This window comes from Bufo gargarizans, chromosome 11 (assembly GCF_014858855.1).
Source record: "Bufo gargarizans isolate SCDJY-AF-19 chromosome 11, ASM1485885v1, whole genome shotgun sequence".
Lineage (NCBI taxonomy): Eukaryota > Metazoa > Chordata > Amphibia > Anura > Bufonidae > Bufo > Bufo gargarizans.
In genome coordinates, this window is record NC_058090.1 from 18,786,827 (window position 1) to 18,858,915 (window position 72,089).

Sequence of the window (72,089 nt, forward strand, 5' to 3'; positions counted from 1 at the left end):
GCTCCAAGGAGGATCAGATTCAGGGGTGCAGGTACCAAGGGGTGCAGTATGAATATGTGAAATGATTAGGGGGCGCAGGGATTCTGGTATGAAGTAATTATGGGTGCAGTGGTTACAATGATTAGGGGTGCAGTGAGGTACGGAGTCCATGGAGGCTCTGGACCTGCAGCTCCAGGAACAGCTGATTTTCTGTGTCAGGAACCTGCAGCCTCCTCCTGACTGCTCCTGATTGGGCACATTACCAGATCTGGACAGCAGATTTAACCCTTAGTGGGCAGGGAATGAAGGGTGGTGAAGCCCTCCTGCCTGATGAGACGCAGGATATTATGGGGCAGTATATGGTCACTATGTGACAGGACAATAAAGGGAGATTCCACATGGGGGGGGTCTCTTTTTTTGATTAAAGGGGTTGTCTCATCATGGACAATGTGGGCATATCGCTAGGATATGCCCCCTTAGTCTTATAGGTGCAGGTCCCACCGCTAGGACCTGCACCTATATCGAAAATGTAGCACCGCAAGTGAAGGAGGGCGCACTACGCATGCGCAGCTGCCCTCCATTCATGTTCTATGGGGCCGGCGAAAATAGAAATGAATGGGAACTGGGGCCGCACGCGCGCGGTATGCTCCCATTCACTTCTATGGGGAGCAGGCTTGGTGGTGGCCGGACTGGAGTCCTCCAGCCACCACCTTGCGGGGCTCCGTTCTCGATATAGATGCAAGTCCCAACATTATGCCACCATTGTCCATGATGAAACAACCCCTTTAATTTTATGTGCACATGCTGATGACATAATTTAGAGACACTTTTCTGTGATTTTAGGGCACAACTTAATTGTAATAGAACACTATTTTTATAGATCTGATGATCTAAAAATCACCGTAAATGTTCACATCTGATAACTGCAACAGCTAATATATACAATTTATAAAATGTGTACATACATGACTTATCCTGTACTGATCCTGAGTTATATCCTGTATTATACTCCAGAGCTGCACTCACTATTCTGCTGGTGCAGTCACTGTGTACATACATTACTTATCCTGTACTGATCCTGAGTTACATCCTTTATTATACTCCAGAGCTGCACTCACTATTCTGCTGGTGCAGTCACTGTGTACATACATTACTTATCCTGTACTGATCCTGAGTTACATCCAGTATTATACTCCAGAGCTGCACTCACTATTCTGCTGGTGCAGTCACTGTGCACATACATTACTTATCCTGTACTGATCCTGAGTTACATCCTGTATTATACTCCAGAGCTGCACTCACTATTCTGCTGGTGCAGTCACTGTGTACATACATTACTTATCCTGTACTGATCCTGAGTTACATCCTTTATTATACTCCAGAGCTGCACTCACTATTCTGCTGGTGCAGTCACTGTGTACATACATTACTTATCCTGTGCTGATCCTGAGTTACATCCTGTATTATACTCCAGAGCTGCACTCACTATTCTGCTGGTGCAGTCACTGTGTACATACATTACTTATCCTGTATTATACTCCAGAGCTGCACTCACTATTCTGCTGGTGCAGTCACTGTGTACATACATTACTTATCCTGTACTGATCCTGAGTTATATCCTGTATTATACCCCAGAGCTGCACTCACTATTCTGCTGGTGCAGTCACTGTGTACATACATTACTTATCCTGTACTGATCCTGAGTTACATCCTGTATTATACTCCAGAGCTGCACTCACTATTCTGCTGGTGCAGTCACTGTGTACATACATTACTTATCCTGTACTGATCCTGAGTTACATCCTGTATTATACTCCAGAGCTGCACTCACTATTCTGCTGGTGGAGTCACTGTGTACATACATTACTTATCCTGTACTGATCCTGAGTTACATCCTGTATTATACTCCAGAGCTGCACTCACTATTCTGCTGGTGCAGTCACTGTGTACATACATTACTTATCCTGTACTGATCCTGAGTTACATCCTGTATTATACTCCAGAGCTGCACTCACTATTCTGCTGGTGCAGTCACTGTGTACATATATGACTTATCCTGTACTGATCCTGAGTTACATCCTGTATTATACTCCAGAGCTGCTCTCACTATTCTGCTGGTTATAATTGTAACAATCAGGAAGGTTGGGGATAGACCCCGCTTACTTTCTGTATTTTACAGGCGAACAGTTGGTTTCCTACATCCGGTCACCGCTTGTATAGAGGAAGCTTCTAAAAGTGCAGTCACTGTAGATGATAAACAAGCAGACAATGTGTTTTTGTTTTGTTACTGTTTCTGTGCAGAGTATTTAAAGGGGCGCTCTGACTTCAGCAAATGGCATTTATTATGTAGATGCAGTTAATACCAGGCACTTCCTAATGTATTGTGATTTTCCATGTTGCCTCCTTTGCTGGATCTTTTGGCTGGATTATTTTTTCTATCACATTATACAAGGCTCGTTTCTGTGATTACACTTGATAAAAAATAAAATAAAAAGTGGCAGCTTGTCTGGCGGCCAGGACTGTGGTAGCACGCACAGGACAGCGCTTTTTCCTACAGTGTGCAAGCATGGCCACCGCTGCTGGATTGCAGTTTGGTAGTAACCCCTGGATACAATCAAGTGCTCCAGATTGCGACCAAAATGGTTGTCAATGCGACTTAGAATTTACAAATGTCGACAAGACTTTTTAGTTTTGTCACCAGCTCTGCAGTTGAATACTGCGACGGGGCACAGGAGATGATAGTTTCCTGCCCCTCCGCCGATCATCCTCATAGGTTAGAAGGCTGAGGCCTATGAAGAAGTAAATACCCGCGCAGGCATACGTGTTGACATCCTCTCGGCTGGTGCGTGTGTGATGACTTGATTGCACCTGTCTGCACCAGGACACAGCAAAGCAATGTGCTTCCCTTTGCCTCCTTGTGTCCCTCCATCCCAGGCCGTAGACCAGAAGAGGTTGCAGCCTGCATTGTGAACGCTGGTGAATGTGGGACACAGGTGAGTATGAGTAGGAAGGATAGCACTGCAGGGGGCATAATACTGAAGGGGCACTGCAGGGGGCATTACTCAATGGGAGCACTAGTGGGGTGGCACTGTGGGGGACATAACTGGCAGCATTATTGGGGCGCTCTAGATGAATTTTTGACAGTACAAGGGTCATTATTGGTGGCAATGGGGACTATTAATACTGAGGCCCTATAGCGGTCATTACCAGGGCATTATTTTTAAATATGAGGACACTATATGGGGCATTACTAGATACACTGGGGGGAATTTTAATCCTGGGGCACTATAGCAGGATTTTTTTCGTACATGGGCATTACTACTTGGAGAACTATAGGGGACATTAATATTGGGGGCACTATAGTGGCATTATTACCAGGGGTAAAATAGGGGATTTGCTGGAGGCACTGTAGGAACATTTCTATTATAGGGACATAATAGGGGGCATTATTTTTGGGGGACACTATATAGGCATTATTGCTGGGAGCACAATATAGGGTTTTATTATTATTACTGGGGGCATTTTGGCGGACATTATTATTACTGGGGGAAGGCATTCTATTTAACAAACTCTGTAGAGACGAGATGGGGCTGAAAGAATTAGTCATGGCGGTCTGGGTCAAATGAAGTAGAAGAGGAGAGAGAAGGTCTACATGACAGGAGATGTCCCTGGATGGGAGAGGTATGTGGTGCTGTATTCTCCTGTATGTTTGGTACTGCTGGCAGGCAGTATGCTGTATGTAGAGCTGGCGTCTCATCTGCGTCTCATCTTCTCCTCCAAGTCTTTCTTAATTAGAATTATATGATTTTAAATTTAGCTCCTAAATTTTTCAGTTCAGGAGCCAATGGCCTCTAGGTATTTTTTTAGTCTGGAGCACTGCAAGCAGTTTATAATGTGGGGAAGCAATATGGAGAGTCCCAATACATTAGTAAGGGACTTGTACTAACCTTCTCCACAGGATAAATGCCATCTGCTGAAGTGACACAATCCCTCTAAGCAAAGTTCCGTTTTGATGAAGATGATTTGTCCATTCTGCGTTTAGCATTTTATTTTGGATGATTATAGTTAGGACCATATAATACACCAGATTCGGGGATAATGCAGCATATGTGAGCAATGTACAGACAGGAATGAAATGCAGTCAGTGAGGAGGTTGTGATGGCAGCCGTCTCCAGACGTGTGTGCCGCGCTGCTGCCGCTGTCTGTTGTCCAAGCTCTGAAGGATCCGCAGCTGTGCAGAGCTCCCTGAGGCTTCCCGATGCCCCCCTACAACGTACTGGTTAAGGCATTAAGGGGCCCCTGTCAGCAGATCCGTCCCTTTGACACCGGCTGACCTGTTGCATGTGCGCTCGGCAGCTGAAGGCATCTGTGTTTGTCCCATGTTCATATATGGCTGCACTGCTGAGAAAAATGATGTTTTATTGTATGTAAATGAGCCTCTAGGAGCAATGGGGGCGTTACCATTACACCTGGAGGCTCTGATCTCTCTGCACCTGCCACACCCTCTGCACTTTGATTGACAGGACCAGGCAGTGTAAATGTGATCATGTCCAAGGGTCTATTCACACGTCCGTAGTGGATTGCGGATCCGCAATACACCCGGCCGGCACCCCCCATAGAACTGCCTATTCTTGTCCGCAATTGCGGACAAGAATAGGACATGTTCTATTTTTTTGGAGGAGCCACAGCCCGGAAGTTCGGGGCCACGCTCCGGAAATGCGGATGCAGAGAGCACATGGTGTGTGCCCTGTATCCCATTCTGCCCCATTAAGATTGAATGGGGTCCGCACCTGTTCCTGATTTTGCGGAACCGATGCAGACCCATTTGCGGACGTGTGAATGGACCCTAACCCTGACTTTTCCTAAAGCAGTTGCAGAGAGAACGGAGCCTCTAGGTGTAACGGTAACGCCCCTTTTGCTCCTAGAGGAGCATTTGCATATAAACATAATTTTTCTCAGCAATGCGGGCACATGAACATGGGACCAAGACAAATGCCTTCAGCTGCCAAGGGCACATGTAACAGGTCCGCTGGTGTCAGAGGGACAGATCTACTGACAGATGCCCTTTAAATCGGAGATGTCTCTTTGTGTCAAGCGGAATGAGCATCAGATGGTCTGTAGTAATATTTTTGGTTTACAGTTGTTCTCTCAGTTGGGTGATCACTTCATTTTTTTCTGTTTGTGACCACTCAGCAGGGATCTTCCCCCTCTTCTTGAACTTCAGGTTATAGTCTGCCTCTAGTTCACTGTGGAACGTATTCACAAACCACTTCCAGTATGGCTGCCATGAGTTGTCTGGCGTGATGCTCCACTTGGCATAATTTGGCCCAATGTCTCTGTAATTTTTGTAAGGGACCTGAGTTGATTGGTCAATCACCAGACAGTGGTCAGAGCTCACAAGGTTAGAACATATTTCTATGACAAATTCGTTGGAATCGATCCATGATATACCAGTTATGGCCTGGGGACGATGGAAAGTTACAGAGTGGTCACCATCATGGTTGGCAATGGTGTGGGTACAAATGGCTCCACAGAAGGGGCATTGATCCCAGCATCCACACAGCTGCTTCACCAGTATATCATGAGGTTTGGTCTCAAAGGAGTTGAATGTGGTTGTTTTAAAGTCTTTCTTGAACTCTTCAATGGCTTCATTCCAGGATGCACACATGACTTCCTGAATAAACTCGATGTCTTGAATCTCCTGGTGTTCAATGCTCTTCAGGTCGGCTCTTGTAAAGGTCACATAGTCTTCAATCCTCTTATAGAAGTCATCAAGCCATTCGGACACTTTGCCATTTTTATCTTTGGCAAATCTGGTGGATTTAGCAATGCTGAAGAGGACAAGTTTGTGGAAATGATCTAGGTTAATGTGTAGGACATCCTTGAGTCTATGCGGCTGTCCCTCTATGTAGTAGTTGTTAACACTTGTCTCAATAAAGTCTTGGAAGAAAGTCTTTGGGAAGTGAAGATATTGTCGGTATTTCTCAAAATCTTCTTGTTCTGCCAAGTAAATCAAGATGTAGGTTTCCAGCCTGGACCGATTGCTGGCAAATGGCGGGTAGTTGCTGGTCATCTCATCCACAATTGCCATCCCCGTCCGTTCATACAGAGCTGGCTGTATTGCTTCAAGGATCTTTCTACATAAGAAGTCTGCAAATATCTTAATTGAGGCAGCTCCTTGGCAGGAGATTTTGTAGCAGTTAAAAAACTCCTCCCGTTTGCTCTCAAGGATAACTACAGGGTCATTGGCATGCTGAAAAGCTTTGTGCATTGCCTGGAAGATAGGGACAGCCAATCCGCAGAAGTAGAGAGACACCTGGAAGTTAAACGTCTTCGTCAATGTGAATTTATCAAATTTCTTTTCATTTATTTGTTCAGATACTTCTTGTATGATTTCATAGAAGAACGCTTTCGTGTAGTCCACCTTTTCCCACTGCTTGTCTTTAAGGTATCTGGTTATGACTTGTTTGAGGTTGAGGAACACTTGCTCAACGCTTTTCCTCTCAGAATCGCCTAGCTGAAATATTGACAGTCGCCACTTCCCTACTGCGTGCTTCGATAGGTCAGCACTGAATGTTGTCCACCTTGAGAAGTCGCGCAGCTTCTTGCTCTTGATACATTCTTCCTTGTAGTATTGGAACAGAACATCTTCAGCCTCTGTGATTATCTGAGGCTCGTCGGGGCTGGGAGAAGTGCTGCTGATCTCTGTTACCCACTGTTGCCATAGGGCGCTGAAATGATCTTTAAGCTCAGACTCTTCTAAACCTTTGTCCTTTAAGTCGAGGGCTAGCTGCTTACTCCTACTACGCAGCTCTTCTTCATAGCTCAGCTGCCTCTGGATGACTTGATTCTGGCTCTTCTTCAGCTGTATGCGCTCTCCCACTTGTCTCTTTGTTTCTCCCATTAGGTCTCTCTGTAGGCTATTTAACCTGTTTTGAATGTTAGCTTTCCACTGGATCAAGATCTCTTTATCCTTCTCTTCACAGAAGAACAATTCTAGCTTCTCCTGGATAGACTCAAACCTTTCCTTTACCTTACCCTCAATACGGCTATAGCTCACATCAGTAATGTCACCTTTCTTAATTTTGTTGTTCAGATTAGCCTGAAGTTCAAGAAAATGGCGTCTCAGCTGCCAGGTCAGCTTTCTGTAGATGTCTTCAACTTTTCTGTAAGCAGAAATTTCTAAGGTGTTCTTAAAGCTAAAAACAAAGTTTTCGTTTTTAAGTGCTGTCCATAGGTCCTCTATGCGTACACAAACCTGAGAAATGCTCAAGATGCCCCCAGAATCTATCTTCCTGGAATTTAGTATCATATCCTTCACTTTTTGGGTGTTCTCACTGTAATGGGGGTTAGGGGTTGCCATTGGTGGATTACCTTCCCATAAATGAGAAAAATAATAAATGTGACGATTGGCATCAAACCTGATGACATCACTGAACTTTCGAATGTGGCACATTTCTTGCTCGGCTGCCAGGGCTGTCATCTTATCCAGCTCTGTCTGAAGGTTTCTGCGCCCGTCTGCATTTTTATCTTGAGCAGTTACTTCTGCTACATTTTGGTGTACAAAAAGGCAGCTTGTAGAGAGCTTCACCTGCTTCATCCTTAGAAATGCCTGGACAGCTATTTGCAGAATGTCCTTGATCTCGGAAGGGTTTTCGCCAAACACATTGATCAATGTCATGTTGCCGACACCAATTACAAAAGTTGCCAATTCATTGTCGTGATTCATTGTTGACTGATTTGATAGCTCCATGGCTCTGAGACCTTCAGTATCAATAATCAGCAAGTAGTCAAAGCCAAGCTCATTTTTGAGTTCATCTGCAATTTCCATCAGTTGCATGAATGCTCCTCTTGTGCATCTGCCGGCACTCACACCAAACTGTAGACCAAACATAGTGTTGAGGAGAGTCGACTTGCCTGAACTCTGGACTCCTAGCACAGAAAGCACAAACATCTTCTTATCTCCGATTATCTTTATGACTTCTGCCAGAACAGCTTTTATCCAGTTGATTGGCACATAGCTAGCATCTCCATCCATGAGCTCGATAGGATATCCATCGTATACCATCATATTGGCAGCAATTTTTGACAAGTTATCAAAACATTTGTCTTTATGCTGCAGGTCATGTAAAGCCTCGTAAGTCTGTCCAACTTCTCTCAAGATGTGCTCGAGACCAAACATGCTTGCATTCATTTGTGCTGAGAGAGCATCCAGGTTTCCTTGTATTGTTCTCACTAACTCCTTGTTGTCCAGTTGTTCTGACTGCAGATGAGTCCATTCTCTGCTATACTTGCTGCGCAGCGTGGACATAAGGTCACAGGAAATATCATCTAGGAATATTTTCAGCCATTGCAGAAAGAACTGCTTTGTTGTTTTAGGCAGAGACATCTGTAAATTAATGAACTCCTTAATGAACAGATTTTGGCTTGCGTTTTTAAGTTGCTCTTTTCTTATAGACTTTTTATCTTTCTCAGTCTGACTTCGATGATGCTCAATGCTCCGATTCATCTTGTACTGAAGGTGGGTGAGCTCTCTGTCTTTTTCGCACCATGAATGCCAGAGATGCCCTGAGAGAGGCAGCAGAGTCATCTTGGCTGTCATCAGATCATTTTGCTTTATGTAAGCCATCATTTTAAGAGCTTTATACTTGCCGTCTACGCACTCCTTACTGTCTTCGTCCACATGGAACCCATATTGTCTTCCTATTTTTGCACAGGTTGCAAGACTTAAAGACTTGGGAGATGCAGCCAAGAAACGTCTGAGGGATGTGTTTAGTTCTTCCAGAACTTTTGCTTCATTCCGGTTTTTAAGACCAATTATGACCTGCATGCTATTAGTGTTCACATGTCGAGATGCTTCTATGTCCGGGGAGAGGATTATTAGGGGTTTATTTTTGAAGTTCTCTATGGACATCTTACTAGCAGACTTTGAGTTAGAGTAAAGAATGACATTGATTGAGGATATTTCGTGCAAAAATGAAGATTGTTTCTTATGTTCCTGGATGTCGCCCCTCAAGTTAACAAAAGCTGCAGACTGAGGAAACTGATCCGTGTCCTTCCCACTAGGACAAAACCAAAAGATTTCTGCCATTCCATTGATGAGTATTCGACTGTCTACACTGCCATCGCAGTTCTTGTGGTAGAAAATGTTATGTTTGTGCTTACTTAACAGGTTGGTTAAGAGTTGAGATTTAGAGAATTGATGTGATCCAAACCTGGTGAAGGAAATCATTGGGACGTCAACTTGACATATGAGTTTCTCTTTAAGTGTTCCTGTTTCCGAGAAGTCAAAGTTTAGAACATTTTTTTGAACTTGTCTGAATGCCCACAGAGGAAGCTCTATCTCCGAGTCATAAGGCCTTGGAACTAGAAAAGGCAGCCCAAACTGGCAGATGGACAATTTTGTGAAAGTGTATTGTCTCATGAAGTCATCTGCACAGTGATATATGGCCATCAAAAGGTCCATAGGATGTATGGTGACCCTCTTCTCAGAGGTTGCCAGTGCCTCGTCTTCTGAACAGGAATTTAATAAGTCGTCAATTGATTCAAATGTGCTGACCTCTAGTTCAGTGCTGCTGGCATTGATGGTTTTGTCGCTTCCCTTGTAAACTAAGTATCTGAACCGATAGTCTAATTTCATTAACATCTGCATAAAATGTAGTGGAAGATCACTCTCACAATCTGGCCATTTATGCAAAGATGTGTGGACTACATGAAAGTTTCTCCTGGTCAAACCTTTAGGAAAGTATTGCTCAAGGCCTAGACTCCTCATGAGATTCATAACTTCTTGTCGTTGAGTCATTGGATTGTTCTCTGCCCTGTTGGACTGTAGAGATTCAGCTGCTTCCTTGGTTGTATGACAGACTTGCTTGATTTCTTCTGCCAGGCTCTCCATATTCATGGCGTCATAATCACCTGCCCGTAAATGCTTCAAGTCCTCAATCAAAGAGTGAAAATCCCTCAAGTCTTTGTGTTTTTGAAGAACTGTGATAACTTGTGGCTGAAGGCGAGGCTCCAAATATTCTACAATAAGCTGTAAAAGCTCCCTCTTTTGCTCGGCTGGCCTGGGGCGATTCTCGTCACCCACTGTTAGCGCTGCCTCCAATAACAGAGCTTGGGCTCTGCAGATTTCGAGATCTTTGAGAGTGTGATATTCCTTAAGTAAATGCTGCATCTCATCAGCCAGGAAGTTGACTTCTTGCCACCCAAGCCTTTTGTGGAAATAATGTTTATGGACTGAGTAGCCTACACTGCTGGCAGCACACAGAACAATCACCTCTTCCTCTTTTTGCCCCGTGTTTTTCAGATGTTTCAAAAATGAACCAATATAAGAATTTATAAGGACATTGATTTTGACTTGTGCATCATTATCTCCCTCCTTGGGGTCATCATCTGGACTGAGTTGTCGGAGATCATTCTTTGCATTTGATATGAAATTGAGGAATGTGGGGAAATCTGAAATATTGTAAATAGGTTTCTCTTCCTTCTCTGGAAGTAACCACCTGATTATAGGAGAATAGGAGTCTAAATTTTCATTAGCAAATTCAAGGTTTTGCAGTAGACATTTTAACAAAGAACGGATGACTGGCTCGTCTGCCTTGAGGTTCTGTTTGTATGAGTCCACAACCTGTTGTAAGAAGCTGTGCAGTGCCTCGTGAGGAAGGCAAACATTTAACCAGATATTATAATTCCCGGTCTTGTCATTAAGTTGTTGTCTGAAGTCAATCAATATCTGCAGCTGCTGCTGTGCGGGTTCAACAGTCCAGGATGGTAATTTGGAGAGCAGTAAATTGGCATCGTACACAGCTGTGGAGATACTCTCTGCAAGTGGCAAATGCAAATGTTTACCAGTGATGGCTGCATAAATGTCCTTTAGATCCTTAGCCACTTGGTAAGCGTCTTTAAAAAACTCTTTGTGCCCATGCAATAGAATTTCCCAAACTGGAGTTAGATAGGTTCCTCGATCTATTACACTCCAGGTCTTGTTGTTGGCCTCAAGTCCTGACTTCCACTCGCTGAGGGAATCTGTAGTCAGCGGTCCTCCGGTTTTTGTCACCATCAGTTGGATGTCTCTCTTAATCTTCTTCTTGTCGCTTTTTTCATAGGATTTCTTTGTGTCTGTTGTTGTCACATTGTTGCTGACACAAAGAGACCAAGCACTCGAGTAACTGGCGCTTACAGAAGAATCTAATACAGCCTGAGTCTCCTTCCTAACTTCCTCCAACATTTCTTGCTTAAATCCTTTGGATGTAGCTGTCCACCAGAATATCCCTCCAAAGTGAAGGGGCCCCTGATTGGCATGGGAGCCAAACCGGCTGAAGAAGTTTCCATATTTTTCCTTTAGTATTTCTGTCTTTTCTGCCTCACTGCAGAACTTCAAAACGTTCTCAGTTGATCTGAGGTCTTCAAGGGCTGCAGAGGAGAGCTTGAGCTGATCCTTCGTGATATAAGCGGAGGCCAGAGGCATGTAGCTGTACTTTGTAGTCGCCATGTAAGCGTGTTCATTGTGAGTCTCTTGCTGCTGTTTAGACTTGCTGCTTGAGTTGTAACATACACTGCCCTCGGCTTGGATACCCCAGAAGCCTCCTTTAGCTGAAGTGGCAATAGTTTTACCCAACTTCTCCATGGATTTATGGAATGCTGTCTCTGCTTCGGAGGATGAGAATTCCTTCTGCTCTAGCACTTGCTTTTGCTGAGGACCAGTGAGGAAAAAGCCACTTGGGACAGTGAGAAGATGTTCACGTTTTTGTAGAACATCTTCTTAATTTGATGTCAGGTATATTCCTTCCAAGGCAAGACCACCTGAGGCCTGCAGCAGAAGATCCTTGTCACACAGTCTATCACTGTGGAGTGGCCTCTTCTCTGTTACAGTCAGACCCTGCTGATATTTCTCCATCTTTTCTTCCAGAGATTCCACTAAAGGCCGGGAGGATCTTGTAGTCATGTCCTTAGCTTTCGTTAAGGTTTCTGCTTCAGCCTTACCTGTCTTGTGAAGGTTCTCTTTGGCTTCCGTGTTCAGTCTTCTCACTTCATCCAGCTGCGCTTTTGCCTTTTTTTCCTTGTCACTGTTTTTTGTGACCTGTTCATCTTGGATTTCCTTTAGTGAAGCCTGAGGGTGGGGGACATTCATCACCTTTCTCAGGGCTTGTTTTTCCCAAGAAGACACTGCATACTTCTCCACTGTCTGGTAATCCTCAGGTCCTGTATGTTCCAAACTCTTTGTATTTTCCAACCCCAGGTGTTTGCGAAAAAGTGCGATCCATTTTTCAGCGCTGAGGCCGGCATCTCTCAGGCTTTTGGTGAAGTTCACAGAATCTTCCAGACAGCCTTTTTCGTCCACACCTTGGTTCTCGGCCATAGCTGTAACATACAGAAGATTTGGATGTAATAGCGCACAGTGGATTATGTCTTGACATATATTATGTATATATTATGTAATGGCTTCATATATACAACACAGGGTTATTACCTCCAAAGTGAAATAAGAAACTACTGTGCCTAGTTACATACCATGCACGGCATGGGTGCAGGGGGTGCCTGCTGCGAGATACAGTCACTCAATTGGCAACCTACTATGCATTTTTGGGATGCAGATGGGTTTTAATGGCAGCCACGAAACAAAAGGCCGCCTGACACGTCCGTATGCCTCATTTCTATCTGTTTGTTCCCGACAGGCAATAACAATCATACATTATAGAAGCAAATGGGGAACCAAAAAATTGTTCAAAAGGGTTTTCAGAGATTTTAATACTGACGACTTGTCCTCTGGATAGGTCATCAGTGTCTGATCGGTGGTGGTCTGACAGCCAGGACCTCCGCCGATCAGCACCTTGAGAAGGCACCGGCTCTCCTGTGAGTGCTGCAGCCTTCTCCGGGCTCACCAAGCACAGCGCTGTCCCTTGTATAGTGGCCGTGCTTGGTATCGCGTTCACATTCACTTCCACAGGGTTGAGCTGCTCCCAGGCCACGTGACCGATAAACATGACGTCAATGGCCTAGGAAAAGCTGCAGGGAGGCCCCAGTGCTACTGCCAGCGTTGGGGTCTTAAACACCAATAAGATACTGATGACCTGTCCTGAGGATAGGTAATAAGTATTAAAATCTTGGAAAACCCGATTAATAAAATGTATTGAAATAAAAAGCCATTTTCTACAAAATAATGCACATATTGTGTCTCTGGATGTGTAACGGCCGCTATAACATAATAGTTATTTAAAACATACGGTAAAAAAAATGTTGAATTGCTTTTTTTCTATCTTCCAAGACATAAGTTATAGGCACCCTAAAATGGTGACTCATAAAAACCCGCCACATACGACTGCATCGATGGAAAATAAAGACGTCTGACTCTTAGATTGCAGCAGTGTAAAAACATTCCTCCGTTATTGTATGAAAGTGGTAAAACATAAAAAGACCGCGCCGCATAGAATAACAGTATTAATACCCCGAGGTAAACGCCAGATCTTTCCAGCAAAAAAATCAATGGAGGAACTTCTGTCTTTTCCATTTCGGGCAGAGAGTTAATAAGTTATATGAACCCCACATCTGATGAACCGGCTCTCATCACAGACAGACGGGTCGGACGAGGGTCCCTGTGTCAGGCTGCCACCTAGTGGTGCATGTGAGCGGTGTGCTTCTAGGCAGCGTCTCTCCATTTTTACAGTCAGACCCCACCAAGAAAAGTCATTCAGGCTGTTGAAGAGAGAGATCATGTGGCATAAAGGCCCTGTACTAAGTACTACACAGAATGTGCACTGTGTGGCCGTCGTGATGGTATATAGGCACTAAAATAGATAGCAGGTGTGCACTGTATAGCAGTAGTATTTGGGTGTCAAGATGGTATATAGGGGATAGGTGATATCAAAAATATTCCCACAGTAACGAGAATTTATTGCCATAACAATATATATCATGATAAATACCCAATTACAAGAAAAAACACTTTAGGTTATAAGAGACCTTATACTGTATGGAGGATACCAGGAGACCTTATACCGTATGGAGGATACCAGGAGACCTTATACCGTATGGAGGATACCAGGCGCCGTTATACCGTATGGAGGATACCAGGAGACCTTATACCGTATGGAGGATACCAGGCGCCGTTATACCGTATGGAGGATACCAGGAGACCTTATACCGTATGGAGGATACCAGGAGACCTTATACCGTATGGAGGATACCAGGAGACCTTATACCGTATGGAGGATACCAGGAGACCTTATACCGTATGGAGGATACCAGGAGACCTTATACCGTATCGTATGGAGGATACCAGGAGACCTTATACCGTATGGAGGATACCAGGGGACCTTATACCGTATGGAGGATACGAGGAGACCTTATACCGTATGGAGGATACCAGGAGACCTTATACCGTATGGAGGATACCAGGAGACCTTATACCGTATGGAGGATACCAGGAGACCTTATACTGTATGGAGGATACCAGGAGTCGTTATGCCGTATGGAGGATACCAGGAGACCTTATACCGTATGGAGGATACCAGGAGACCTTATACCGTATGGAGGATACCAGGAGACCTTATACCGTATGGAGGATACCAGGAGACCTTATACCGTATGGAGGATACCAGGCGTTGTTATACTGTATGGAGGATACCAGGAGACCTTATACCGTATGGAGGATACCAGGAGACCTTATACCATATGGAGGATACCAGGCGTCGTTATACCATATGGAGGATACTAGGAGACCTTATACCATATGGAGGATACAAGGAGACGTTATACTGCATTGGGGGCCACGTTTTAGCCCCCCCCCCCATACAGTATAATGTCTCCTTGTGGTCCCCATGCAGTAACATTTCCTTGTTGCTCCTGTATGGAGCTTATACTGATAGGACTGATGAGCTGTGTATTCTCTTTGGGTCAAGTTCATCACCCACCTTCTGCATCCACATCTATGTGCGCTATACTGGAGAGGGGTCACACTATATACGGTATTGGGGGGGGTGGGGGCAGTCATGTGTATATGGGGGAACATTTTTCATTTAGACTGTCACTTTTGTCATATGTGTCTGGGCCTTCATGGCGGGCAGAGTCCTGGTGAGGTAGGAGCCAGGAGGGACAGCTGCTGAGGGAACTGACAGTTAATGTGTGCAGGTGGTCGGACGTTGTAGAAGCGGTCAGAGCAAGTTCAGCCGCCGCTAGGACATCACTATAATGTGACCGCGGCACCTGAGAGTGCAAAACCCAGAAGCGCTCTGCTTCCAGTTCCAGGCCCAGAACAGCTCCCCTATGCGGCAATTCAGGGAGCTTTTGGTGGCTGTGAAAGGCCAGAGCCTGCTGGGGCTCCTATGCACTACAATGCAGTATACCGAATCTTCTATTTATTTAAGGGGTTATGCAACTCCTATAATGACCCCCCACCCCCCTTCCCCAATGCCTGGGTACCTCATTTAGGTTATACGTCGCTCCTGATCCCTGCACGGCCACCACTGCATCTCCCGTCGCGCAATTGCAACGTTTCGACCTCTCGGTCTTTCTCAAGTTTGCTTGAGAGGTCGAAACGTCGCAATTTTTGGTGAATAAACCAGCATGAATTGAAGACTGGCGAGTGCTGCAGTTTTATTTTTGATTTATTCTGGATGAATTGGGGATGCTGCAGACTGGTATCCAACACTGCGGGCACCACCACCATAGAGACTTTTTGCTATAGATTAGTAAGTGCTGCTACCTTTTTGAGCTGCTATTGGCTCACACACCAACAGGCACAACCCCTCCCCCACCCCCGGTCCCCACACCCTTTTGTCGCCGGATGTTTTGATTGCGTGACTGGGAGACGGGGATCAGGAGCGACTCGGGTGCCAGGGAAAGTATAACCTATATGAGGTGCCTGGGCATTAGGGGGGTCATTATAGGAAGTTGGATAACCCCTTTAATGGATGATTTATTTACAATGTTAAATAGAATTGGCAAAAAGTTGGAAAAAAGTTTTAAATTTTTTTAAATTGCTCCCCTTTTCCCAGAAAAAAAATAAACATCATAGGCATTGTCGCATACAAAAACGCCTGTACTATTAAAATATTTATCCCATGCAGTGTAATGGAAAAAGAATCAAAATGGACGATTCAACATTTTTTCATTGTGATCAAAAAGTCATATACACTCCAACATGGTGTCAATAAAAACTACAGATAATCAGTATTAAAACACAAGAAAAAACTATATAAATGTGGTATCACTGTAATCGTACTGACCCGGAGAATGGAGACCACAGTCAGTTTTATCTCATAGGGAATTCTGCAAAAACAAAACCCTTAAAACCGTGGAGGAATTTATTTTATTTTTTTCCAATATGACATCATTTGGAAATTTTTCCACCTTCCCACTACATCGTATGTAATAGGAAATACTATTAGAAAATACAACTCGTCCTGCAAAAAACAAGCCCTCATACAGCTATGTGAACGGAAAAATAAAAAAGTTATGGCTCCTGGAATGCAGGGAGTAAAAAATCTAACCGCAAAAATGGAAAATAGCAAGGTGCTGAAGGGGTTAACATTAGCTAATGTAAGAAAGGCCTTTAGTTGCCTAGAGGTTCCCTCGGGTTCCTTTGTCGCCTCATGGACTATTCCGCCTCTCGCTCTTGGACTGGTCTTTGTCGGTCGTCCACTCCTGCGGAGGAGAGTAATGGTTTGGAATTCCCTCCATTTGTGAATTGGTGGAGTCCGGACTCGTTAGAGACGGTTCTGTAACCTCTTCTATTCTGATGAGCAACAGCAACTCTGCATAGTTGTATCGCAGCATTATTTGGGCACCATGTGGTGGTATACAGGCACTGTAATAGGTAGCATGTGTGAACTATATAGCAGTATTATTTGGACACAGTGTGGTGGTATACAGGCACTGTAATAGGTAGTATGTGCGCACTGTTAGCAGTATTATTTGGGCACCATGTAGTGGTATACAGGCACTGTAATAGGTAGCATGTGTGCACTCTATAGCAGTATTATTTGGGCATAGTGTGGTGGTATACAGGCACTGTAATAGGTAGTATGTGTGCACCGTTAGCAGTATTATTTGGGCACAGTGTGGTGGTATACAGGCACTGTAATAGGTAGTATGTGCGCACTGTTAACAGTATTATTTGGGCACCATGAGGTGGTATACAGGCACTGCAATAGGTAGTATGTGTGCACCGTTAGCAGTACTATTTGGGCACAGTGTGGTGGTATACAGGCACTGTAATAGTATGTGTGCACAGTATAGCAGTTTTGGGGCACCATGTGGTGGTATACAGGCACTGTAATAGGTAGTATGTGTGCACTGTATAGCAGTATTATTTGGGGACTGTGAAGTGATATACAGGCACTATATGTGTGCACTGTATAGCAGTATTATTTGGACACTGTATGGTGGTATACAGGCACTATAATAGGTAGTATTTGTGCACGGTATAGCAGTATTATTTGCAGTATTTATGGTTGTGTGCAATCAGAACACAGCTTTGATTTTTAAACTGCAGTGTGGACTAGGCACTATAGGGTGTAGCGCATTTCTCCCCATCACGCCTCCTCGTAGCTCGTACGTGTTCACCAGTGTAGGCTGCCGGTCCGTGGTAACTGTGGCGCAGCCAAGGTTTGGTTTTCTATGTGGTGTCTTGTGTATTTTCTGGCCTCCTGGATGAGTCATCCACTTAGGGTACTTTCACACTTGTGGCAGAGGATTCCGGCAGGCAGTTCCGTTGCCGGAACTGCCTGCCAGATCCGGCAATCCGGACGCAAACAGATGGCATTTGTCAGATGGATCCAGATGCGGATCTGTCTGACAAATACATTGAAATGCCGGATCCGTCTCTCCGGTGTGATCTGGAAAAACGGATCTGGTATTTATTTTTTTCACAGATGTAAAGGTCTGCGCATGCGCGGACCGGAAGAACGGATCCGGCAATGTGGCAATTTTAATAGAAATTAATACCAGATCCAGCATTCCAGCAAGTGTTCAGGATTTCTGGCCGGAGAGAAAAATACAGCAACACTAGTGTGAAAGTGCCCTTAAATGCTGCGCTATACCTGTCCTCATTCGGCGCAGGCGCTCGCTTGCCCGCTCCTTCCTCAGTGCGGCAGCGCCGATGACGTCAGCCCACACCCGGAAAAGCGTCCTTCTCTCATAGCGCCTGCGCAGAATGAGGACCAGTACGGCGCAGGATTTCATGGGCAGACAGGGCCAGCGGGAGGAGGAGAGCGCTCGCTGGCCCTGTCTATCAAGTGGAGGAGGGGGCGTGTTTATAGTCCGAGGATGCAGCGGCTACCAGCGAGTAACCGCCCAAGTTGCTGGTAGTGAAGTAATTTGCATATTATAAAAGTACAATTTTTAAAGAAATTACAGCACAGAGAGGTAAGAGGGTGAATATGGACGCAACTGACATTAGCAAATAGCTGAAGTCCGATACTGAAAATGACTAAATGGGGGGTGACAGGCGCCCTTTATAGGCGAGGCTCCCCAGACTATCCCTTCTCCTGCTCTGAGCACTCGCTCTGCTGCCCCCATGTGGTCAGAATGTGACACTGCAGAGAGCAGCCTAGACCTGGACAGGAGGCACACACACGTACAGACCCCTATCATATAATGTATACGCCCGCCTGGCGCTCTCGTCATTCAGCTGCTTTTCTTAACCCATTGTTTGGGCAATACAATGGTGCCCTAGGCAGTCGCCTATACGCTCACCCTGTCCCTGAGCAGACATGTAGTAGTGATAGTCTGCAGAAGGACACAGCCTTTGTATGAGTAGCAGTGAGCATACATAAGAAATGCTCTGCAGAGAACAGAGGATGCTGTCAGGATGAGATGTTCTGCAGCGGCACCTACCTTCTGGCGTGTATTTCCCCCTCTCTTGCCGTCTCTCGTCTCCACACAGGACGCTTTCACTTTCATTCTCGCCGTTCTTCTCTTTCCCTCCGCTGGGCCATTTCCTGTCAGATCTGAAAATAAAACGTTGTATACAGTCTGATGGGGGTTCTGGTTCCTTCTTACATATGATGGGAGTTCTGATCTCTTAATTAATTATTCTAGTAAACTTCTATACATCTCTGCTTCCTGTCAATGAATAGGAACATTTGTGTTTACATGTAAAAACAGAAAACCAGAGAAAGCGAGATCTGCAAAATAGTGATGACACAAAGGGGGGGATTTATACTGAGAGACCAGGATGGATAGGCGGCATTCTCAGTGATGTCACCGCTGATCTCTAGTGAATTGATAGGCGGCATTCTCAGTGATGTCACTGCTGATCTCTAGTGAATAGATAGGCGGCATTCTCAGTGATGTCACCGCTGATCTCTAGTGAATGGATAGGCGGCATTCTCAGTGATGTCACCGCTGATCTCTAGTGAATGGATAGGCGGCATTATCAGTGATGTCACCGCTGATCTCTAGTGAATGGATAGGCGGCATTCTCAGTGATGTCACCGCTGATCTCTAGTGAATGGATAGGCGGCATTCTCAGTGATGTCACCGCTGATCTCTAGTGAATGGATAGGCAGCATTCTCAGTAATGTCACTGCTGATCTCTAGTGAATAGATAGGCGGCATTCTCAGTGATGTCACCGCTGATCTCTAGTGAAGGGATAGGTGGCATTCTCAGTGATGGCACCGCTGATCTCTAGAAGGTCTGCTACAAGTGCGCTATGTGCGGGGAGGTGGGTCATCTTGCTGCATCTTGTGACAGGATTTGGTGTAACCTCTGCGGTGACCTTGGTCACCTGTACAGCCGCTGTCCGCGCTCTTTTGCCAACACGATCCTGAAGGCGCCAGGTGTCATCCAGGTGGCCGGTGTTGGCCGGTGAAGAGGACAGTGGAGGCAGATAAAGAGAGGGTCCAGGGAAGAAAAGCAGGAAGGTGTCGCCTTCGAAGATCAGGCGACAGGTGCGGTGCCCGAAGGCTAAGGAAGAGGGGACACTGCAGGTGGCAGATGTGATGGTCCCTGCCCCTGGCCGGACGGCTGAGGATGAGGAGGTCGAAAAACTGCTGAGGGAGGAGATAACATCAGATGCCACAGTTGTGTGCTCTTCATATGGTGAGAGTTTGGATGAGGACTACAAAAAGTGGCTAGAGGGAAAGCGTAAATAGCGGGGTGCAGGGAGAAAAAAGAAGAGTGGGATCCATCTGTACCTCTCACCTTGGACCCAGTACCAGAGGAAGGCTCGACTGTCTCCCCTCTGATCTTTCCAACCGGTATCATGGCCTTCAGAACATCTCGCCTTCTCTAGGGTATTAATGTAGGGATGAGCAAATTGACTTTGGATGGTACACTTTAAGTCGATTTGAAAAAAACGCCATTGTAATACTGTACACAGTTCCTGCTCCGTACAGTATTCGAATATATTGGCTCCAGTGAGCCGAAGGTATTACTCCATGAAGTCGCGCGAGACTTCGTATAATAACTTCGGAAAATAATTATTACCGTAAAAAATCTTCGTACTGAACTCTGTTTCGGTTCCAAGGTTTTATACAGTAATACGTTTTTCCCAAAGTTATTACACGTCTTTTACAAGTCTCGCGCGACTTCGCGGAGTAAAAACTTCGGCTCATCAAAGCCAATACATTCTAATACTGTACAGAGTGGGAACTCCGTGCAGTATTACAACAATGTTTTTTGCGAATCGACTTCAGATGTACCTTCTGAAGTCGATTCGCTCATCCCTAGTCGCCAGCATAAAGTCAGATACGGGGAGATTTATGGCCTTTCATTTTTTTCAGCCGGGTTGAAGCTGATGTTTCATTTTTGCAAGAGACCAGGCTGTCAAGCTTGGCAGATCTTCATAAAGGCAAGCAGGAATGGCGGCTAGTGCCACCATATTGGTCTCTTACGGCCGAGCCGTATAGCTGGGTGGCGGCCCTTTTTAAAACCGCCGAAAGAGTTAAATGCAGACGGGTAATCGAGCTAGAAATGGGGAGGTGCCTGATCCTGGTTGTGGTCATGAGGGGACATCAGCTTCAGCTCAGGTCTAGAATAGATAGGTTTTATTTGAAAGGGGAAGCTGTCTTTTCGGCCTTAACGGCTGTGGAGGGAGTTCTCCGACTACGTTTTACTTATGTTCTCTCTGAATGTTGCAGAGACTCCTCAGCTGGGTAGAGGTGGAAGCTGAATTTGGCAGTGCTGCAAGATGCGAGGATCAGTCTTTTGAGGACTTTCTGCAGAGTCAGGGACCTTTAATGGACCTTTGCAGTAGTAAGATGGAGTGGTGGGAGGTGTTCAAACATCAGGTTGCGGGTTTCCTCCGTAAGCTCTCTAGTAGCCTCAGGAGTCTGGACAAATATCGTTTGTATCAGGCCCTGAGGAAGAAACTCGGAACATCTGGTCTTGACGGGAAGTAGCCGCCCGTGAGGATATTTGCTCATGAGATGTCAGTACGATAGGCACGCATCTTTGGTTTTTGAGATGGATTCCTGAAAATACCGCTCACCCGACCCTTACAGAAACTGTAGGATGGCCGTGATTTGTTAGTATGTGGCTGGACTGATTGACAGTACGGGATCCCTGAAGAGGTCCAAGTCAGGGATCTTGGAAGTCGTCAGATCCTTTTACTCACATCTCTTGGGTAAGAAAGAACTGGATCAGGGTCAGATGTTGGCTTTCTTGGCTGAAATTGGTGAAATTTGCACCTGGTCGCCTCTCTGAGACTGTCTTTAGTGTCCAGGAGGCCATCAAGCAGATCAGGAGGGGTCTTTGGATCAGGCTAAGCTTTTTGACTGGGTTGATCATGAATACCTGTGGTCCGTCCTTTTGAAGTACGGCCTGCCAGGGAGGTTTGTTAGCTGGCTACAAACCTTGTCTGCAGAGGCAGAGTTTCCCGTTTGGTTGGATTGGCCGCTCTTTTGAGATTGGTTCTGGTGTTCATCAGGGATGTCCTTTAATCCCTTTGTTGTACGTGTTCCTGATTGACCCTTTCCTTAGAAGGATAGATTGTGGACTGTTAGCAGGGGTTGGGATGGACCTGGCGGGCCAGGGCCTGTCTCAGAGTCGTGGCGTATGGCCATGATGTCACTGTCTTTGCCTCTTCGCAAGAGGAGGTGGAATGGGTGATGTCAGCAGGCTTCTGGGTCCAGCTAGGAGAAATGTGAAACTCTCTGGCTGGGAGGAGGAGAGCCTGATTTTAGTCTCCAGGGCACCCTTCCAGAACCACAGGGTAGGGCGAAGATTTTAGGCATCACATTTAGCCCCGATGATTATCATCAGACAAATTGGGAAAGCAGGGTGAAGGATGCCACACAAAAGGTAGACCAATGGAAGGGTTGGTCTTTAACCCTTCAGGAAAGGGTCAATCTGAGCAAAACTTACCTGATCCCTTTGTTGATATACTTGGGCAGCGTCTGTATCTTGCCAGAGTCTCTCTGGCCGCGGGTTTACAGTCTGTTTTTCCAGCTCTTATGGGAGAACTGACCGAACCTAACCAGGAGTGAGATCACATACTGCACAAGGAGACAAGGCGGGTTGGGTATAGTCAACCCAGTGGTGTTCTTGCTAAATACCTTTCTTAAAGCAAACATCACAAACCTCTGGAAAGAGAGGGCTCCTTTGTGGGTAGTCTCCTGTCAGGGATGGTTTCAGCCTTTCTTCCAGGAATGGGAGACAGGTGGGCGAATGAAGGATCTCTGTACACCACATGGGCATCTCCGGGCTTACGCTGCCCTGACTCTGAAGATCATCCGGTGGTGGGGCTCGGGAGTGAGGGAGATTAGGACTATGCCGAGGAGACTCCTTGACAGTAGGGTCCTGTCTTCTTATTTCCAGGTCCCACTGGCCCTCAGGGACTGCCCAGGTCAGGATCTGGAGGTAGGGTTGTTGCTTTTGAATTCGGTAAAGATCCCTTTCAAATTATGGGATTTCACCTGGCGCTGCTTCCTTTGTAAGCTGTATGTTCAGGGCAATCTGAAATACAGGAAACCCGAGGAAAGGGGTTGTCCCCGGGAGGAGTGTGGCGAAGTGCTGGAGAGTATGGACCACTTCCTGCTTCAGTGCCCCTTTAAGGGTCCATTCACACGTCTGCAAAATGGGTCCACATCCGTTCTGCAATTTGAGAAACAGGTGCGGACCCATTCATTCTCAATGGTGCTGGAATGTGCTGTCCGCATCCGCGCTTCCGCAAAAAAATAGAACATGTCCTATTCTTGTCCGCAATTGCAGACAAGAAAAGGCATTTTCTATGTGAGTGCCGGCGATGTGCGGTCTGCAAAATGTGGAACGCACATTGCCCGAGTCCGTGTTTTGCGGATCTGCAAAACACATACGGATGTGTGAATGGACCCTAATACAGGGGTTTACCACATGGTAGGGGCTTCCATCGGTTAGCCTCGGCTGGCTGCTCTATCCTATGCAGAGTGGGTCTACGGGGCGTTCAGAGACCTGGGTAGTAGGGACCGCTGCACTTAGTGTAGTGGTTAGGTACCACACGTGGAACGCGAGGAGTCTAGTCTCGACGCATCATGTATCCCTCCCTGACGAAGAGGTATATAGCAGCATCCTCGGTGACCTGGTGAAGGTTCGCTCACTGGAGTGTGGAAGGCTGGGTGATGCCTTCAGAGGGGTTTTTGCTTTGGGGTGCCTTAGCTGATGAATCCTCCAGGTGATGGGCTGATCTCACACTCATAGCTTTTTGTTTTGCAGTGGAATCATGAGGAGAAAAAAGGGCTTCCAGGGGCCGAACCTCGGCCTGGTGTGTGCACTGACTGAGAAGTCAGTGATTATTGTATATATTGTAGATGATGTTGTGTTTATGGTATATTATATTATACTCTGTGTGGTGGGGGAGACAGTGATTGCCTCCGTCTGACCTGGGAATGAACTAAAGGGCTGGGGACAGAGGTCGGGATTTTTCTTTTACCCTTGAACTTTGAGCAGAACAGTTTTTCATGTGAATTTAGATAAATGTGTGGGTGTGAGGAAAAAAAAATATATATATGTATAAAAAAAATAGCTTTTCTAAACCAGGACGGATTTTTTGTTGTTTCACTGATTGTTCATTTCTTTTACGTTTGGCGGTGACCAGTTTTGTTTTCAGTTAGTTTATATGGTTTGGGTCTGATAATTTTTTAATGTATATAAAAAAAATATTGTGGGGGATGGTGATGGAAGTGTATATGACATGTATGTAGTGTGTGGTATATGTAGGAGGTAAGAACTGGCTGGAAGTGAAGGATATATGTAATTATTGTGGTTATGTTAGGAACTGGCGAGGGACATCTGCTCAATCTGGTCCCCAGTAGACACTCCAAAAATAAAAGACCTCAATTATAACCCCGAGAAGAAACCACCCCTCTGCCATAGTCTGGCCCGTCATCAAATGTCGAGAATTACATATGTACACATCCCAGATATTAAAGGGGTTTTCCGGGATTTTAATATTGATGACCCGTCCTCAGGATATATCACCAATGCCAGATCGGTGGGGGTTTGACACCCGGCCCCCCGTCAATCAGCTGGTTAAAGAGAAGGCTGCGTTCTGCGCCATCGCTGCCTGATCAATGTCAACGTGACGAAGCCTTTGGGGTGTTAGTGCCCGGGGCTGTGTCACAGGGTATGCTCCATTAGGATGCTTATATATGGAATATATCAGATCCATACCCTATATATTATCAGGCTTGCATTTCTGATTATACAGACTTTATTTGTGGTGCTATTGTATAATCGGGTAGATCAGGCGTTCCTGTGATACACTGGGGATTATTTGATATTTACACCCATATATGAATTGGGTGATGCCCAGTAGCACCGCGGTGGCTTGTTCTCTGTATCATTTTCATCATGCCACTCTAAAGTCTAAGATACTTTTATCTATTTTGAGTCCCATTGGCCTTTTTTGGATCCATGTGCGTGATGCTCCATGGGCTTTTTGATACTGATTAATAGGATGGTGAGTGAAGAAACCTGCGGATTTCAATGGAATCTAACTATGTATTATGTTTCGGGGGGGGGGGGGGGGGGGGGGGGGAGTACAGGAGGACTGGGCATGTTGGATTTCAATGGTCATGCATTGCCAGGGGAGTCTGACCGTGGACTATTTCCTTCTCTCCACTGAGTACACGTGCAACCTTGGCTGAATTCAGAGAGGTAGCTTTAGACATTTATTCTGTCTGTAAGATCAGGAAAACGTGAGTGATCGGACTCTGGATGATGGGAGTGATTGTGATGCCAGCGTGACTGCACCCATCACTGACCTGATTTCTATTTCCAGTATGGTTTGTGTGATGTGAATCCTCATCCTGTTTCACGGCTCCCACTATTCCCAGTACATACATGTGAGTTAATGGGCTGTTGCCTTTCTGTGGCTCTCTGTTATCAGCCCAGCTTGGCCGTGGCGCTGGTTAAATCCTGACTCATGGCCCCGGTGACCAGAACACACAGGACAACCACTTTCCTTTTCTGATTTTATTACTTAAATAAAACTCACAATCCAGAGTGAACAATGACACCGCTGAACCACAGGGCGGCGCCATTTGGCTCAACGACCCCCCCCCTCATATATTCATCTGAGAAGACGAAAGTCTCGCAGAATCCTCCCGCTGGGTCCTCAGGAAACAGAGGTTGTGGAGAATATACAAATCCTTTACACAACAAAACACTCGCTCCAAGGCCAGGGAGGAAGAAGATGGGGCGCGGGGGGCAGCCCGTCCCATAAATAACAGCAGCAGCTCTCGTTTCTCAAAGGAGAACTTCATCCCCAAAGTGGCACTCACCTCTCCATTGCCAATATGACATCCCCGCAGTGTTCAGGTGAAGCCTGTGCCCGGCGTCGCTGGCTGAGTGGCATGGTCACATGTTTCCTGGCAGGCTGAAGCCTGTGCCAGTCAGGTAGTGATGCCTGGCACAGGCTTCAGCTGTAGTCATGGGATCTTAGGATTAACAGTGATAAGGTAATAGAAACTTTGGGGTGGCTGGGCACTAAGACTGTGGTCAGAAGTATTTTTTTGGGGGCGTTTCACCTGCTGCACCCAATAAAAAATAAAATAATCAGAAGGAAGTGACAAATTCAACCTGTAAGGTGCACACTATAAAAATAATCATTAGAAATGGCGGCTGAAGCATAGACCCCCACACATCTGAGTCTGAAGTACAGAGGGGTCTGGTACATATAGGAGTCGTCAGATAAGACCTGCAACCAGTCCAAGAGTCGAGGACACCATACTGAAGTGCGGGTCCTCCAGTAGTGGTGACTGGGGGGGGGGTGGGAGATCAATGCACCAGCCACAGACATTGGGTTGGTTTATAAACTCAGCTTTTGGCCTTAAAAAATGAAACAAAAAACACCTCCTCCTCCGAAATAGTCCAGTATTTATCCGACAAGTCTGTAATAAATAGTGGAAGTCCTCGTGGACTGCGCTCTGCTGTGTAAAATAGACATTCAACAAAGACGGAGGAAAAAAAAATAAAAAATATGAACCTTGCTTCATGTCCCTTGGAGTTGCCAAGTTGTTGCATATGTCCAGACCAGAGGCTGCAGCGCGGCCGCTCTGGTCTCCTGGAAGCCTTTGGGTCAGTCTCTCTTCACAGGATGCAGTGATGTCACTGGGGCGGCTGCTGCTGAGCTTCCTGTGGTGGCTGCTCCGGCTGTGGAGGGTCCTGTGGTGCCGGTCGTGGCGCCGGTGTTGGAGGCCTCGGAATGACCTGGGGTTGCCTTTGCCGATAGGCAATAACTGTCCCGAGCAGCAGCGCAATGATGGTCATGAGGTACAGGTCCCATTCTGGTCCCAGCAGCTGGTCCATATCCACTTGTGACATCATCTCCTTCACCTGATTGGGGGGGCAGTTACAGGAAGGTTACTGTATGAAGAGCCCCATCTACTGCATCACACAAGATCTTAAAGGGAAAGCGATCTTCCGATATCTCAAGGATGCGTCAGCAGATCACATGGGCTCTGATGTCTACAGTGCACTCACATGACCGTCCTGGCTGGACTGAGGCCATATTTGTTAGTTAAAGAATTTTGCCAGGGATTTCACCCATTTATTTTCACATGAATATTGTCCATTACTTTACCCCGAGACAAGATAAATACCCAAATACCCAAACCATACAGCAGCAGAATTGGACTTCAGTATTGGGGGGGGGGGGGGGGGGGGGAGAGAGGAGAAGGTGTAGACCTATAGACTTACACCTATTGCAGGTTTCAGAATCTCTCACAATTTCTATATACGTAACCAAAAGACGATATCAACAATTATTAGCTCTGCACTTACATTCAGGTCCTGCAGATACTGCAGCGAGTACATGACGCCAAGTTTACATAGTGCAAGAAAGACTGGGACCTGGGCATCTGGACTAGCCTCAGCCGCCATATCATAGAAGCGCTTAGCAAGATGGATGTCCTGCAGAAGAAGTAACAAGAGAGGAGTATATTACACAAGACATGGATTATGTAGAATGAAGGGTCTAGGTATCCACAGCTTACACACCTCGCCCGCAAGACACAGAAGTACAAAGAACTACCACCCAACAGATGGCAGAGGTTACAGGTCACTTATCTCACCTGTTTAATGCCCAGGCCTTTCTCGTGCATGTAGCCCAGATTAAACATGGCCTGTGCGCTGTGCTGCTGCTCAGATGCCAGGCGGTAATGAATAAAGGCCGTTTCGTAATCTATATCAGTTCCATAGCCGTAGAAATGATAATCGCCCAGCTTCAGCCTGGCCACGGTGTACCCTACAAGAGCACAGAACAGAGATGAATGCTTCCGAATCTCCAGCCACATGTTCCTGATGGAGGAGCTCTGTAGCGGACGGACTCACTACACGCTGCTGTTGGCTGCACATCGTTTGAGCTCCAGAGAGAACATTAGTCACATCTAAGCCACAGCGCAGCCAAAGCCTAAAATGTGTACCGACCTTGTGCAGCCGCCCGGTTCCAGTGCAGGAGAGCTCTCGGGTACGTCTCATTTTCACCAAACAGACTTGCTTCTTCTGCAGGAGGTAAACACAAAGAAAGCAAGAATAAAGCGGGGCCTGGAGGACTCGCTGCCACACAAGGGAGTCTGCTAATGTCTGTGCCATAATCACCATGTACAAGCTGTGTAATACTACCCTGCAGGGACAGCCCCCAGAAGGGGGCGCCCTACTGACAGACTTCGTTCTGATTCGTTATTGCATATAAATGTAAGAACCCCCCCCCGCCAAACCAGCATTAAAGGGGTTGTCCCAAGAAGAGGTTATATTTTCAAACCAGCACCTAGACCTGAATACTTTGGTAATTGCAGATACTACTGAGTAATTCACTGCAATCTCTCTGTATAGCGGCACCTGCTGTTTATTTTTTTGTAATTTCTCTACCCTTCTCTACCCTACGCCGCACATGCTCAGTTCCATCCTTCAGCTGCCGGACCCATGTGAGGTACAGGGCTGGTTCTAGCTTTGTTAGAAGGAGGGCGCCATGTACTATATTGTGTATAATGTTCTTTTTACATTATGCATGGGATAACCCTGTTGACTAGTGTGCATTAGGTCCTAAGATTAACACTTTCAGTGCCCGCCTCTTGTTCAGTCTCTTACTCTGGTCCAGGATGAAGGCCGCATTACTTTGTGCCACCTCGTATCCCTGCTCGGCCAGTAGCAAGTACTGCACCACAGCGGTGTTGGAGTTTCCGCCCTTGTAGCCATTATATGCAGTCATTAGCCTCTCAGACCATCGGCCGCGTTCACACACGTTCTTAAACAGCTGAAAAAGAAGGAAGGATTTGTCCCAGATCCTCTCAGCCAGCAGGAGGCTGTGTTCACATGTGGTGCACCATTTCAGGGGTCACTTACCTCTACTGCAGTTTGGCAAGATCGCAGAACTCCAGTGCCGGTGGCGTGCATCTGTGCCAGGTTGTAGAATGCCAAAATGTGACCTCCCTGAGAAGCCAGGTTAAAATACTTCAGGGCCTGTTTGTAATCCCTCTTCACTCCGACACCATCTGCAAGAAGACAAAGGGATAGAGGTATTAATCCCCTCAGCAGATGGTAAAAGGCCGCACCGCCTCGCCCTATTCCACGTATGTATTTACACCTGTGTTTTTGGTGCATTTCTGGCAGTAAAAATGCCATCTCCAGACACTAGCTGAAGGTCTATGGGAAATATGAAATGCACAAGCGTTTTTTACTTCGGGCATTTTTGTACATAAGTTGGCATTTTTTGCGTTCATCACTTCTTTTAGAAAACACAGCAAACTGGAAAACACAGGCGGAAAGGGCCGCAAGTTTATTTGGGATTCACTACAGGGTTGGTCACCATCTCTGCTTTGCAGCCTCCCTCTCTGGGCACACCAGAACTAGTAACTGGCATCTATGTAGCCCACCTGGCCGCCTTATCCTCAAGCCCCTTTCACACATCCAGTCTAGCCCACACCTGCTGCCAGTGACTTATTCCCCGTCTCTGCACCTGGTACTTACTGTAGTACATAGACCCCAGCTGGAGCTGCCCATCCACCCAACCCTGCTCAGCAGCTTTCTGGAAATACTTCAGCGCCAGATCGTAGTTCTGCAAACATAAGAAAACTTGTGAGTGACGCGCCCTCCTGCGGATATCATCACAGATAACAGATAACGCATGTGCAAAGAGCAGCAATCTGATAACTCACCACAGGAACGCCTCTGCCATACAGATACGCCATCCCCAGACCACTCTGCCCAACCGGGTTCCCCTGGCATTGGAAAAGGTATATAAAAACAAAGAATCAGACAGCACAGTGTTTTCATACCGCCACCTAGTGCCCAAGGTCATATTCCCACACCGCCATCTTATACTATCTCTACAGTGCGGATAACCCTGCAGCGACAATACATAGTTTTCTCTTCACTATGTGTCAGACTCCACGCACTCCAGACTTCAGCTGGCAGTGTCATGTATTTAATGGCTGGTATCCACCTGCATACTGACTGCCTCTCATCTCACACCGCAGACTCCAGGAGTAGGAACAGTTACCACGTACCATGTCTGCTGCTTTCTTGAAGTATTGAAGGGCCGTCTCATTGCTCTGCCGCACGGTGTCACTGCCTTCAGAATACATCTGGAAGAAAATGATGTAAGACTCTAAGGACCAGATGCAGTATGCTGCACGGCGACTGAGCCCCTGTGCCGCGCTACACGAAAGGAGGGGGCGACTGCGCCCCTGTGCCGCACTACACGCAGGGAGGGGGGGGGGGAATAGACGACGACGACTCCACCCCTGTGCTGCGCCACACGCAGGGAGGGCGACTCCACCCCTGTGCTGCGCTACACTACAATATGGCGGAGGACTACTGTTGCTGTGATTCTGATTTTTTTTATATATTTTATTATTTCTTATTAAAATGGAGTTGGGTTCAGATTTCCCATTGAACTTATTTGGACGCAGTCAGCCGGATCTCATGACGTGGAAACAATCAGGAGGAGAACACTCACCTTTCCCAGGAAAGCCATGGCATGCGAGTTCCCAGCATTGGCCGCTTGATTGAAGTATTCGAATGCTCTCTGTGTAATCATCAAATCAGAATCATTAGCTAATGACATTTATAAGAAAAGCTGCAACTAGTGGAAATCATCAGCATAAGCAGCGCCACCGATTACTGCTTGGGTATTACTGACTATTAGACGTACTTTATCACCTCCATCTTGTGCATATACCGACATTAGAAGCAGGAGACTCTGGGCTTGTCTGACCCCTCGATGTGCGAGAGCTCACGGACTGTCATGGGAGCTGAAGGGTTATTTATTTAGCCTAAAGGGTCTTCTACAAGAATGTTCTTTCCACCGATCACCACACAAACAACCAACAGCCGATTGGCTCTTCTATTGGATCATAAAACTGGTTGATGGTCTGAACTACACCTCTCCATGTAAATCGGGGATGTGCGCCAAAACAATATAAAGTGTATGGGGAACAAATGATCGTAGTAATGATCATTCATTCCCATGCATCTTGTGTTGTCATTGACCAGCGCTCATTATGGTCCTGTTGCATAAGGAGCTCTCAGGAATGCAGAGATAAGGCCTACAGATTGAACAGTCAGATAACTGGGAAGAAGACAGCAGCCTGCAGTGTACAGAACAGGGGACGGCTGCAGACGACAAACAGCTGAAAGTGTGTGGTTTTTTAAGTCAAAATACGACAGAAGCAATAATAAAACATGCATTCAAGGCTGTCCACAGGCTTTATCCCTTCCCCTCCTCATGTGGATGAAGCCGTGTAGGACATAGGATGCCGGAGACAGAAATTATTGCTTTACCTGATGGTTTTGTTCTACTCCACGTCCACCATGTAAATGAAGTTGTCCAAGTCCCACCTGGGGAGAACAGATCACTATTATTTACAGCTCCACCTGTACAGAACCAGTAGTCACCAGAGAAACAAATGAAGCTGCTGCAGTGCAGGATGTACAGGGTTAATGCCATATTGTGCACATATACATTATACACACACACACACACACACACACACACACACACACATGTATATATTACACACACACACAGTCTGTATTATACTCCAGAGCTGCTATCTCAACTGGTCAGAGCTAAAGTACCAGACACTCCCTGCATGTTCACCGTCTGCTCAGAACTTACCACACTAAAGATAAAGGTCATCGCATTTTAGCAGGACCGGCCAACCCTAATGCGTACCGGGCCTCCCAACTCCACCCCGACATCAGAGCTCTGCCGACATTTCAACGGCCTAATCCTTTTGTTCATGGAGTGATAAGACGCCACCAGTGCGGTCTGAAAGCGGCTTACTTCCCTGTCCCATTCAGGACACATGCATGCTTGGCTGAGCTCGGTGTGCATGCATAAGGGGAAACAGGAGCTACACATTAGATGGCAGTCTGCCCTCCTGATGAAGGGGATCCCAGTGACCCCGAAACGCGTTGAGCCTACTCCTACCCCTACCCTGTGCTAACAATAAAAAAAGGAAACTAACCAGATGTTCCACTTGTGACTGCCGTTATTTCCGGACGATCTTACAGGCGATCCAGGCGCAGGAGGAAGCAGAGTGGGTGTTATGTGCCCCTCCTGGGTGAAGTGAGTTTTTACTTAAAATGTTTTATTTATACTCTCCCTGCGATTTTAATCCACTATTATTACTGTTTTAAAAGGCAATTCTGCACGTTTATATAAACGTTGCGTTTTTAAACAACCTTATCAAAGCTACCCCACAATTAACAATGTTTACTACAAGTAGGCTATTACGTTTGAGGTATTTGGCGCCCTATACAGGTTTTTTTCTTCTCTTTTTGTCCTATGTCTGCCCAACGACAGGTATAGGTCAACCCCCAAACATACAGATCACTGTTGTACCTATGGTGTGAACAAGGTCTGAAGGTGATGTAATCCAGCTCACAGCCAAGCTTCCACACAACCGCCTAGCAGGACAACTAGTGCAATGTGAACAAAGCCAGACTGTAAGCCACACCCATATCAGACTATGTAATGGAGGCTACCAGGTGCAAAGAGTGTTTGAATGCCAGGTGAAGGCACATACACTACATATAAAACAAGACAAAAACACAGAAATATAGTGGCAAATCTGGGGGAGCTGCTCAACCCCTAACACTGTAGCGTGTTTTTCATTGGGGGAGCAGCCCCACCGCATGTGGACCGCAGCAAACGACTATCCCCAGCAAAAAATATTTTGCATACGGTGGAGGATGTCGGCGCGGTCCACATGCACCACAAAGGCATCCTACACAAAACGGAGCATTGTGCGGATGAAAATATAATCATAAATCACAGAAAAAATGCACCACACGGATATGCCACTGACTATACTGGCTAGTCATAAATGCAGATATTAAAAGCTGTCCTGCTAGGCGGTTGTGTGGAAGCCTGGCTGTGAGCTGGATTACATCACCCTCAGACCTTGTTCACACCATAGGTAGCGTAGTGGTAGGACCCCTTGCCATGCTGAGAACCGTGACGTGGTGCTTGGGGCTCCGATATCTTCCTGACAGGAATATATTGGCAAAAGTCTCAGCTTTTAATATCTGCATTTATGACTAGCCAGTATAGTCAGTGGCATATCCGTGTGGTGCATTTTTTCTGTGATAAGTGATGTATGTACACAGTGACTGCACCAGCAGAATAGTGAGTGCAGCTCTGGAGTATAATACAGGATGTAACTCAGGATCAGTACAGGATAAGTAATGTACGTACACAGTGACTGCACCAGCAGAATAGTGAGTGCAGCTCTGGAGTATAATACAGGCTGTAACTCAGGATCAGTACAGGACAAGTAATGTACGTACACAGTGACTGCACCAGCAGAATAGTGAGTGCAGCTCTGGAGTGTAATACAGGATGTAACTCAGGATCAGGACAGGACAAGTAATGTATGTACACAGTGACTGCACCAGCAGAATAGTGAGTGCAGCTCTGGAGTATAATACAGGATGTAACTCAGGATCAGTACAGGATAAGTAATGTATGTACACAGTGACTGCACCAGCAGAATAGTGAGTGCAGCTCTGGAGTATAATACAGGATGTAACTCAGGATCAGTACAGGATAAGTAATGTATGTACACAGTGACTGCACCAGCAGAATAGTGAGTGCAGCTCTGGAGTCTAATACAGGATATAACAAATTACAATGTGATAAAACTTTATATACAGATGTTAATTTGTTTAGACACTGACCTGAGCCTGGACATCTCCTTTCTCAGCCAGAAACTGGTAGTACTGGATCAGATCTTCCTCCAGCATGCCACTGGCCATACCAGGGTTTTCTAACTCATCTGGCAGGCGAATTCTCTGGACTACTGTCCCTCCGGTGAGAGAAATGTCACTGGCCACTGCAGGAAAGTGGTACAGACAGAAGGTCACATTGATGCTTCCTTGATTGTCGCTAGGAGACTTCTACAAACGGTTTAGATATTTCTCATCTGGTACCGATTACCCCCGCAGTGATGGACAGATGCGATATTTACAATTATAGACCTGGAAACTAATTCCGAAGCTTCACAATGATGAGTTTATGGACAGACACTGCAGCTCATATATAGAACACTATGAAAATATTACCATGATTTGCAACCATCCGGTAATGTGTCAGGGCAGATTCACAGCTTTGCAGAACACCAATCCCAGCCCAGTAGCGATAACCCTGCAAATACAGAAATGACCACTAAGGCTTCATCCACATGACCATAACTTTGGCCCATGTCCGATCTGCTTTTTTTTTTGCGGATCACACACAGAACCGCTCATTTCTAGAAGTCTGCAAAAAATTGAGACAGCACACGGATGTCATTTGCGTGCCATCTGCAGCCGTGTGGCTGTTCTGTAAATCATACAGCATTCCCTTTGAGCCCGTTGCCTTTTTGAGGCATTTGTACTGATGGGAGTGAGAAAACTGCGGACTGCACACGGCCGGGATCCATTATGGCCTTCTAGTGGTTCTACTGCGGCTGTAGCTGGGGACAGTCGATGGCGTCATTACAGAAATACAAGCTGCAGCAGAAGCGCCATCTGCTCATTACATGCGGCACAGTAACCGTGTTCTGCAGAAACAGCACTAGAAAGGATTCCTAGATGCGGTGGTTTCTATCGGAGGAGGATCCCTTGAGGGGCACAGTAGTTGAGTTTACTAAGTGTTGCAGTAAAACTGAATAAAATAATAATTAGATTAGGTCTGAATATATGTTGGGGTCCGCAGGCGTGGATTTTTGTGTTTGCACTGAAGTCATAGTAGATTTCCCCCTGTGCAATTCCTTCACTTTCATCTGTGATGTGAAGCATCAGACTGGACTCACCAGAACCATATGTGCAATCAGGTTCCCTCCTAACGCTCCAAACGTGTAATAGACCAGAGCCTGCAACATCCAAAAGTCACATATCAATTCCCACAACATTCAAAGGGTTCCCATGAAAAGTATCGGGATAGGCGATAAATATCAGATCCAGAGACCCCAACAACAAGGGATCCTGGAGCCCCCTTTCTAAATGGATCAGTGGTGCATCGCCCATTCACCTCTATGGGACTCAAGTAGTCGCTGCTCCGGCAGTCCCAAGAAGTGAATGGAGCAGTGGACCTCTACATACAGAGAGGAGGCGCTGGATCACTGGGGGACCCAGTGGTTGGAACCCTACCCTGTGATCAGATATTTATCACCTATCCTTAACTAGAGCCACGCAGACAGAGATGAGGAGAGGAAACACTTACCTTGGCCTGGCTGGAGTTCACACCGAGACCAGATGCATAGAGGAAACCCAGAGCCTGAGCAGAGAAAAGAGACACAATGTTACCTGGTAGCATATAACAATACATCATTCCAAGAGAAATTAGATTGTGAGCTTTTGGGGCTAGAACAGATTTCCCTGGTCTTTAGATACTTATCTTCAGGTCATCAATGTCTGAACAATGAGAAGGTGGGTATTGGGTCAACACTGTCAGCAATCAGCTGTTTGAAGAGGCTGCAGCGCTCCAGTGACTGCTGCAGCCTCCTCACAGCGCCATACACTGGATGGTGGTTATTTTTGGTATTGCAGCTCAGACCTGTTCACTTAAATGGTACTAAGCTACACATAGGCCAGGTGACAGATGACTATGACATCACCGCCATAGTAAGAGACAGGAGCACCGCGGCCTCTTTAGACATCTGATCGGCAGAGGTGCTAGGGGTCAGACAGGTCATTAATATTCTACTCCCAGAAAACCCCTTTAACCCGTTAGTAAAGCCTGTGATACTGGTTTCCTTTGAAGCGTTTCTGGGAATATTTCTTTCGGGTACATCCGTCGCAGCATGTTCACAAATCTCCCCACTTTCTTGTCCAGGATCTGGTGTACTTACCATCTGCCCTCGAGGTGATCCCTGCTCAGTCAACTTCTCGAGAAGAGCCTTGGCGGAGGGGATATCCTGCTTCAGGGGGTCCCCAAATAACAATGCATAGGCCACCTTCTCCATGGCTTTAATGTGATTCATGTCAGCTGCTCTCAGGAAATAGTGGAACGCCCTGCGGAGGAGAGCGAACAGTGAGAACCAACAGGTCAGGGGACAGCAGAAGAGCGGGGAGCAGGGAATACAGGGTGCAGCACATACTCCCTCCTCTGTGACCTCTTTGTGCTCTCATTCAGTATCTTCATCCCCTGCTGGTACAGCTCGTCTGCTTCCTGCATCTGTCGCCTTTGGGTGGCTTGTTCCTCCGCTGGAAGACATTGAATATAGACAAGAGATATCAATCCCTGCCGTGTACACGTACGAAGACGCCAACGCCGTGTACACGTACGAAGACGCCAACGCCATGTACACGTACGAAGACGCCAACGCCGTGTACACGTACGAAGACGCCAACGCCGTGTACACGTACGAAGACGCCAGCGCCGTGTACACGTACGAAGACGCCAACGCCGTTGGTAAATTATAGAACAATAATTTATCCTCCTTTCAATATTGTGGATAACATAGTACTCAGTACCGTAGAGCAGAGGATTTACAGCATAAAGTCAATGGAAAAAAATAAAGAAACCAAGTGCAATTGGTTCTGTAATTTAGCAGTGACGATACTCCGCTCTCGTGTTGCTACTGATGTTTTTCTTTTATTGTTAAAATCATTAAAAACTTAATGTTAAAAAACAATACAAACAGAAAAAAAAAAAAAAAAAAACACACAACAACACATGTATGAAGAAATTCCGTTCCAATAGACATAAAACCCGGCATTAATGTAAGGCTCCTCAGCGGGCACTTACTTTCACAGAAGCCCCATCTCAAGTCGCTCTTGTAATCGTAGGTGGTGGAGCACCATAGCCTCCCATCCTCCCGTCCGTCTGATGTGCACTCGTCATATTCCTTTTCCATGAAGAGGAAGGGAAAGTGACACAGCGCTCCCTCTGACGTCCCCCCGATAGCGGTGATCCCTGAGGGGAGACAAATTTCAGAGCCTTCCAGCACATCGTGTAAGGGTACGGTATGTGGGATACGAGTGGAGGCCACGTCCGCACCCCCTGCAGATGACAGGATGGGTACGGTATGTGGGATACGAGTGGAGGCCACGTCCGCACCCCCTGCAGATGACAGGATGGGTACGGTATGTGGGATACGAGTGGAGGCCACGTCCGCACCCCCTGCAGATGACAGGATGGGTACGGTATGTGGGATACGAGTGGAGGCCACATCCGCACCCCCTGCAGATGACAGGATGGGTACGGTATGTGGGATACGAGTGAAGGCCACGTCCGCACCCCCTGCAGATGATCAGGATGGGTACAGTATGTGGGATACGAGTGGAGGCCACGTCCGCACCCCCTGCAGATGACAGGATGGGTACAGTATGTGGGATACGAGTGAAGGCCACGTCCGCACCCCCTGCAGATGACAGGATGGGTACAGTATGTGGGATACGAGTGGAGGCCACATCCGCACCACCTGCAGATGACCGGATGGGTACGGTATGTGGGATACGAGTGGAGGCCACGTACATTCTGCACAGCTTTCGGCCTCTTGTAGGTAACCCTTTAGATTTCACCTCCTTCACGGTTTCAGACACTTTATGGTCACAGTTTGTTTACAGGAACGTTCACCGTGGGCCAATGAGCTCGAGGGGAAATGGTGACGTGGACGACACCTGCCAGCCATGAGGGCGTGCACACCGCGGGGACAGCTGGAGGTTTCACATAGACATCTGGATGGTGCGAGTGCCCTGAACCGTGATAAGCGGCGGCCACGGAAACTGCGCGGAAGGGGGGGGGGGTTAACCGGGGGATTAACCTGTGAGAATCTTAAAAGGGAAACCCCAGCAAAAACCAGGCCTCAAGCATGAATGGAGGGCTGCTGCACTAGCCAGCAGGGAGGGGGGCGGTGAAGTGCTTGTGCTAGTCTTAAAGGGGTTGTGGCCCCATTAAATGTAATTCAGCAAGAAAAACGAGTCACTTGTCATTTATATTCTGTTACAACAATGCTACTGTTGTGAGAGATTCTCTTTACGTCATTACAATGGCGCCCCCTGGTGTTTCATCTGTACGGTAATGTGCACGTCCACCTATGATCAATTTCATCTGCCACCAGCCATATCTATTAACAGCTGTGACAGTTACAGGTGGAGAGGTGCAGCAGGAAGGACACCCCCTGAGCTGTAATAGGGAGAGATCTGCAGCGGGAAAGATACTCCCCTGAGCTGTGATCTGGACAGAGCTGCAGCAGGAAGGACACGCCTCCTGAGCTACTAGCAGAGCAGTGAATGGGGATCTCTGAATACAAGGCTTCTGTCATGTACCCCCTTCAGAACCCCCTATAATAATACAACCAGCGGGATGAGCAGGTGTGAACAATGCCGAGATGGCAAAAAATAAAAAAAATAAATAAATAAATAAATATGCCCGTCTCTGTCCATAAGTAAAGTACGATGAGCTTCCCCAAGGGGTTACAGGTGTTAGTCTAATTTAGATACCCCCCAATGATGCGGCAGGACAAGGGCCAGGCTCCCCCCCCCCCCCCCCCCACCCCACCAGCGGCAGGACAAGCGGCGAGTGGAGGACAAGCTGTACCTGATGTTTGGATGTCTGCTTTGTCCACCTCCCTCTTCGTCTCCTGCTCCTCTGGGGCCCCGGAGCCCCCCTCCAGGCTGTCTGTGTTGTCCAAGAAGGTGACGGTCTGCGTTTTTGGCTCGGACTCATCCTGTGGAGTTTCCTGATCCGGATTCAGGGGTGCAAGGGTCTGGGGGTTCTCCACAGCCTCCCGGCTGTCCTGGGGTACCTCCTCATTCTCTGTCCAACCCTCAACATCGGGCTCCTCATCCCGCGACTGATCTCCTGTGGGGTAATGCGGCTCCGCGATCTCCTGGTAATGAGGGGCCACAGTCAGGATAACGGACAGCAGAGGTTAGGGGTAATAGGAGTTGTGAGGCAGCACAAGAGGCGAAGATCTCACTGACAGATGGAGCAGAACCACAGCACTGAGAATGATGTCATCGTCGAGCCAGACCCCGCCCCCTGCACCATATAACACTGTACAATTATATCACATAGAAACTCAACATATGGGGGCCCCGTAGCATGGGGAATACTCACCAGGGTCTCATCATCATCATCTCCATCATCTGCAAGAGAAAGCAAAATCCTGTCAGTCACTACAGGGTACTGCCCCCCCCCCCCCCCCCCCCCCCGACACCTAGAGCCCCCCAGTGCATGCCGGACCCCCCGGATCTTGTCAGGACGTCTTATCTTATAAGTAAAGAATGTCCCTCAACTTTGTCTCCCCCCTCTTCTCCTGTAGGCCCCCCTCCCCCCCCCCCCCCCTCTCTCCCCTGTAGTCTGGCCCCTCTTCTTCTTCCCCTGTAGGTCTGGCCCCTCTTCTTCTTCCCCTGTAGGTCTGGCCCCTCTTCTTCTTCCCCTGTAGGTCTGGCCCCTCTTCTTCTTCCCCTGTAGGTCTGGCCCCTCTTCTTCTTCCCCTGTAGGTCTGGCCCCTCTTCTTCTTCCCCTGTAGGTCTGGCCCCTCTTCTTCTTCCCCTGTAGGTCTGGCCCCTCTTCTTCTTCCCCTGTAGGTCTGGCCCCTCTTCTTCTTCCCCTGTAGGTCTGGCCCCTCTTCTTCTTCCCCTGTAGGTCTGGCCCCTCTTCTTCTTCCCCTGTAGGTCTGGCCCCTCTTCTTCTTCCCCTGTAGGTCTGGCCCCTCTTCTTCTTCCCCTGTAGGTCTGGCCCCTCTTCTTCTTCCCCTGTAGGTCTGGCCCCTCTTCTTCTTCCCCTGTAGGTCTGGCCCCTCTTCTTCTTTCCCCTGTAGGTCTGGCCCCTCTTCTTCTTCCCCTGTAGGTCTGGCCCCTCTTCTTCTTCCCCTGTAGGTCTGGCCCCTCTTCTTCTTCCCCTGTAGGTCTGGCCCCTCTTCTTCTTCCCCTGTAGGTCTGGCCCCTCTTCTTCTTCCCCTGTAGGTCTGGCCCCTCTTCTTCTTCCCCTGTAGGTCTGGCCCCTCTTCTTCTTCCCCTGTAGGTCTGGCCCCTCTTCTTCTTCCCCTGTAGGTCTGGCCCCTCTTCTTCTTCCCCTGTAGGTCTGGCCCCTCTTCTTCTTCCCCTGTAGGTCTGGCCCCTCTTCTTCTTCCCCTGTAGGTCTGGCCCCTCTTCTTCTTCCCCTGTAGGTCTGGCCCCTCTTCTCTTCCCCTGTAGGTCTGGCCCCTCTTCTTCTTCCCCTGTAGGTCTGGCCCCTCTTCTTCTTCCCCTGTAGGTCTGGCCCCTCTTCTTCTCCTGTAGGTCTAGCCCCTCTTCTTCTCCTGTAGGTCTAGCCCCTCTTCTTCTCCTGTAGGTCTGGCCCCTCTTCTTCTTCCCTGTAGGTCTGGCCCCTCTTCTTCTTCCCCTGTAGGTCTAGCCCCTCTTCTTCTTCCCCTGTAGGTCTGGCCCCTCTTCTTCTTCCCCTGTAGGTCTGGCCCCTCTTCTTCTTCTCCTGTAGGTCTGGCCCCTCTTCTTCTTCCCCTGTAGGTCTGGCCCCTCTTCTTCTTCCCCTGTAGGTCTGGCCCCTCTTCTTCTTCCCCTGTAGGTCTGGCCCCTCTTCTTCTTCCCCTGTAGGTCTGGCCCCTCTTCTTCTCCTGTAGGTCTAGCCCCTCTTCTTCTCCTGTAGGTCTAGCCCCTCTTCTTCTCCTGTAGGTCTAGCCCCTCTTCTTCTCCTGTAGGTCTAGCCCCTCTTCTTCTCCTGTAGGTCTGGCCCCTCTTCTTCTTCTTCTCCTGTAGGTCTGGCCCCTCTTCTTCTTCCCCTGTAGGTCTAGCCCCTCTTCTTCTTCCCCTGTAGGTCTAGCCCCTCTTCTTCTTCCCCTGTAGGTCTGGCCCCTCTTCTTCTTCTCCTGTAGGTCTGGCCCCTCTTCTTCTTCCCCTGTAGGTCTAGCCCCTCTTCTTCTTCCCCTGTAGGTCTAGCCCCTCTTCTTCTTCCCCTGTAGGTCTGGCCCCTCTTCTTCTTCCCCTGTAGGTCTAGCCCCTCTTCTTCTTCCCCTGTAGGTCTAGCCCCTCTTCTTCTTCCCCTGTAGGTCTGGCCCCTCTTCTTCTTCCCCTGTAGGTCTGGCCCCTCTTCTTCTTCCCCTGTAGGTCTGGCCCCTCTTCTTCTTCCCCTGTAGGTCTAGCCCCTCTTCTTCTTCCCCTGTAGGTCTAGCCCCTCTTCTTCTTCTCCTGTAGGTCTAGCCCCTCTTCTTCTCCTGTAGGTCTAGCCCCTCTTCTTCTCCTGTAGGTCTAGCCCCTCTTCTTCTTCTCCTGTAGGTCTAGCCCCTCTTCTTCTCCTGTAGGTCTAGCCCCTCTTCTTCTCCTGTAGGTCTGGCCCCTCTTCTTCTCCTGTAGGTCTAGTCCCTCTTCTCAGTCTCTCCCCCTCTTCTGTAAGTCTTCCGTCTGTCAGCCCCGGATTCTCCGTCACTTACCGGCCGCAGTCTGTGAGATCCCGCACCCGAGCAGCGCTGTTATGACGCCGCAGTAAAGGCCCAGAAGCAGCAGAGCCTGCACCGTGCGGCCCCCCATTCTTCCGCGGACCTGACCCCGCAGTGAACTGACTGACAGCCCCTGGCTCCAGCTGCGGCCTAAACCAGAACCCGGCGCCCACCTAGCAAAGACTCCGACGAATCAGAAACCTCGGCTCTTCCACCTGGACCAATCATAAAGCGCGAACTGCACGCCAGCCAATCAGACGAGGCGGGAGGGAGTTCCGGGCGAGGAGGTTCGTCAGCTAGCTCAGCGACATGGCCCTCTCTGATTGGCTGCTACGTGAGATAGTAAACAAACTACAATTCCCGGCATTCCCTGCCGTCTCCGCACTACATAGGGTTCATGGGAAATGTAGTTTCAATGAAGAATTCTGTAAAGCCAGGATTATGTAACGTGCAGTCAGGGACAAAGTAGTCACCCGGCGCCGGTGATCACTAGACTGTGGAGCTTCTTTTTATATAGGTGCAAATTACGTGCAGCAAACATAAGAAAAGTAGGGGCTTTGTCCAACCGACCAGTCTGATGTGTATACGTTCATTATTAGGTGTGATTGAAGCCTGTGGCGCCGCTCTGTGGTCTTCTGCGGAAGTTCATGGCAAACAATCAGAATTCTGGGGGGATTCAGAGCTGAGATCTGGTGGGTCCTAATGTAATGGCTTTAAGGACAACTCCACCATTAGAGGAGGCGAAGAGACCAGATGTAGTCTCTCAGCACAGCAGTCTCTTGGTATGCCAGTCTCTTACTACAGCAGTCTCTTAGTATGCCAGTCTCTTAGTACAGCAGTCTCTTAGTATGCCAGTCTCTTTCTACAGCAGTCTCTGACTACAGCAGTCTCTTAGTATGCCAGTCTCTTTCTACAGCAGTCTCTGACTACAGCAGTCTCTTAGTATGCCAGTCTCTTTCTACAGCAGTCTCTGACTACAGCAGTCTCTTAGTATGCCAGTCTCTTTCTACAGCAGTCTCTGACTACAGCAGTCTCTTAGCATGCCAGTCTCTTAGTACAAGAAATCCAGCAGTTTTCGATTTCTCTCAGGGGTCCTCTGCGGGCCGACGCTGCTCTCCAGGCCGGGGTCCCCTCTCTTCTTGCAGCTCCATCCCACTAGGGTTGAGGCACAGTTTGGGGGCCCCTCTCTTCTTGCAGCTCCATCCCACTGGGGTTGAGGCACAGTTTGAGGGCCCCTCTCTTCTTGCAGCTCCATCCCACTGGGGTTGAGGCACAGTTTGGGGGCCCCTCTCTTCTTGCAGCTCCATCCCACTGGGGTTGAGGCACAGTTTGGGGGCCCCTCTCTTCTTGCAGCTCCATCCCACTGGGGTTGTGGCACAGTTTGGGGGCCCCTATCTTCTTGCAGCTCCATCCCACTGGGGTTGAGGCACAGTTTGGGGGCTCCTCTCTTCTTGCAGCTCCATCCCACTGGGGGTGAGGCACAGTTTGGGGCGCCCCTCTCTTCTTGCAGCTCCATCCCACTGGGGTTGAGGCACAGTTTGGGGGCTCCTCTCTTCTTGCAGCTCCATCCCACTGGGGGTGAGGCACAGTTTGGGGCGCCCCTCTCTTCTTGCAGCTCCATCCCACTGGGGTTGAGGCACAGTTTGAGGGCCCCTCTCTTCTTGCAGCTCCATCCCACTGGGGTTGAGGCACAGTTTGGGGGCCCCTCTCTTCTTGCAGCTCCATCCCACTGGGGTTGAGGCACAGTTTGGGGGCCCCTCTCTTCTTGCAGCTCCATCCCACTGGGGTTGTGGCACAGTTTGGGGGCCCCTATCTTCTTGCAGCTCCATCCCACTGGGGTTGAGGCACAGTTTGGGGGCTCCTCTCTTCTTGCAGCTCCATCCCACTGGGGGTGAGGCACAGTTTGGGGCGCCCCTCTCTTCTTGCAGCTCCATCCCACTGGGGTTGAGGCACAGTTTGGGGGCCCCTCTCTTCTTGCAGCTCCATCCCACTGGAGTTGAGGCACAGTTTGGGGGCCCCTCTCTTTTTGCAGCTCCATCCCACTGTGGTTGAGGCACAGTTTGGGGGCCCCTCATGAATTAGACTCAGCGTATTGTTATTAGTCTGACCTCTAGTGGTTCTTTATAAGTATAACAGGTTCATATTCACTAAGACGGTCTAATTAGTATGCGCATGAGAATATGCCATAAATGAGCTGACACGCACGTCTCCATGAAAGGGCGAAATGTGCCACAACTCACCACTTAAAACAGACGAAGAAAAGTACGCCATCCCTGGAGTGGAGTAGAAATTAGACTGTTTTACATCTGAATCAGATGCACCTACAAAAATAGGTCAGAAAATAGGCACAAAAGTTAGAAAACTTCAGAATTAGTCTAAAAAAAATCAAAATAGGCAAATGAGCCGCAAATGCCCCAAAACAGGCGCATTTATAGTAGTAAATGCAAAAAAATATAAAATAAAGACAGTCTATAACAGTATTTTTAAAAACAGGTGACGACCCTATGTGGTATGGACTCCGCTCCGCCCCTGTGTGAGATGCAATGCACACATTACTCTGACCTGAGGACCTGCAGATCCGGTCACATGGCCGCAGGTCCTGCACACAACAAACCGCATGGAATAACACAGTAAAGGCCAAATGTGAATACAGCCCAACACTGTGCTGACGGCACTCTTTTTCTTAAAGGGGCAGTGCCCCTTTCACGTCTGTATTCCGCTTCTTCAGCAGCATCTATAGGTGACAGTGGTGTATTTGTCCATTAAAGCCTCCAGCAGGAAAACTTGAGGAGGAGATCTGAGAGTATATAGGTATGACATTAATCAGATCGTATCCGCGGTCTCCTACAGTAATGACATCATGTGACCGCTGCAGCCAATCACTGGCCTGTCATCTCATTCTCTACTTGCTGGCATTGCTGCTGAGGTGTATGGACGAAAATTCCAAAACATGCTGCTTTGGACAGATCTGACAGGCTGTTCACCCTGTCGGATCCGACCTGCCGCTATTTCGCCGTGCCGCCGCTCCGTCCCCATTGACTATAATGGGGACTAGGGCGGAGCTCCGGCGCAGCACGGCAGTTCGCAGTGAGAGGCCATCGGACTAAAAAGTCGGACATGCAGGACTTTTAGTCCGGCGGCCTTTCGCCGTGCACTGCCGGCAGGACGGATCCGACAGGGTGAACAGCCTGTCGGATCCGTCCTGCCGCTAGTGTGAAAATGGCCTAAAAATACACTGCAAAAATGTCAGCAAAAAAACAAAACAAAACTGTAATCAACACCCAAAATGGCAGAAACAAACTGGCGTGGCAGCGGCCTTGGGCTGGACTTACACAGAGGTTTTTTGCGGAGTTTATGGTCTATGGGAAGCATGAAACGCAGGACGCACAGATGTTTTTTGCTCCTGGCGTTTTTTCCAGTCTGGGGGATTTTTTTTTAGTCTCTGGTGTTTTCTTAAAGCTGCGGCACACTGGAGCAATGGATTGTACGCAGAAAGGACGCAGGCGGTGTGCAAAAAACTGGCCAGGACCCCTATTACATCTCACAGGAACACATTTGTGTCACATGAACACCTGACCTCTGCTCCCCGGCAGATGCCCCCAGTCCATACGTGAGCCCCCAGGGTGGAGGCCTGCATTGTGTGCCTGCAGGGCCTCCTCTGCCTTGAGTGACAGCTGCTGCCGAGAGGCGCCCCCTGCAGGAGCAGCTCCCAACATGGCAGCCATCACTGAATGCTGCCGGGGACTCTCCGCTCATGTGTGATGCAGGGGCGTACTGGCCCCACAGGGAAGCATCAGGTGCTGGCAGCTGCAACCGTACCGCTGTACACACCATGGCGGGGCCAGCAGTATTTTATGCTGCACTGTGGTATTTGGAACTGGGGTGGTATTTTGTGGGGCACTAGGGTACTGTTGGACCCACATATTTCTGTTGGCTCCACCTATTTTATTGGCCCAACTACTTTTGTTGGTTCAGCCTATTTCTGTTGGATCCACCTACTTCTGTTGACCACACCTACTTCTGCTGGCTCTGCCTATTTTTGTTGGCCCCGCCCAGTGGCGTACCTCCAATAGAGACAGACCATGCAGCTGCTATGGGGCCCCTGGGGGAAGGGGGCCCACAGTGGACGATAGGCCCCACCCACTAATTACAGTTGTATAGCTACCTGTGATAAGAGAATATAAGAAGTGGAGAAGGACCTTTGGTGATGTCATCAACCATGTGACCAGTGCAGGAAGCACTCCCTCTCCATGTAATTACAGTCTGGTAATGCTGAGAGTTGTAGTTCTCTGTTTAGGCCCATTTCACACGGGCGAGTATTCCGTGCGGATGCGATGCGTGAGTTAAACGCATTGCACCCGCACTGAAACCCGACCCATTCATTTCTATGGGGCTGTGCACATGAGCGGGGATTTTTTTTACGCATCACTTGTGCGTTGCATGAAAATCGCAGTATGCTCTATATTGTGCGTTTTTCACGTAACGCAGGCCCCATAGAAATGAATGGGGTTGCGTAAAAATTGCGAGCATCTGCAAGCAAGTGCGGATGCGGTGCGATTTTCGCGCACGGTTGCTAGGAGACGATCGGGATGGAGACCCGATCATTATTATTTTCCCTTATAACATGGAATAATATATAAGGGAAAATAACAGCATTCTGAATACAGAATGCTTAGTACAATAGCGCTGGAGGGGTTAAAAAATAATAAAAAATGATTTAACTCACCTTAATCCACTTGATCGCGCAGCCGGCATCTCTTCTGTCTTCTTTCTTTGCTTTGTGCAGGAACAGGACCTGAGGTGACGTCACTCTGGTCATCACATGATCCTTCACGTGATCTTTTACCATGGTGATGGATTATGTGATGGACCATGTGATGACGGGAGTGATGTCACCACAGGTCCTGTTCCTTCACAAAGCAAAGAAAGAAGACAGAAGAGATGCCGGGCTGCGCGATCAAGTGGATTAAGGTGAGTAAAAGATATTTTTTTTTTAACCCCCTCCAGCCCTATTGTACTATGCAGTCTGTATTCAGAATGCTATTATGTTCCCTTATAACCATGTTATAAGGGAAAATAATACAATCTACAGAACACCGATCACAACCCCGAACTTCTGTGAAGAAGTTCGGGTTTGGGTACCAAACATGCCGATTTTTCTCATGCGAGTGCAAAACGCATTACAATGTTTTGCACTCGCGCGGAAATGTTCCCACAACGCACCCGCACCTTTTCCCGCAACGCCCGTCTGAAAGAGGCCTTATACTTCCTCTCTGTAATGTATCCTGATGCCCTATAATAAGTCTCACCATACTGGGGGTTATAGTTATTTCCTAGCTCTCACCTAGTACAACGGGATGATGCCCTATAATAATCTGGACATGCTGGGAGTTGTAGTTCTCTCTTCTTAGGCTGGATTCACATCACCGTTTAGTTTTACGTTTTGGGATACCACGGATGCCAAATGTGCAGAACTGATGCTTGAAATACAGGATCTGTTTTTTTCTTGATTTTTCTGTTCCTCTTATGGATCAGTGATGTGAACCCGGCCTTATACTCTCTCTCTGTAGTATCCACTTGTATCTAATTAATAACAGCCTCGACATGCTGGGAGTTGTAGTTCTCTCCACTTTTACCTCTCCCTGTGTTACCCCCTAATTTCCATCTGGTGATGATGAGACTTGTAGTTCCCATGTCATTATTGTGATGTTCTGCAGCAGCTGAGGTGTGTGTTAGGCTTTGTTCACATCTGTGTCGGTGACGGTCGCTGTTCTTCCGTCATAGAAGCACAACAACAAAAATCACCGTAATTCTGGATCTGGCGTTTCATGGATGTCAACACCTGACGGATCCCGCTGACTACGATGAGATCTGACAAGTTCTATCTGCCAGGCTAGAAAATTGTGTCCAGCATTTATGACCTGATCACAGATACCCCAACACAGATGTGATCAAAGCCTTATGTGTTCTCTAGCATCAGATTATGATGTTCTGCAGCAGCTGAGGTGTGTGTTAGGAGGTTCTGCAGCAGCTGTGGTGTGTATTAAGAGGTTCTGTAGCAGCTACAGGTGTGTGTTAGGAGGTTCTGCAGCAGCTGTGGTGTGTATTAAGAGGTTCTGTAGCAGCTACAGGTGTGTGTTAGGAGGTTCTGCAGCAGCTGTGGTGTGTATTAAGAGGTTCTGTAGCAGCTACAGGTGTGTGTTAGGAGGTTCTGCAGCAGCTGTGGTGTGTATTAAGAGGTTCTGTAGCAGCTACAGGTGTGTGTTAGGAGGTTCTGCAGCAGCTGAGGTGTGTATTAAAAGGTTCTGTAGCAGTCAGAGAAACATCTGTTGTGACTGGATTAAATTCTTAGCTTTTTTGTGTCTGCACTTGTCGCTGTCCTGTTCCTCTGCCAGCACTTGCACTGTGACCTGACTGACCAGTCCGGACCTGACCTGATCCAGGAGTGTTACCAGTCCAGACACCAGACCAGCTCTGTGAAGATCTGCCCCAGACCCTGACCGCGCTCTGCCTGCAGCACAAACAGTAAGTCAGCACTGGGGGGAGGAGGTGCAGCATCGGGCACAGTCCATGGGGGAAAGATGGCACAATATATAAGAAGTAGCAGCAGCGGGCACAGTCCATGGGAGAAGGATGGCACATTATATAAGGAGTAGCAGCAGCGGGCACAGTCCATGGGGGATAGATGGCACAATATATAAGAAGTAGCAGCAGCAGGCACAGTCCATGGGAGAAGGATGGCACATTATATAAGGAGTAGCAGCAGCGGGCACAGTCCATGGGGGAAAGATGGCACAATATATAAGAAGTAGCAGCAGCAGGCACAGTCCATGGGAGAAGGATGGCACATTATATAAGGAGTAGCAGCAGCGGGCACAGTCAATGGGGGAAGGATGGCACATTATATAAGAAGTAGCAGCAGCAGGCACAGTCCATGATGGAAGGATGGCATATTATATAGGAAGTAGCAGCAGCGGGCACAGTCCATGGGGGAAAGATGGCACGTTATATAAGGAGTAGCAGAAGCAGGCACAGTCCATGGGGGGAGGATGGCACATTATATAAGTAGCAGCAGCGGGCACAGTCTATGATGGAAGGATGGCACATTATATAAGAAGTAGTAGCAGCGGGCACAGTCCATGGGGGAAGGATGGCACATTATATAAGGAGTAGCAGCAGCAGGCACAGTCCATGGGGGAAGGATGGCACAATATATAAGAAGTAGCAGCAGCGGGCACAGTCCATGGGGAAGGGTGACACATTATATAAGAAGTAGCAGCAGCGGGCACAGTCCATGGGGAAGGGTGACACATTATATAAGAAGTAGCAGCAGCGGGCACAGTCCATGGGGAAGGGTGACATACCATATAAGAAGTAGCAGCAGCGGGCACAGTTCATCGGGTAAGGCTAGGTATTCACTTGCGATCAAATTTTGATATTCTGATCCAGCATTCCAGCAGAATTCCAGAATCGCCAGATGCAGCATATGCCAAACACTGCTGGCACCTGCCGGATCTCATTCACAATCATGGGGTCATTCGTGATCCCGCATGCAGCTGTGTTTTGCCCTTTGTTTTTGCCAGAATCTGCACCGGTGGCTTCTGCTGGAAACTCTGAAGTAGATGTGCACGTACCCTAAGGGGTGCGATGGGTCACTTACAAGGGGGGCCAATTCATACCACTGAGGAAGGGAGTGTGATAACTCCCGAAACGCGTCTGGGATTGCGCTGTATACCTATCGGCATTTCTTCTATTGCATGGCCATGCAAATCGAACTTTGGTATTATACCTTCTGATATCCGAAAATTTCAATTTGGAAGTATCGGATGTACTAGAGAGAACACGTCACAGGAAGTGACGTAAATCGTACTCCGCAAGTATCAAACCCGGATACCAAGTAGAACCACGTGAGACGCCAGCCTCTTACCAGCCGGAGGCTTCTCACGCTCGCTGCATATTACAGATCTTGGAGGTAAGCGATCGGCAGCCGGTAAATCCGGCCATCAAATATAACAACAGAACAAGCCGCATCCGACGAGCCCTGTTCACTCAGTCTGAAGCGAACCGCAGGACTGAAGGGATATACGAAGGGGAGGTAAGCGGCTGTAAAGCCGACAATTATAAAGCGGATAAGTTCTCTGTCAACAAATAACATCATATGTGACGGGACTATCATCTGCCATTACCTACCACATTGGTATAACAGCAAAACTTGAGGAGCTACACCTCTAAGAGTGTTATTTCTTGCTTGAATTATTGTGGACATCAGGTCTTCCATCATTATCTTTTTCCACAGGACGGACAGAGACTGTCAAATCACTTGATATCAGTGAGCATCCCATTGTGGCTAATTGAACAGATGTACATTATTTTATTGTATTATTGTTTTATGCATTTTAGCTGATTAATTATATCAGGTCTTCAATAAATGTATGCCAATTGTGAGAGTGCTCGTCCTCACATTCTTTTTTGACAATTCAGATTCTTGCCATGGATTCCAGTGATTTCTATGTACGCCTTGGCCCCGGCTACTTATGTTGGCCCCACCTACTTTTGTTGGCTCTGCCTATTTCTGTTGGCCCCTCCTTCTGTCAGTCTGGCCCCGGCTACAACGTGGACCCACTTTGATTTTTTTTCCAATACCCAGTCCACCCCTGGTGTGAAGTATTCATTCACTGCTGCAGGAAGTGGAGGCATCTGGAGTTAATCAGTACTACAATTCCCATCATCCACAGTCAGGTAAGTAATACTGTGCTGCTGGCATCACTGACATTAACCCTAAATTCCATCATCTTCACGCCAGAGTCATCCAGTCTGATGTGATGTAGATCTTTGGCCAATGAGGCGTGTGTCACATTGTGTGGTTTTGTACGCCACTATCCTTATGTGTGAACAGAGCCTTGGAGTGCGCCGCCTCCCTACATGTCTGCTGCTCACTCTCACTGCCGGTTCTAATGTCCTGGGTCTTTTCATCCGCGGCCGCCATGATCTGCATTACACGGCGCTCTGCGGTAACACTATTATGTCTGTCCTTTAATCTCCAGGCCGGCGCACTAACATCTGAAACGCCGCCAGAAACTCTGCTGCAGTAATGGAGCCGTAATGAATCCCTTTGTTCTTCAGAAACAGCATTAGGAAGACACCCATGTGATAACTACCACCCCCATCAGGAGCCAGAGGGGTTCGAGCCACATGCAGCATCCAAAAGGAAGACATGAGCTCAACCAGTAAAATGGGGGATAAAGAGCAGCGCCACCCAGAGGCATCATTATCAGCACACCCCAACAACAACTCCCATCATCCATGGATTCTGTTGTTATGTGCATAAGGGTGAATCAATTCATCGAGTGCAGCTGATGGGGGTCATTTATCAAACACTTTTACGCCGGTCTTTGTTTCCCCCTAAATACTGCTAGAGAAAGCGCCTAATTTATGACAAGGCGTGCACCTGGAGTGAGAACTATGCCAGCACCCAACTGATAGCCCCCGAATGATTGCCCCCAACTGATAGACCCCAGACTGATAAACCCCCGACTGATCGCCCCCGACTGATAGACCCCAGACTGATAAACCCCCGACTGATAGCCCCCAAATGATCGCCCCCAACTGATAGACCCCAGACTGATAAACCCCTGACTGATAGCCCCTGAATGATCGCCCCCGACTGATAGACCCCAGACTGATAAACCCCTGATTGATCGCCCCCGACTGTTAGACCCCTGACTGATAGCTCCTGACTGATAAACCCCCGACTGATAGCTCCTGACTGATAAACCCCCGACTGATAGCTCCTGACTGATAAACCCCCGACTAATAGCCCCCGAATGATTGCCCCCGACTGTTAGACCCCCGACTGATAGACCCCCGACTGATAGACCCCCGACTGATAACTCCTGACTGATAAACCTCTGACTGATAGCTCCTGACTGATAAACCCCCGACTGATAGCCCCCGAATGATCGCCCCCAACTGATAGACCCCAGACTGATAAACCCCTGACTGATAGCCCCTGAATGATCGCCCCCGACTGATAGACCCCTGACTGATAGCTCCTGACTGATAAACCCCTGACTGTTAGACCCCTGACTGTTAGACCCGCAACTGATAGCTCCTGACTGATAAACCCCCGACTGATAGCTCCTGACTGATAAACCCCCGACTAATAGCCCCCGAATGATCGCCCCCGACTGTTAGACCCTCGACTGATAGACCCCTGACTGATAACTCCTGACTGATAAACCCCTGACTGATAGCCCCCGACTGTTAGACCCCTGACTGAAAGACCCCTGACTGATAGCACCTGACTGATAAACCCCCGACTGATAGCCCCCGAATGATCGCCCCTGACTGTTAGACCCCCGACTGATAATACTAGAAGCTCCCACCAGTGACAGCTGATACTGAGCAGGAACAAGCGGTGGCTCCCTCTGTGGAGGCGCCATATAGCGAGGTCACCGGGAGTCCATCAGGGTTTAGCTTTCTGTCTTGAGGATCAGTTTTTGTGACTTCCATCAGAGATCAGTTTTTTGCAGGATATTTTCTACCATCAAAAATTACTGATCTCTGATGGAAGAGAAGAACGGAAATCTAAATGCAGAAATTGGTAGAAAGCCGGGGTGGGGCAGCAGGGGGCAGCACTAAGCTACAGAAGGGCACAGCTAGTATTTTTCACCACCAGACATCTGAGAAGCTCTGACAGACGTTCTTCAGAACCTCCTCCTTGAGGTTCCTTTTGTTTTGCTTTCATTTTCTCATCTCGTTAGCCTCTCTCAGCTGTCATGTAGTTGCACTGATTGCATCCCTTTAAATCCCTTCCCATACTGCATCACTTTGCGGTTTATACAACTTCCTGGTGTGTGTGCATGCTGGATGCTACTACTGAGTCTTCTACAGATAAGTTTTGTGTTTTCCTGTTTGCTGGATCCCAGGTGACCCTGACTCCCTCCGTATCAAGTGTAGGGAGCCGGTGGTCGTGTCCCCTCACTATTATAGGGTGTTCAGGTGTTATACAGTCGAGGAACGAGGATTTGCGATCATCTACCATTGAGATTTTTGCATAGGCTGAGCAGTTAGGGAAAGAGCCAGGTCTGTTGCAGGGCTCTCCCTTTGGTTCCTTAGTTTTGGATCTCATCGCTCTGAGATTCTGGTGGCCGGCGCTTCGTAAGTCGGTGGAGAGTTTTGTGGCAGCCTGCGAGACCTGCGCTCGTGCCAAAGTCCCTCATTCACGGCCATCAGGTCCTCTCCTTCCGTTACCCATTCCTTCCCGTCCTTGGACACATCTGTCCATGGACTTCATTACGGACCTGCCTCGTTGCTCGGGGAAGACTGTGATTCTGGTGGTGGTGGACTGTTTTAGCAAAATGGTGCATTTCATTTCTTTTCCTGGCTTGCCCAATGCTAAGACGCTGGCGCAGGCATTTATTAATCACATTGTCAAATTGGCCAGACAGAGCGCGTCAATCAGAATCTGGAGACATATCTGCGCTGTTTTGTGGCGGAGAATCAGGAGGATTGGTGTTCTTTTTTGTCCCTTGCTGAGTTTGCTTTAAATAACCGTCGTCAGGAGTCCTCTGATAAGTCACAATTTTTTTGTGCATATGGGTTTCATCCGCAGTTTGGGACATTCTCTGGAGAGGGGTCTTCTGGTTTACCTGATGAGGACAGATTCTCCTCGTCTTTGTCATCTATTTGGCAAAATATTCAGGATAATCTGAAGAGCATGAGTGAGAGATATAAGCGTGTGGCGGATGAGAGACGTGTGCCTGGTCCGGACCTGAATGTCCGTGATCTGGTGTGGTTGTCTACTAAGAATATCAAATTGAAGGTTCCCTCCTGGAAGTTGGGTCCTAAGTTTATTGGGCCTTACAAAATCTTGTCCGTCATCAATCCTGTTGCCTAACGTCTTGATCTTCCTCAGACTTGGAAGATCCATAATGTTTTTCATAAGTCCTTATTAAAACCTTATGTCCAACCCATTGTACCCTCGTCTTTGCCTCCTCCTCCGATTGTGGTTGATGGTAATCTTGAATTTCAGGTCTCTAGGATTGTGGATTCTCGTGTTGTCCGCGGTTCTCTCCAGTACCTCGTTCATTGGGAGGGTTATGGTCCTGAGGAGAGGATGTGGGTCCCAGTGACGGACATTAAGGCCACTCGTCTTATCAGGGCTTTCCATAGGTTCCATCCTGAGAAGGTGGGCTCTGAGTGTCCGGAGTCCACTCGTAGAAGGAGGGGTACTCTCACCACCAGACATCTGAGAAGCTCTGACAGACGTTCTTCAGAACCTCCTCCTTGAGGTTCCTTTTGTTTTGCTTTCGTTTTCTTATCTCGTTAGCCTCTCTCAGCTGTCATGTAGTTGCACTGATTGCATCCCTTTAAATCCCTTCCCATACTGCATCACTTTGCGGTTTATACAACCTCCTGGAGTGTGTGCATGCTGGATGCTACTACTGAGTCTTCTACAGATAAGTTTTGTTCATTCATTTGTGTTTTCCTGTTTGCTGGATCCCAGGTGACCCTGACTCCCTCTGTATCAAGTGTAGGGAGTCAGTGGTCGTGTCCCCCCACTATTATAGAGTGTTCAGGTGTTATACAGTCGAGGAACGAGGATATGCGATCATCTATCATTGAGATTTTTGCATAGGCTGAGCAGTTAGGGAGAGAGCTAGGTCTGTTGCAGGGCTCTCCCTTTGGTTCCTTAGTTTTGGATCCAGTCAGTCGGATCTTCATTTTGTGTCTTCTAGTTTTCTGTACACCTTCCGTGACAGTATTGCAGTGTAGCTGGGCGGCCATAGGAATGAATCGGGTCACAGGGTGATTTGCACGTTTGCTGCAACTCCGACACACAAATAGTAAAAAATCCAGAAGTGTTAGATTTTTTTTGTAACTCTGGGGTCGTGGTCACAGCAAATGTGCGAGTCATACTGCGACCCCATTTATTCCTATGGCTGCGGCCAAAATCACTGTGTAGCGAACTCCAAAACCTATGTTTAGGCCACATTCACATGACAGTAAGTGTTTTTCGGTGTGCGAACTGCAGATCTACAAAACACGGTTACACGCTGCATCACATAACTTCAATGGGTCCGTGCGCTTCATGTTGTTGTGAACTATAGGACATGTCCTGTCTTTTGCGGCTGCACGGATTGAGAAGGGCTTCCGTCTGTGTGGCAAAACTACAAGACAGGACGTGTCCTATACTTCACCACAACATGAAGAGCACAGAATGAAGTCAATGCAGCACACGCGGCGAGTAACCGAGTTTTGTGAATCCGCAGTTTGCTCACCACAGACATTCTCATCACTTATATATCACTGACATATTCCACAGCGCTGTACAGACATTCTCATCACTTATATATATATATCACTGACATATTCCACAGCGCTGTACAGATATTCTCATCACTTATATATCACTGACATTAGATAACGCAGAGTGTCTGATACAGATATTAGATAACGCAGAGAGTGTCTGATACAGATATTAGATAACGCAGAGAGTGTCTAATACAGGTATTAGATAACGCAGAGAGTGTCTGATACAGGTATTAGATAACGCAGAGAGTGTCTGATACAGGTATTAGATAACGCAGAGAGTGTCTGATACAGATATTAGATAACGCAGAGAGTGTCTGATACAGGTATTAGATAATGCAGAGAGTGTCTGATACAGGTATTAGATAACGCAGAGAGTGTCTGATACAGATATTAAATAACGCAGAGAGTGTCTGATACAGATATTAGATAACGCAGAGAGTGTCTGATACAGATATTAGATAACGCAGAGAGTGTCTGATACAGGTATTAGATAATGCAGAGTGTGTCTGATACAGGTATTAGATAATCAGAGAGTGTCTGATACAGATATTAGATAATCAGAGAGTGTCTGATACAGGTATTAGATAATGCAGAGAGTGTCTGATACAGATATTAGATAACGCAGAGAGTGTATGATACAGATATTAGATAACGCAGAGAGTGTCTGATACAGATATTAAATAACGCAGAGAGTGTCTGATACAGATATTAGATAACGCAGAGAGTGTCTGATACAGATATTAGATAACGCAGAGAGTGTCTGATACAGGTATTAGATAACGCAGAGAGTGTCTGATACAGATATTAAATAACGCAGAGAGTGTCTGATACAGATATTAGATAACGCAGAGAGTGTCTGATACAGATATTAGATAACGCAGAGAGTGTCTGATACAGATATTAGATAACGCAGAGAGTGTCTGATATGATAGCTTGATTGTATTCAGGAAGTACGCATTATTAGAGAATGCAGCGGGCATATCATATGTGATGGCCCTGTCTACAGGCCGGGCGGGGGAGGTGTAGGGAGCCACGACACCAACGGCTCTGATATTAGTGAATATCCAGTTACTGTTCTGTGTTCATACAGTTTATTGTTCTCTGTTTCGAGAATGCCACCCTTCTTTCTGGTGGATTAGCTACCAGGTATAGCTGGTTCTGTCGGCAGGTGTTCTATGATCCCGCAGACCTAGGAATAGGTGTTCTAGCGGGGACCTGCTGAGAAAGCCAGCGCTTTCAACTTTCAGTTCTTAACTGCCTTTTAGAGGCACTGTTTGGGGAAAGTTTAGGGTTAATACCTTGGGAACTGCAGCTATGAGGATTAAGGTTCAGTGGGATCAGGATGAGCTTCACACTGTAATTTGTAGATATGCGCTGGGTGTGCTGCTGCCTCTGTGGAGGTCTGAGGGTACTCACTCCTCGCACATACAGTCATGTGAAAAAATTAGGACACCCTTTGAAAGCATGTGGTTTTTTGTAACATTTTTAATAAAAGGTTATTTCATCTCCGTTTCAACAATACAGAGAGATTAAAGTAATCCAACTAAACAAAGAAAACTGAAGAAAAGTCTTTTCAAGATCTTCTGTAAATGTCATTCTACAAAAATGCCTATTCTAACTGAGGAAAAAGATAGGACACCCTCACATGTATTCCCTCTTAAATTGGCTCAGATCTCACACAGGTATATCACACCAGGTGCACATAATTAGTAGATCGTTACTCTGCATGTTGAATGAGGCTTGCCCTATTTAAACCTCAGACATTTAGTTTGGTGTGCTCCTGACTGTTGAAGTGAGAGTGAGCACCATGGTGAGAGCAAAAGAGCTGTCAGAGGACTTCAGAAAAAAGATTGTAGCAGCCTATGAGTCTGGGAAGGGATTTAAAAAGATCTCAAAAGATTTTGAAATCAGCCATTCCACTGTCCGGAAGATAGTCTACAAGTGGAGGGCTTTCAAAACAACTGCCAACATGCCCAGGACTGGTCGCCCCAGCAAGTTCACCCCAAGAGCAGACCGCAAGATGCTAAAAGAGGTCTCCAAAAACCCTAAAGTGTCATCTCGAGAACTACAGCAGGCTCTGGCTACTGTTGATGTAGAAGTACATGCCTCTACAATCAGAAAGAGACTGTACAAGTTTAACTTGCATGGGAGGTGTGCAAGGAGGAAACCTTTGCTTTCCAAGAGAAACATCGAGGCCAGACTGACATTTGCCAGAGATAAAGTTGACAAAGACCAGGACTTCTGGAATAATGTTCTTTGGACAGATGAGTCCAAAATTGAATTATTTGGACACAACAGCAGAGGACATGTTTGGCGTAAACCAAACACAGCATTCCAAGAAAAGAACCTCATACCAACTGTGAAGCATGGAGGTGGAAGTGTCATGGTTTGGGGCTGCTTTGCTGCAGCAGGACCTGGTCAGCTCACCATCATAGAATCCACGATGAATTCTACTGTGTATCAGAAGGTGCTTGAAGAACATGTGAGACCATCAGTTAGAAAATTAAAGCTGAAGCGGAACTGGACCATGCAACATGACAATGACCCAAAACATACTAGTAAATCAACCAAAGATTGGCTGAAAAAGAAGAAATGGAGAGTCCTGGAATGGCCAAGTCAAAGTCCAGATTTGAATCCCATTGAGATGCTGTGGGGTGACTTGAAAAGGGCTGTACGTGCAAGAAACCCCTCAAACATCTCACAGCTGAAAAAGTTCTGCATTGAGGAGTGGGGTAAAATTTCCTCAGACCGATGTCGAAGACTGGTAGATGGCTACAAGAACCGTCTCACTGCAGTTATTTCAGCCAAAGGAGGTAACACTCGCTATTAGGGGCAAGGGTGTCCTATCTTTTTCCTCAGTTAGAATAGGCATTTTTGTAGAATGACATTTACAGAAGATCTTGAAAAGACTTTTCTTCAGTTTTCTTTGTTTAGTCGGATTACTTTAATCTCTCTGTATTGTTGAAACGGAGATGAAATAACCTTTTATTAAAAATGTTACAAAAAACCACATGCTTTCAAAGGGTGTCCTAATTTTTTCACATGACTGTAGGTGGAGTAGGTGACATGAAAGCCTTGCCCCGACCACTGGGGATTAGGAAAGTGAGTCTGATCTGACGGTAGAGGAGTTTCTTGCAGGCAACATATCAGGGGTTGGTGGGTTTTCATACTATCCATAATGGCTCTTCTTTTATTAGCTTCCTTTATCCCTCTGACATTCCAACTCCAAAACCTCACTAAGCTAGCCATACATATCCCATGATATTATAAAAGTATCCTTATTCCCTAGAAAGTAGTGTTTGAATGTATATGGAAACGGTTAGATGAAGAGGGGCGTTAGGTTTGTCTGTATGTGAGCTCTTTACACCCCTGTGCTATAATGGGGATTTGTATCCCGCCACCATATTCGCCGCTGGTTGTCAGGAGAGTCATTTCTTTTCTCTCTGAGATACCGGACATTCCAACAATACTCCTTGGGGACTTCCATAATGTAATATGCCCAGCTTTAGATAGATTAGGTCCAATCAACCACCCCATTTGGGAGACTTCTGCACAAAGTAGATTTATGGAGACTGAGGAACCTGCGGACAAAACAATATTCCTGTTACTCCAGTACTTACTGCTCGTTATCCAGAATAGACCTAATATTAGGTAACGTTGCGATGGGTCACCTAATTCAAGAGATAAAATATCCTCCCCGTAGACTTTCAGATCACTCCCCAATGCTTGCTACCGCCATCATCCTTCCTCCTGTGTTGAGATGTGGACATGTACCCCATACTGGCCGACTGTGCTCGCAGATGGGGCTGGCATAGGTGAAAAGCTGAAGGAGTATTTTATGATTAATTCACCCACAGCGTCCTGGTTGGTGGTCTGGGACACCATGAAGGCCTTTTTATAGTAATAGCAGAGGTAAAGTGCAACTAGAGCCAAAGTGCAAAGGAGGCTATTGGAGGTAGAGGTGGCAGCGGCTAGGCATGTCGCACATCCCTCTGTAGATCGTGAAGAATAATGGAAGGGAGCGCAGCAGAAACTGAATGACCGCTTGATACTGAATGCAAAAAATAAACGTTTCTTTCAAAAGCAATCATATTATGAGGAAGGGGAGAAAGCGGGTAGATTATTGGCGTTAGTGTCTAGGCTCAACAACAATCAGCTGCTCTACGTAATTCTACTGCGGAACTCTGCGCGGCACCGGAACACATATTAGAGATCATGCACTTGTTGTATTCATCTTTGTATGAGGCAGAGATTAAGGAGTTTCTTGACCCGCTAGGACTTCCTACTGTAACTATGGAACAGAGAAATATATTAGATGCCCCCATCACTGTAAAAGAAGTGGAAGAAGCGGTGGGAGATATGTCCAATGATAAGGCTCCGGGGAGATGGATTGCCAGTGGAAAGCTATAAATCCTATGCCTCAATACCTATACCTCACCCGTTAGACGTCTATAATGAAGCCCAAACAGAGTAAATTGCCGACTTCTATGAATGAAGCGATAGTTTTAGTCATTCCGAAACCGGGTAAGGGTGTCCTGGCGGCGGAGCCCCATAGACCTACTGTATCTCCTTGCTGCAGGTGGATGGTAAAATATTAGCAAAAGTAATGGCAAAGCGGTTGAATTCAGTGATCGCATCACTTAGCCATACCGACCAAGCTGGTTTTATGCCCAACATGTCAACAGCAATGAATATCAGGAGATTATATTAGAATATCCAGGCGAGTCAGGTCCACGCCTTGAATGCGGCAGTCGCCTCTCTTGACAGCGTGGAATGGCGATACCTGTGGATAGTGCTCAAGAAGATGGGGCCTGGGCTTGAGTTTATTAGATGGATTCAACTGTTATATGCTTGTCCCACAGCCAAAGTAAGTGTGAATGGCAGACTCAGACTCCTTTATGTTACACAGAGGGACTAGACAGGGGGGCCCCTTATCTGCCCTGGCAGAGGGGCCAGGCTTTCAATATGGGTCCTTATCTGAAAAGGTCGCTTTATATGCAGATGACCTACTACTGTCCTTGACGAATGGGATTCCTCTCTTGCAGAGGCCATGTCAATCTTAAATGGCTTCGGTAAGCTGTCCGGCTTGGTCATTAATTAGACTAAGTCGTGTTGATGCCATTGTCTAAAAACATAAGGAACAATGGTAATCTTACGGCAGGATTACAAGTAGTCACGTCCTATTAATACAGTGCGGGCCATTTATATGGATACACCTTAATAAAATGGGAATGGTTGGTGATATTAACTTCCTGTTTGTGGCACATTAGTATATGTGAGGGGGAAACTTTTCAAGATGGTGGTGACCATGGCGGCCATTTTGAATCCAACTTTTGTTTTTTCAATAGGAAGAGGGTCATGTGACACATCAAACTTATTGGTAATTTCACAAGAAAAACAATGGTGTGCTTGGTTTTAACGTAACTTTATTCTTTCATGAGTTATTTACAAGTTTCTGACCACTTATAAAAGGTGTTCAATGTGCTGCCCATTGTGTTGGATTGTCAATGCAGCCCTCTTCTCCCACTCTTCACACACCGATAGCAACACCGCAGGAGAAATGCGAGCGCAGGCTTCCAGTGTCCGTAGTTTCAGGTGCTGCATATGCTGTGAAGATACGAGATGTGCAGCACCTGAAACTACGGACACTGGAAGCCTGCGCTCGCATTTCTCCTGCGATGTTGCTATCGGTGTGTGAAGAGCGGGAGAAGAGGGTTGCATTGACAATCCAACACAATGGGCAGCACATTGCACACATTTTATAAGTGGTCAGAAACTTGTAAATAACTCATGAAAGAATAAAGTTACGTTAAAACCAAGCACACCATTGTTTTTCTTGTGAAATTCCCAATAAGTTTGATGTGTCACATGACCCTCTTCCTATTGAAAAAACAAAAGTTGGATTCAAAATGGCCGCCATGGTCACCACCCATCTTGAAAAGTTTCCCCCTCACATATACTAATGTGCCGCAAACAGGAAGTTAATATCACCAACCATTCCCATTTTATTAAGGTGTATCCATATAAATGGCCCACCCTGTACTTAGGCTTTCAGGTGTCTTCCAGGGACCAAGAGTTTGGAGAATTGACTTTGGTACCGATGCTAAACAAAGTCCGACAGAAGGTCCAGGCCTGGACCCGTCCGCCCCTCACTATAATTGGCCGCACTTACTTACAATGATTCTCATGCCCCAGCTCTTATATGTATTACATAGAGCCCCAATTTGGATACCACTCCAGTTTTTCTATACTGTTAATGCAATCTTTGGAGATCTCATCTGGAAGAGGGGAGTCCCACGTATAAAGCTCACTACACTATGCTGGCCAAAAACCCAAGGAGGACTTAATGTCCCGGACCCATGGATATATTATTTGGCGGTCCAGTTACAGCACGTCAGGGTTTGGGGAGATGAGGATAAGATTACCACCGCTGGGCGGATTGTACGGCATCTCCTGGTGGCAGCCCTAGAAGATGGAACCTTCTATAAAAAAGGGGATCAATACCAGATACTACGTTTAATACATGAAGTGTGGTGGAAAGCTGGAATCACTGGGTATACAAGGTTTACACCAATATGGCCTAATCATATGTATAAGGAATTGAATAAAGTGCCAAATGCACGAGCCTGGGAGAGGTATGGACTTAGCCGTATCTGCCAATTATTCCATAATGGTACTCTTACAGCCGGTTCAGACCTGAGCGTTTTACAGCGCGTTCCTACGCGCTGTAAAACGCTCAACAGGTAAGAACCAATGATTCCCTATGGGAATGGTTCTCACCTGAGCGTTTTACAGTGCGTACGATCGCGCTGTAAAACGCCCGACGCCCCAAGAAGTACAGGAGCTTCTTTGGGGCGTCTTGTCGCGCGTTCCCGTACATAGACTTCAGCGGGAACACGCGACAATGGGCGTTCGCTTGTCTCTGTATGCGCGATTGCAAACGCCCGTACAATCACGCATACAGAGCGTACGTTCAGTACGCTCAGGTCTGAACCCAGCCTTAAGGAATATACTCAGTTACAACAAGAATGTAAACTGCCCAGGACTTATATATCTGCAGATAAGACATGCCATGCAATCCCAAGAGCAGCAGGGGGCGGTAGCATATAGTATGGGATCTTTTAAAGCTTATTTGCTCGGGGTATACATAGCCACAATAAATGGGAAAAAGAAAGAATACGCAGTAAAAAAACTTGCTCTTAAAAAAAGGGTTAAGCACCTACAGGGAGAGTTACTTAATAATAACATCACTGTACAACCACAGGGGGGCGACACGGTGTATGCAGGATAGGGACATCAGCTCAGGCGTTCCTGAAGTACCGTGCATGGAAACGTGAGACGTGTCTGAATGTAGGTGACACAGAAGTACTGAAGGAAGAATCCCCCTGATCTACACTTCCGAACTTTATTGGAGAACCAACACCAGTGACCTTACTGTGGACCTTCTCTAGGTTTTAGTCCTGCAAGGGGAGGGAAGGTTTTTTTGTTGTATCACATTGTTTTTCATAAAAACCATTAATAAAAACGATCTGATTTAAAAAAATAATAATAATCTTGCCCAGGGTCCAATCAATATTAAAGACGGCCCTGGTTACAATGTATCAGTGTGCAGACTCATGCTGCTGGTTACAATGTATCAGTCTGTCATGTGAGCGGTTGATGATGGCAGGATGAATGCAGTGAGTGGCTCCAGTCTGCAGCGGGCACCTCTCCTGGCATCACAGCAGCTCCCGGTGCCAGGCTGTAGTCAGGTAACATGGGATGGGATCTTTCTTGGAGGACACAGCGGTGCAGCCAGCGGCCATTACTGCCTCATTACCAGAGCAGTGAACGGGATTGATCCCTCCATAAAGCCGGGAATGCCACAATTAACCTACATGCAATTAAACGATGGCAGCCTTAATGGTGCGGCGATAAATCAGGATTTTATACCTGGAGGCAGAGACGGTAATACACTGCAGCATATGGGATTAATATTCATAGCGGGAGCACGAGGGGGGCGAGAAGACACTCCTGTCACCACCTCCTCATAACCTGCAGGCACTGTGCACCGCTCCTGGGCTCATCAGTCACAGCCGGAGCTGCAGCCACAGTTCTACTGGTGTCCTGCACAATATGACTGCAGCTCTGCATCCAACTGGAGTATAAAACATTACGTAATTCAGACATGGACCCAACAGAGCGCAGCAGTGAAATGTAAACTCAGCAAGTAAAAACAGAATTATGAATGCTGCTCTGGATGACAAGCCTTATGTAACCCAATAAAGGGAGCCAGTGAGAACTAAACTGCTGGCGCTGAGCTCAGGAGACATGATTCTGGCTGCAGCTCTGGATGTGAGAAGAGTATAAGGCCTCTTTCACACATGCGTTGCGTCTGAGGGTCGGATAGGATGCGAGTGCGTTGCGGGAAAATGTGCGATTTTTCCGCGTGAGTGCAAAGCGTTATAATGTGTTTTGCACACGTGTGAGAAAAATCGCCATGTTTTGTACCCAAACCCGAACCTGGACTTCTTCAAAGAAGTTCGGGTTTGGGTTAGGTGTTGTGTTGATTTTTATTATTTTCCCTTATAACATGGTTATAAGGGAAAATAATTGCATTCTTAATACAGAATGCATAGTACAATAGCGCTGGAGGGGTTAATAAATAAATAATAATTTAACTCACCTCATCCACTTGTTTGCGCAGCCGGCATCTCTTCTGTCTCCTTTTTTGCTGTCCAGGAGGAAAAGGACCTGTGGTGACGTCACTGCGCTCATCACATGGTCCGTCACATGGTCCGTCACCATGTAAAATCCTAATAAAGCCTGTTTATTTTTTTAAGTTTAAAGGGGTTCTTCACTTTCATTTAACTGATGATCTATCCTCTGGATAGATCATCAGCTTCTGATCAGCGGGGGTCCGACACCCGGGACCCCCGCCGATCAGCTGTTTGAGAAGGCAGCGGCGCTCCAGCAGCGCCGCGGCCTTCTCACTGTTTACCGCCGGGCCGCCCGCCCACTGACGTCACGACTAGTATCAACTAGAGTGGGCGCGGCTAAGCTCTGTTCACTTGAATGGAGCTTAGCCGCGCCCACTCTAGTTGATACAAGTCGTGATGTCAGTGGGCGGGCGGCCCGGCGGTAAACAGTGAGAAGGCCGCGGCGCTGCTGGAGCGTCGCTGCCTTCTCAAACAGCTGATCGGCGGGGGTCCCGGGTGTCGGACCCCCGCCGATCAGAAGCTGATGATCTATCCAGAGGATAGATCATCAGTTAAATGAAAGTGAAGAACCCTTTTAATTTACCAACTGTTTTGGTGCCTGTTTCGGAGGCATTTGCGCCCGTTGTGCCTATTTTGAATTTAAGACAAGTTCAGAAGTTTTCTGTCCTATTATTATGTAGGTGCACCTTATTTTGCGCCAGATTTTGTCGTAATAACAGTCTAATTTCGACGTCACCCCAGGGCTGGCATACTTTTCTGTCTCTGTTTGGAGTGGTGAGTTGATCTACAATCTGGCTACTTTCATTGAGATGTGCGCCAAAATTCAACGGACTCATTGAGATGTGCACCAAAATTCAGCGGACTTGCGCCACATTATAATGCGGACGCTATCTAGACCAGTTAGTGAATATAAACCTGTCTTACAAAACTTCGACCACCAGACGTCAGACTTAAACCAGAAAAGACAAAGAAGATTTATGAAAGGATAATAAATGAGGAGCAAACTGAAGACAGACTTTGCCAATGCGCCATTGTTACTAGGGCGAGCTTAGTAAATGTGGCCCGTTGATTCTTTGATTTTTCTCTCGTGCTTGATTAGATACAATTAGGGATGAGCGAAACATCCGAAGTCGATTTGCATAAAAATTAGAATGTATTGGCTCTAATGAGCCGAAGTTGTTGCTTATTGCAAGCGGTACCTTGGAGCCGAACCGGAGTTCGGGAAATGTTTTTTACAGTACAAATTAATTAATGAAGTTATTGCGTGAAGTCTCGGCTCATCAGAGCCAATACATTCTAAGGGTCCATTCAGACGTCTGCAAAATGGGTCCGCATCCGTTCCGCAATTTTGCGGAACAGGTGCAGACCCATTCATTTTCAATGGGGCCGGAATGTGCTGTCCACATCCGCATTTGCGGATCCGCACTTCCGCATCTGTGCTTCCGTTTCCGCCCCCAAAAAAGAACATGTCCTATTCTTGTCTGCAATTGCGGACAAGATTAGGCATTTTCTATTATAGTGCCGGCGATGTGCGATCCGCCAAATTGCGAAATGCACATTACCAGTGTCCGTGTTTTGCGGATCGGCAGAACACTTACGGATGTGTGAATGGACCCTAATACTGTACGCAGCTCCTGCTCCGTACAGTATTAGAACGAAGTTTTAGGCAAATCGACTTTGGATGTTTCATTGCCCATCCCTAGATACAATCTATAGACGGGGGAGGGGGGGATCTGCTGAAATCTGCAGCATCGTCATCTCTGAGAATTACATCCAGTGCTAATTGTGGGAGCTCGTGTCATTCTGAAGAAGTGCGACCAGAAATGAATGGCGCAGTTCTCCTGGCAGCTGCCTGCTCATTACGCTCCGTTACAATGGGCCAGGAACAGCTGCTCCTCCCGATTCTCTGCTCATTTCTGAGAGCAAAAGATCCCAAAATAACAAAACAGAAAGTTTCCTCCTGAACTTAGAATGGAGCGAAGCTGCATGTCACCTCACCCCCCTCATCAGGTACCAGATTAGGCCTCATTCACATTTCCGTTTTTTACGGACAGCACACGTACCCATTGATTTTTATGTGTTTGTTCACACATAAGTATTTTTGTAATGACCGTGGGTCAGTGGAGAAATCCCTGAGACATGCACTGCTTTGGTCTGTGATGTGGACCAAACAAGCCCATTGAAGTCTATGGGCCCATGTAAAACCACTGAGACAAAATGGATGTCATCCATGCTCTGTCAGTGTTTCACAGACCATTGGTAGGAGACGCTCTGGCAGTGTCACGCGGAGGGCAAGAAACAGACACACGGATCAAGCACGGATCCGTCATGAATGAAACATGGACAGACATTAAAGGGACACGGAAATGTGAACGGTGCGTTATCCAGTCCCGCTCTGATGGGAGTCGTGCTCCTGTATTTCTATGATATGACGGTGGAATAATTAGATGTTACCACCAGATGGCAGCAGAGCTGCACACTTCTCCTCCCCGGATTAAAATAATTTTACTGATGCTTTTTCTACATTTTTATTTTCAGATTTTAGATTTTTGTTATCCTCCTGTCCTTACACGGCGGCCATCTTTCCTGAGCAGTGTGTCTGAGCTGTGAGCTGCGGTACAGAGATTTGCTGTACAGCAGCCACCTTGTTGTAAGAGTGGGAAGACGACGTATTGAGCAGGGTTATCTTCTGTGAGTGATTGGCCCAGCACTTCAGGTCCCCATGAGACTGGACGCCTCCCTGCCCCGAGCTATGACTGAACTCATACACCGCTCCTTTTCCCTTTAAGAAAAACATGGCTGTGGACGCTTTCTACACCGAACAAAAATATAAACACAACACTTTCGGTTTTGCTCCCATTTTGCATGAGCTGAACTCAAAGATCTGAAACATTTTCTACAGACACAAAAGACCCATTACTCCCAAATATTGTTCACAAATCTGTCTAGATCTGTGTAGTGAGCACTTCTCCTTTGCCGAGATAATCCATCCCACCTCACAGGTGTGGCAGATCAAGGTACTGATTAGACAGCATGAATATTGCCCAGGTGTGCCTTAGACTGCCCACAATAAAAGCCCACTCTGAAATGTGCACACTTTTCAGAAAACCAGTCAGTATCTGGTGTGGCCACTATTTGCCTCACTCAGTGTAACACATCTCCGTGGCATAGAGCTGATCAGGTGGTTGATTATGGCTTGTGGAATTTTGCTCCACTCCTCTTCTGTGTGAACTTTACGGTTACCAGCCCCTTAATTTTATTCTTATTTTCGAGGACTCTCATCAGGACTCTTGTACTGCGCCCGTTTCCTGTGTTCACCCTGCAGTGTTTGCTGGGTGTCTGGTGTATTCCCGGTGGGAGATATTTCAGACGGGCGCAGATACCAGAGGATCCATATATAAACAGCTAATGCCAGTAGGAAGCTGCACCGGTTAGCGCCCGGCACTGCTCAGATCTACGTGGGCCCAGGTGACCCCAGCGTCCGGCTCCAGCGCCCACATGGGATTAGTCAGGAAAAGGAACATCCCAGAATGGCTGATTCTGATATAACCGATCAGGTTCACTGCGAGCGCTGCTGACAGCAGGTCCCTCTGGATCATTGTCTCCATGGCAATGAAATGTGTTCATTGAGCCTTCATTTAACTTGGAGATGTTTTGGTTTGTAGGATTTGATACTATGTATCTAGGGTTGGGTCAGTGACCTCTTGTGCATGACCAGTGTGGTGGATGTAGCCTGCAGGGGGCAGCATATTTTCAAATGAAAATGGTGCTAACAACACCAGATTTATCAAATTGGTGCATGTACCACAATTAATTGGCACATTTTATGAATGCAATTTGCCAAGCCCCTTTTTATACACCCCCTCTGTTTCTCAGGCTTTGTTCTAGTGACGGGCATGGTCACAGTGGTAATCAGCAATGACTGTTATGGCTCCACCCCCAGTACCAAGAGTTATGACCCCACCCCTGAGGAGTAATGAGGCTTATGACCTCACCCCTAGGGAATAATTTGTGTTTTGTCCCTGTCCCCCAGGGAGTAATGAATGTTTTGACACCACCCCGAAGGAGTAATGAATGTTTTGACACCACCCCGAAGGAGTAATGAATGTTCTGACTCTGCCCACAAGGAGTAATGAATGTTCTGACTCTGCCCACAAGGAGCAATGAATGTTCTGACACTGCCCCAAGAAGTAATGAATGTTCTGACTCTGCCTCCAAGGAGTAATGAATGTTCTGCCTCTGCCTCCAAGGAGTAATGAATGTTCTGACACCGTCCTCAAGAAGTAATTAATGTTCTGACACCGCCCTCAAGGAGTAATGAATGTTCTGACTCTGCCCCCAAGGAGTAATGAATGTTTTGCCTCTGCCTCCAAGGAGTAATGAATGTTCTGACACCGTCCTCAAGGAGTAATGAATGTTCTGACACCGCCCCCAAGGAGTAATTAATGTTCTGACACCGCCCTCAAGGAGTAATGAATGTTCTGACACCGCCCTCAAGGAGTAATGAATGTTCTGACTCTGCCCCCAAGGAGTAATGAATGTTCTGCCTCTGCCTCCAAGGAGTAATGAATGTTATGACACCGTCCTCAAGAAGTAATTAATGTTCTGACACCGCCCTCAAGGAGTAATGAATGTTCTGACTCTGCCCCCAAGGAGTAATGAATGTTCTGCCTCTACCTCCAAGGAGTAATGAATGTTCTGACACCGTCCTCAAGAAGCAATTAATGTTCTGACACCACCCTCAAGGAGTAATGAATGTTCTGACACCGCCCCCAAGGAGTAATTAATATTCTGACACCGCCCTCAAGGAGTAATGAATGTTCTGACACCGCCCTCAAGGAGTAATTAATGTTCTGACACCGCCCTCAAGGAGTAATTAATGTTCTGACACCGCCCTCAAGAAGTAATGAATGTTCTGACACTGCCCCCAAGGAGTAATGTATGTTCTGACACCGCCCTCAAGGAGTAATGACTCCGCCCCTCATGAGTACTGCAGTCCTGTGTCTGATAGCAGTGAAGGGAAACTGTATGAACATCAGCGCCATACTGATCCTGGGCTTCCTGGTTCATGGACAAAACACGGAGGCTGTGGTGAAGACTGCCCCAATACAGGGTACCAGAGGAGGCAAGTAATAGTGCAGATATAAGTGCTATTCCTGGTCCTCATATGTTAGAGGGACTGTCCAGGTCCGGGTCTCCTTTCATCTTCCATACATTCCATACTCCTTATACACATGTGTAATATGACCACTGCGCCAGTTGATTTTGGCACCCTCCATGTAAATTGCAGGTATTGCTCTCATGTTTCTCGAGCTTTCAGCACATTATAGCTACATCTGGGTGATGGGAGTCACGTGGCACAGCGATTAGTGTCCTGCCAGCAACGGTGTCCTTGCAGCTGTCGCTGTGATTTGTGTATTTTGTGCATGTCATTACTGGGGATGAGATGAACAGTATGGCAGCCATTATCAGAAATGTGCACACAGTGGGGGCCATCTCTTCCCAGCAGCCCCCGGGGCTTCGCATACATTTGTCCATGTGTTACTGTGGCTGTTAAAGGGTTAATGGGAGGCAAAGAGCGACAGACATGGCTCAGAAAAACAATAAAAAGTCACACGATGGAGAAGGATTTCTGGAAGGATCAGCAGTGCATCGCATGTCCCTCCCTGTTCTGCTGGTCACTCAGAGCATAGTGTGAACAGCCGCATTTCACTGATGTCTGGAGACTTACACCTCAGTCGTGCTGTGTGCGGCCAGCGTGGACTCTGATGTGTTCATGGTACGCCGTGCCTGCCGCTGATTGACAACTTACTCCATATTACTGTGCATACTGAGTCTGACAGGAGGTCAGTCTGCTGCTAAGCTCCCACAATGCACTGAACTGTGAGTGCAGCTCTGGATGTGACTGTAGTATAAGACATGATGAAATAGCTGAATTGTAACTGCAGCTCTGGATGTGACTCAGACCAGCACAAGACATGGGATTAGATACAGCAGCTCAGCAGAGAAGACAGTATCACATGAAAGGCTTAGATACAGCAGATCAGCAGGATGTTGATGGGATGTTCCTGCCGGGGCTAGGGCCCATACATGGGGGTAATCCCTGCACCCCGTTATATTATCCGTGCCCCCAAGGTCACGGGTCATATTGTTCATGTGAATGGGCCTCGTGTCTCACGGACATCTGGAGTATTGATTAGACGTCCACGGACAGACGCACGGATCAGCGACCTTCACGGAAAATGCACAAATCAAAACAAGAAGATGTCTATGAGCTGCAGGACCAAAGGATGGTGTACACCCCCGTACAATATGTAGTTGCACGCTGCATTTTTACGCCATCCTTGCACTTTGGAGTGGGGGGGCTGCACCGTCGGCCCTGACATATTCTCTTACATTTATGCCAGTTTTAGAAGTAGAAAATATCTAAATCTCCTCGATTCAGGGGACGGAGTCGTTTTTCAATCCAGGCGCACAGACTGCGGTAGAATTGCCTAATTTATGAGTGGGTCGATGCCCAGGGAGGCGCCCGAGCCCTCCTCATGGCTGCCAGTGGAAGTTTTGGGGGTTGTATTTTGTGATGGACAGCGGTATTTGGCTCTGTTGGGGCGGTATAATGTGCCGCAATATGGTATTGCTGGCCCTGCCTTCCATCAATATGGACCCGACTACAAAACAGGGCCACTATTAGTATTTTATTCCAGGGCCACTTTACGTTTCCAGTCCGCCCCTGAGTGCAGGGGTTATCACGGATCGGTGTAAAAAGACGGTCTTTGATACATGGCCCCCATTATTTCCTGCCTAGTGCGAGCCCAGAGGGGGTGGGGCATTATAGTTTTGACTGTCAGTGTCATGCTCCGCCCCCTCAGGCCCTGCATCAGGCAGGGCGGAGTGTTCCTTTAATATCAGGAGTGACTTCACCAGGCTTCGTGATGTGAGGGGGTTCACGGAGGGGTTGTCTGACAGTGCAGGATCCTTTAGACGCGTGAAGCCTCAGATATGACGGCGGTGACCTGCCGATCACCTTCACCCCTCCCCCGTTGCTGGCAGAAGTTTTAGGGCAGCGATAAATCCCGGGAGCGGGGCAAGGATGTATTTTCTCCCAGAGCGCAGCGTTTATTGTCACCCAATGAGGGGACTCTGTGTACAGTACAATCTCAGACTATTCCATGCCGCGGCGGAATAATCGCCATATATTACTGCGTCGGATATTTATCGCCCATTCACACCCTGTCAGGAAGACGACGAATAAAACACCCGCAAAACTTTATTTTTGCCTCCAGGATTCGTTCTTCCTTCTCCTGGAGAACAGTTTTATGTCCCATATAATAAGTAGAGAGGCCGTTCTGGCTCCATCACGTGCGCGCCGCCGGCTTTTATGGCCTCACTCCGCCGCTCTGCAGCAAATAAAGCCAAAGCTAATTCCTATTATTCAAATATTTGTGTTTCCAGAGCCGCTCGGCTCAGCTGTTCTGTATTCGTCACAGCGACATTGTATTTTCTGCTCAAATCCTTCACTGTATTGTTATTAGCCGGGGAGAAAAATGGGGAGAAGTCACAGGTTTAACCATTCGGGCGCAGCTGTGCTGGATCTACAGGCGCGGCTGCGCTGGATCTATAGCGCGGCAGTGCTGGATCTATAGGCGCGGCCGTGCTGGATCTATAGGCGCGGCCGTGCTGGATCTATAGGCGCGGCTGTATGGGATCTATAGGCGCGGCTGTGCTGGATCTATAGGCGCGGCTGTGCTGGATCTATAGGCGCGGCTGTGCTGGATCTATAGGCGCGGCTGTGCTGGATCTATAGGCGTGGCTGTATAGGACCTATAGGCTCGGCTGTATAGGATCTATAGGCGCAGCTGTGCTGGATCTATAGGCACGGCTGTATAGGATCTATAGGCTCGGCTGTATAGGATCTATAGGCGCGGCTGTATGGGATCTATGGGCCCTGCAAGCCGTTCTCTCACGTGTGCGACCACAGAGCGCCTGGAGGCGCCAAACCGCCCGTGTTCCCTTCTCCCTGTGCTACCCTACAATACTTCAGGACTGCTGGGCGATATTTCAGTAGAGACCCCAACATCAACTACACGCGGCATAAGGAGAAAGGCCCCTTTCCGCGCGGGTGCATTGAGTGACGTGATTGCATTGCACTCGCACTGAATCCGGATCCATTCATTTCAATGGGGCTGTGCACATGAGCGTTGTTTTTCATGCAGCACTTGTGCGTCGCGTGAAAATCGCAGCATGTTCTATATTCTGCGTTTTTCACGCAACGCAGGCCCCATAGAAATTAATGGGGCTGCATGAAAATTGCATAGCATCCGCAAGCAAGTGCGGATGCAGTGCGATTTTCACGCGTGGTTTCTAGGAATTGATGTAAGTAAATAGGGATGAGCAACCCCCGGACCCCATTAAAGTCAATTCACTGTATTATTTTCCCTTCTAACCTGGTTATAAGGGCAAATAATAACATTCTTACTACAGAGTGGTAACTAAAATGTCCATTGAGGGGTTAAAAAATAAAACAAATAATCTCCCCTCATCCACTTGATCGCGCGGCCGGGATCGTCTTTATTTCTTCTTCCTGCAGGACCTGCGCTGACGTCATCGTGCTCACCACGTCCTGCTGAATGAAGATAGAAGGTCCTTTTGCAGGTCCTGCAGGAAGAAGAAAGAAGACGATCCCGGCCGCGCGATCAAGTGGATGAGGGGAGATTATTTGTTTTATTTTTTAACCCCTCAATGGACATTTTAGTTACCACTCTGTAGTAGGAATGTTATTATTTTCCCTTATAACCAGGTTAGAAG

The 72,089-nt window shown here is 47.4% G+C and overlaps 2 protein-coding genes across 2 annotated transcripts; both read right to left on the bottom strand.

Moving 5' to 3' along the window:
* Positions 1 to 4,927: 4,927 nt before the first annotated feature.
* LOC122921581 (interferon-induced very large GTPase 1-like) lies at positions 4,928 to 18,926 on the bottom strand. Its single transcript, XM_044271667.1, has 2 exons — positions 18,814 to 18,926; positions 4,928 to 12,339 (listed from the first exon to the last, which is right to left on the bottom strand). The coding sequence occupies exon 2, from the start codon at positions 11,603 to 11,605 to the stop codon at positions 5,114 to 5,116; it is 6,492 nt and encodes a 2,163-aa protein (XP_044127602.1). The 5' UTR covers positions 11,606 to 12,339; positions 18,814 to 18,926; the 3' UTR covers positions 4,928 to 5,113.
* A 6,431-nt stretch (positions 18,927 to 25,357) lies between these two features.
* On the bottom strand, positions 25,358 to 41,458 carry SEL1L (SEL1L adaptor subunit of ERAD E3 ubiquitin ligase). Its single transcript, XM_044271776.1, has 21 exons — positions 41,263 to 41,458; positions 38,952 to 38,980; positions 38,430 to 38,721; positions 36,636 to 36,803; positions 35,986 to 36,091; positions 35,737 to 35,899; positions 35,109 to 35,162; positions 34,699 to 34,758; positions 33,968 to 34,049; positions 33,584 to 33,738; positions 31,181 to 31,237; positions 30,357 to 30,425; positions 29,905 to 29,982; positions 29,554 to 29,616; positions 29,366 to 29,453; positions 28,742 to 28,890; positions 28,487 to 28,652; positions 27,827 to 27,901; positions 27,472 to 27,644; positions 27,182 to 27,310; positions 25,358 to 26,734 (listed from the first exon to the last, which is right to left on the bottom strand). Exons 1-21 carry the CDS (start codon positions 41,357 to 41,359, stop codon positions 26,507 to 26,509), a joined length of 2,481 nt encoding a protein of 826 aa, XP_044127711.1. The 5' UTR covers positions 41,360 to 41,458; the 3' UTR covers positions 25,358 to 26,506.
* Positions 41,459 to 72,089: the final 30,631 nt, after the last annotated feature.

What these genes read in the sequence shown, in the direction of transcription:
- LOC122921581 (XM_044271667.1), bottom strand. Translation starts at nt 11,605, where the DNA reads ATGGAGAAGTTGGGTAAAACTATTGCCACTTCAGCTAAAGGAGGCTTC.
- SEL1L (XM_044271776.1), bottom strand. Translation starts at nt 41,359, where the DNA reads ATGGGGGGCCGCACGGTGCAGGCTCTGCTGCTTCTGGGCCTTTACTGC. An exon ending in GCTGGGGTCTATGTACTACA is followed by an intron (nt 28,891 to 29,365) that starts GTAAGTACCAGG and finishes GTCTTCTTGCAG; the next exon opens with ATGGTGTCGGAGTGAAGAGG. An exon ending in GGCCTTCATCCTGGACCAGA is followed by an intron (nt 27,902 to 28,486) that starts GTAAGAGACTGA and finishes TACCTCCTGCAG; the next exon opens with AAGAAGCAAGTCTGTTTGGT.